The sequence below is a fragment of the Protomyctophum bolini genome (assembly GCF_963924005.1).
Source record: "Protomyctophum bolini genome assembly, chromosome: 4".
NCBI lineage: Eukaryota > Metazoa > Chordata > Actinopteri > Myctophiformes > Myctophidae > Protomyctophum > Protomyctophum bolini.
The window spans coordinates 10,582,638-10,650,603 of record NC_137865.1 but is presented as its reverse complement, the minus strand read 5'-3'; the positions used below and the strand labels follow the sequence as shown (position 1 = coordinate 10,650,603).

General features: G+C 42.7%; 2 protein-coding genes across 2 annotated transcripts in view; both read right to left on the bottom strand.

Annotated features, from left to right (window-relative positions):
* LOC308314710 (FYVE, RhoGEF and PH domain-containing protein 4-like) overlaps positions 1-5,737 on the bottom strand; it is an 88,627-nt gene extending 82,890 nt beyond the window's left edge. The window contains exon 1 of the mRNA XM_080762361.1: positions 5,444-5,737. Coding sequence (XP_080618487.1) covers positions 5,444-5,579 — 136 coding nt within the window. The 5' untranslated portion in view covers positions 5,580-5,737. The remainder of the gene's footprint in view (positions 1-5,443) is intronic.
* A 1,580-nt stretch (positions 5,738-7,317) lies between these two features.
* Positions 7,318-63,934, bottom strand: bicd1a (bicaudal D homolog 1a; the record flags this gene model as incomplete). Its single annotated transcript, XM_080761246.1, has 14 exons — positions 7,318-10,417; positions 12,057-12,142; positions 16,640-16,850; positions 17,207-17,358; positions 18,513-18,707; positions 19,320-19,489; positions 23,762-23,904; positions 25,729-25,958; positions 26,446-26,877; positions 30,097-30,278; positions 31,017-31,293; positions 33,030-33,182; positions 36,106-36,318; positions 63,716-63,934. 14 exons carry the CDS (start codon positions 63,932-63,934, stop codon positions 10,288-10,290), a joined length of 2,793 nt encoding a protein of 930 aa, XP_080617372.1. The 3' UTR covers positions 7,318-10,287.
* Positions 63,935-67,966: the final 4,032 nt, after the last annotated feature.

Sequence of the window (67,966 nt, the reverse complement as noted above, 5' to 3'; positions counted from 1 at the left end):
ATGCAGTAAGACGCCTTGAGGGCGAGAAGCGACCTCGCCCTAAAGGTCGCCCTGGCGCTTTGGCATGGGGGGGTCAGATCAACATATGGAATGAATTCTGTACTGGCCATATATGGAGCGTGTCTTGAGTGTACAGTGTTTGATGTCAGATGTTTTCTCTTGGCAATATTGGTAGAGGGCGCAGTGGAGTAACTAAACGTTTTTTTTTTCCTGTGGAAAACAAATCCCCTAGTTGGCCAAAAAGTAAATTTTATATGTGTGGTGCAGAGTGCTTCCACTAAGGAAAGTAGGCTTTCTAATGACACAACCCGCCTTTGTATTGGTGAGTAGCAAAAACGTTATTTTTATCTACGCTAAAGACGAGACGCTGGTCTGCATTTATGCGAGGCCCGGAAGTCATCGGTCATCTAAATGCAACGGCATTAGAGCTATGGACCAGAGCTATGTCCTGCACCCCTGGTTACAAATCCAGTATTTTTGTGACAGAAGTGAGGTGATGCCAGCATGGAGGGTACTGCGAGGGTTCAGTTCAGGATCAGTGGCCTGTGCAGCGAACAATAGAAACAACAGAATGCTAGCAGACCACAGAGCCACCGATTCATGCAGTTCCACTGCCGCTCGCTTCCCTTAGCGGGCCACCACTGCACACAATCGCCTCCATTGTTACATGACGCACAACCCAAGTCCCACAAACAAACCAGCCAGCACAAATCCTGCTAGGCCCCGAGCTCTTTGCCCCATACAAATTAAAACATCATCATCAGTCAGCTTAACAGAGCAGAGGGGAGGCGCAAACACAAGAGCAACAGGGCAGCTTCATGAATTAGCCATGCATTATTGTCATGTGCCACTGAGGTTTAGTGATTATCTGTTTTTGTGGCGGGAGAGGCAATCAAAGCTAGCTCAAGCTCACCCAGTGAGCCCATGTACAAAACAAAACACTGATGTTTTTACAAAACAAGACTTTTGTCTTCAAAGCCTGATCCAACCCTACAACCCCTCCCGCTCACTCAGATCAGCTAACACAGGGAAGCTGTCAGAACCTTCCCTAAAACATCCTGGGACAATACTCCACACATCCCAGACTCTTCTCCAGCTTTCTCCCAAACTGTGGAACAAACTCCCCATTGCAGATAGAACTGCTGACTCAGTCCCAATCTTCCACTGTAGTTTGAAGACTCACCTCTTCATACTCCTTAGGCTTAGCCCATAGCCTTTAACTATCCTTGACGACGTCGCAGGCTTATGCAAAGGCTAAAATGTAATTTAGATAGCATGGTACAGATGCCAGGTCATTGCAGACCTGGCATGCTATAGTGTGTATAGTTTCAATGTACAGATTATAGTTTTTTTCTATTATACTCTTTAGACTGATGATTGATTGATTGATTGATTGATTGATTGAACATTTTCAATACAAAAACTGCTATTTTGTGGACGAAACCATGAAAAGCACAAGACATGTTTACATCAGGGCCCACCATTTTCAATTCATCATAACAATTAAAGACGTACATTTCTATGAAAAAAATCATATAAAAAGTTCAAAATCACACCCGTGTGAGGGGCGCCCTTATAATCGTACATCATCATGATGTAACATGTCGAATTGCTCAGACACATATGACGTAAATTCATTGTCAATGGCAAATGTGACACGAGTTAGGACAAAAAGCTGTATATAGGAGGGGCTAGTGCCCCTCAAAAAGGGAAAAACATGTACAGTATGGGGGGGTAACTCTGATTTTTATCACGGGGGCCAGTTTCGAATTGCAGCCGTCCGTAGGTGCTCTTTGAGAGAGGTTTTTAAGGAGTCAAGGGATTCACATATCTTAATGGCTGTTGGTAGGGCGATGATACTGTTCTTGGTTTACAGTACCTATGATCCTAGATGACCATTTCTATGCATTTAATGCAATTACCTGTGTTTTCCTTGCTTACTAGTGTCAATCGCTCTGGAGTAAGAGCGTCTGCTAAATTAAAATGCCTAAATTGTAAAAAAGAAAATTGTTTAGACAAACACAGGTCTACATCTATCAAACCACTACATCTTCTGTATTCATTTCTGCCAGTGTGATCATGTTCGATGTTAGATCAGTAGATCTGTGACTTATTGAGACTGAATAAATTACTACGGTCATATCCTACATAACAATCTATAAACTGTTGGTAGTATGTGCCAATCTCATCCATTAATTAAATTAAAAACAAATGTTTACTCATGTCACCCTGAGTGTTCCTCTCACACAATATTACATAATTCTGTCATGACACTTTTGTAATAAATAGCCTAAAACAATAAATGTATAAAATAAAAGTGAACCGCGGTCGGAGTGTATTTGTGTGTGTGTGTGTGTGTGTGTGTGTGTGTGTGTGTGTGTGTGTGTGTGTGTGTGTGTGTGTGTGTGTGTGTGAGAGAGAGAGAGAGAATGAGGGGAGCAACCCATAAGTCACATACTGTACATGTAAGTAAAAGTTGACCAACTTGATTTTCCATAACACAGATGATTGCACATTCCATCCATGTGACAATTGTGATATGGTTCAATACTACATTTAATGATGCAGCATTTCGTATTGTGGCTGCATGAGTGCATAGCTGTGCTCATGTCTTTAGACCACACATCTCACTCTCTTTCTGTCTGGAATCTGTGGACTGTGAAACAACAACAGAAGCATCCTTCCCTATTAGAGTACTCACTGAAGCGTATCCTACTGGAGCCCTAGCATCCCTACTCTATGAGGAACATCAACATGCATTTGTAAGCTTGTAGATCGGCAATTTCCGGCAAAGAGATTTGGGGTAGGAAAAAAAACTCAGGACCGGTCTGGTTTTAGAGAGTGGTCAATCCAAGAACCCACCGGCAAATAAAGGAGTGTTTAACAAGGAGTTCAAGAAGACGTCGCATTACTGTCACTTCTCATCCTGTGTTCCACTAGGAATGGTTCTTCTAGACATGTATACACTGTGTTGTAGAACGGGGCAATTAACTGAAAAATATGTTGAAACCAATAACCGACTATATATCTTTATTACCAGGTTTTTAATTTTGTATATACAGTAGGCCTATTATTTTTTCTTAAATATCAATGAGTCGACATGTGTTTCTGCAAGTAAACACGACCACACAACTCTAATGGCCGATAGCCTAGCAATAGCATAGAGGAAATGATTGGACAAAACATGTATTTTGAATTTTCAGTATGTAAACACAGGGCAATACTATGCCTTTAACTCAGACAATGGTGGTGTACACACATTGTGAAAGTAACCAATCTACTAGCCAATCTACTGTATGTCACATTGCGGTGTGTTATGAGCTTGTGGAAGACAAAACTTTGAAATAATCGTGAGATTGATTTGTAGTCATATCACCCAGCCCTACTGTGCTGTCCGTTCATAAAGCAGTGTGTAGTTCATGCAGCGCAGCAGTGTGATCATTTTGGTTGCAGTAGGGACACTTGTACTTGTACTTGTGCTTGTACTTAAGGCCAGGTATAACAGAACTGAGGTTGTGCAACATGTTGAATAGCACAAGTAATCCCCAAGGAGGTGCTTCCCCGTGATTCTCAGCACTCATTTTGCCACAGACCGGGATGCAGTGGTGTAAAGTAACTAAATACAGTACATTGCAACAGAGTATTTCTACATTGTGATATCTGGTATTGATACTTTTGATACTTTTACTTAAGTAAATCACTGCCTGATGACCAGGGCTCTATACTTATTTATAATCAATCATTTGGTTCCCCGGTCCTTAGGGCCATTTCTTCGTCGATATAAATGTTCACATACAGTGAAATGTGTTCTTTGCAGCAGCAAGTGGGAGCTATGTGGGCAGCGGCAGGGAGCAGTTAGGGGTTAAGTGTCTTGCTCAAGTACGTTAAAAACACGCACCGGGAACCTTCTGTTTCCCAGGCAACCTCTTATCTCTACCTGTTCAGAAAAGGCCACCCCCTTGTTTGGTCCCCTCCGTTTCCCACGTTAACACAAAATCAAATGCGTGGCAGTGCGATATGTTATGAGCTTATTCACACAACCACAAGTGTAACGGTCATTGTTGTGACTGCAGTGACAGTCAGCACATGTATGCCATTGCTCATTGGTGACTAACGGAGGTCTTATCTACACATGGTTGATGTAGTACGACGTTTGAATCAATGAACAGAGTTAACAGAAAGTCTGCAGGAACAGAATCCTGTAGGTTTATGATTGCACAAGCACGCCTTAATCTAAGATAAGACCTGGCTATATGAGAGATACAGATCCAGGTCTTTTTTCTCCCTTCTGAGCAAGCCCAGACAGAATGCCTGTGCCGGCCTTGCCGGGTTGTTGACATGAATCTGGATGGATCCTGGTCTTGGAGGTGTATTTCTTCCAACCTGAAAACCTGGGCCAAAGATCTGTTACAGCCTGGCTGACTGTCTAGAATGACAACATATACTGTAAAATTATTTATGTCGGGTCTTTGAAGTTGAGTTAGACCACAAGGATAAGTTAGGGGCAAAAAAAAAGAACAAAAGGAGATTTCATCTGTGAAGCTACAGTATACAACATTTATACGTCACTGGTTCTAAAAGTGTGTTCTGGGGACCTCCAAGGGCCCGGCAGAATGAGGAACAGTTCAAAGATTAAGCCCCCAATTTAATTTTAAGCAATTCTCCAAATAACTGATTTACATAACGCTTTGTGATGCGACACGTTATTAGCCGCAATTACATTTTTTAATAACGCCATTCATTTTTTTTTAATGAGGGTCCTTGGCACTAAAACTTTTCAAATGAGACAGTGCCAGGTCATGACCAAAATACATAGTGCCTAGCAATTTATTGGTGATCTATGACGTGAAAATATTTTTTAATTAGTCAGACAACACAACACAAGACCTGCTATGGTATGTAGAAGTACCATAGGAATGTTTTTCTACTGTAAAAAAAAATAAATGCCCTGAGGGGAATGAGGTACGCCTATACTGTAGTAGGTGGTTACACAACAGGTTGGAGCTTGTCTGTCTTTGCAGCCTTCATACCTGCACTGCAGTGTGTAAACATGGCCATAGGTGTGTTCGTCTGGTCAGTCCATGCTTTCACAACTACACTATGACAACACATGTTTACAGTTTACAGCATGAGTGACTAAGAAAAGAGTGGCCGTAAATAGTCTCGTCATCTAAGAATACTTGATACCTAGTAGCCTAGCTCCTTCCAACTTGTCTCTTCTCGATCGCATGTTGCACTCTCCAGACAGATTATTTACTTTACTTTACAAAAGGTTAATAGAGAAATAAAGGGAGGACAAATTACGCGTGAACACCCCCCCCCCTCCCTCAACTTCCAGGCAGAGAACAGGGTACAGCCAACTGTTGGGGTCCTGGCGACTAATGCATGGCCGCAAGGCGACCCTAAATTACATGACAGTACATTGCATTCCTCTCTCACCCACCTGGGGAGTCGTGTTGTTCCGTCTCCGTGTCGCTGATCTCGTCTACATCTCGATGTTTCTTGCGGAAGGCGACCCTCCTGAAGTCGTCCGCGTCCATGGCTCTGTGAGGCACTGACCGCTCCAACATCGAAACCATTGATGGAAGACAAGTTCAAACTAAACCTGTCAAATACGCTCTCTCGTGTGTGTGGATCCAGAATTACGCGCACATCAGACAGCAACGTGTCCAATGCGGTCCTGAACATGTAGCCTATATAACTAATATTATGTTTGTGTATTCTATCTAATAAAATATGTAAACAAACAGATCCGTGTCCAGCGAACGACGCGTTCAACTTCAATCACCGCCTGCGCCGCGGTCTCCGAGGCTACCGTCACCTTGACGCGCTGCGCGTCCTCCTCCCCAAACCCCGCCCACCCCGCTCAGGCCGCTGGCTCTTCGCTTGCCAGGAAGGACCAGCCGATGATGCGTGCATCGTTTTCATGGAATCCCATCTGAAAAGGAGGACCTCCAGACTAGAGTCCAGATCCAGAATAGATTACCGGTAAGTGAGGGCCAGGGGCGCTAATGTATTAAAGTCTAACTCATGTTGATTAGGTGATGTATCATGTAATGGTTATGTAAAACAAACGGTGCCAACACAAACATTAAATGCCATTAACAATAAAGAGACATTATGACGTAATGAGGAACAATATGACGTAAATGTTCCCTTCATTGTCAATGGTGTTTTTAAAACAAACATTGAACTACAAACAAACATTAAACCTGTATAGGCCATTAGGCCCCTAAAAAACAACAAACAACAACAAAGGCCTATGTGGGCACCTCAGTATAAAATTAATTATTTGAAAAAATTGTCTAGTAAAGTAAAGTATACATGAATTATAGAATTGAATAGCTCTGGTCCAGTCCCCCTAACGCTATGGACTAGATTAGAATGCTTAAACATTCGACAATTAAGGTCTACAATTTCTACGGTTAGAAATTGATACAAAACCTGTATATCCAGTCATTTTGGAAAAACATTGTGTAGGCCTATCTGGGCACCGCCGTATAAAATCAAATATTTAAAGATCCCATGACACGCCCCTCAGGTTCACACAAACCCTCAAAGCTGAGCATAGGAGGGGCTAGTGCCCCTTAAGGGGACGGGATAGGTGGGATCACCACCTATTGCGCCTCATCCTCATCAACAAGGGTTACTGTGATCAGTTGTTTTTTGTATATACAGTATCTGTGTTGCTACTATAAATGAAGTTGTCATCATTATTGCAGTGTAGATGCAGGTGTGCAGGTCATTTTCTTGTATTCTATCGCCTGATCCCTGCCTAGGCACCCGTCTCTGAGCTGATCAGGTGTGCATACGACGTTTTACTTTTGTACAAATTGTTTGAGTATTTCTTCCAAAACTATTGGAAACAGTATCTGGAGTGGATAAAGAAAGCAAGGCATCTCAGTGGGCCAGCCTTGCTGCCATCAACACCCTATACTGCAGTGTTTCTCAAATGGGCGTGGCTATGTGTAACCCCAGGCAATTGATGTATTGCTACTGTATATCAATTAATAAAATAAAACCAGATTCATCTGAAAAGTATAAGTCAATATAATAATCAGTAGTTGCACCCATGATAAAATAAAAAAGGTGACACAAAATAAACGTGGACACATTTAGAATGTGTGTGTTGAAGGTCTTACTAATACTTATACATAGCTGGCCTTTGTATCGTTCCTTAGAGTTGGTGCATTTTGAAGGGAGGAAAGACAGACAGCTATGTCCCAGGACAGACATGAGTTTTATTCACTTTTGAAACAAGCTGAACACTGTTTTCAACTGAGTAGAAACTATAAAACCTGTACTGTATTGCAGTGTCTTTATGGTGAAATCACATGGTTTCTTTTAGTTTGATGAGTGTCTCCAACGACCATCTCCTGCACTGACTATATTATTGTGCAACATAACTAAGGCCTAATTGCATGGCAATGTTCCTCGCCGACACGAGCTGAGCTTCAGGTTTACAGCACTTGAAGATGGGTTCCTGCTGGCAAGCAACATGTCATGCTATGGAGACGACATTTGGCTTTGGGCAAACAAAAGTGTTGCTGCTAAGCCTGGGTTCAGAAGCCACCTTTGGATTATGTATCGCTGCATCTATTCAGATTCTATTCTGTCAAAACAGACAAGGAGAAACAAATCTAACAACAGAGTTCACTTAACAGAAAGGACACATTATCATGTAAATCAACTGTAAACAAAGTTGCTTTCCTCAGTGATCAAAAACAAAAGGAAGTATCATCACATCATCACGAGACAGAAGGCTTGTTCAGATGAGAGCTCTGGAGGAGCCGTTAGGTGTTTTACAGTGTGTCCCTTCGATAGCTGAGCAGAGGGCAGAACCAGTGACCTTCCGACTGCGCACTCAGCTACAGTCCTGTACTGTCCATGTACTTGTTGGTGATTGTCTACTCTACACTTCATAAGAAAACACCCCTTGAAAAGAAGTAATAATCACCTTACACTGGTGAATGAATTGCATGACAGCGTAATAAAAAACAAACTAGTCAATGCACTCAAATTATCAGAAGAGTGAACAACAGAAATACTGACAAAGTATCGTATTGGAAGAGGACACGAACACACGATCAATCAGACAAAATGTATTATATAAGTTAAACATTCCAGGCTATGCCCAATAATGTGAGACTTTGTCCCACCTTTCTCTGATCAATAGACTGTCTCAAAAGAGACTCATCATCTTGGTTGCATAAGTTACTGATTACTAAAAGCCTGACAGTTGCATGCCGGTTTGGGAGGCATACTTTGGTTAGACATAGCATTGTTAGACATAGCATTGATGATTAAGGTTGGTGAGGGGTGCGTTAAGACGACTGGAGTAAGGTTGGTGAGGGGTGCGTTAAAAAAACAGATTAAGGTTGGTGAGGGGTGCGTTAAGGGTTGGGAGAGGGTTACGGTTAGGTTTAGATGTGCTGCCCCGTGGGAGGTTAGGGTGAGGGTTTGAGATATCGGACCAATGGTATGTCTAACCAAAAGCATGCACCCGCCAGTTTCACATAGCCGATCTACAAGCTCACACCGCTTCACATCGCATGCGTTGTGAGTTTATGGATCAGCTATTTTCTGTGCGACGTACTGGCTGAAGATGTGGAGGGCCATAACAACGTCTTGACCGTTATTTGAGAACGATTTTCAGACCACTTCCTTGGATGCCAGCTGGTTAGTGCCATGTTTGAGGTGAAACGTTCAGATAACTTTTACCAAGATAATTCAAAGACCAGTGTTATTGCTTCAATGCATAGTCCTACATTTCATTGTGCTTGTACTATTTACTGTTTGGAGGAAGCTTGTGGACAAACATAAATAATGACAACTGAATGTTGAAATGTATTCACTGGAACTACTAAATGGTCACTGCATACATACACTGTTCTGGTAGGAGAAGAAGGTTCAGACACGCTTTCCCAATACATTGCAAAGTCTCAAATGAGAATGCAGAACACCTGTTTTAGCATATTTTAAAACACAATTTTGGGCCCTGTTTAGACGATCTATGGCGCAACATGGTACAAGGTATAAAGCGCATGGCACATATACTGTAGGTGCCCACATAGATACGCATCTTAAATCTGAATAGCATGGTGCTTAAATCGCACGGAAATACTGCACCTAAACTGTGCTGGACTTCAGACGAGGTCATGGTCTAAGGGGACTTACCAACACCCCATGGGCGCACAGATGGGAGCAAATACATTTGCTACTTGCACAACGTACATGGACACTGGACATGCAAAACTGTTTCAGCTGTACAATAGAAATGACACTTTTTACGGATTTGCACCAGGCATATGACAAAAATAATTCAAACGCTCTTTCTTAGACCTAAAAAGGAAGGTCAAGTACTGTAATCGTGTGCAATTCAAAAGGCCAACTGGCCTCACTGAACACAACACAAGCACCTCATCACAAACTGCTGGCAAAAGAAAAAGCAAGTATAAAATAGTCTTTATGCAGGTCTTGCAAATAAAAAGAAAGGACTTCAGTATAAAAAATTAAATGAACCAAGCTCAAAGGAAAACGTAGTGCAGTTAAGAAACCGCCATCATCATCACCACATCATGTAACATGTAAATTCAATATGCAACATGTAAAATTGGGACGTTTTTCTTTTTTCTTTTGGTTATAATATTGAGTAAAGGTAGCATTTCAGTTCCATACTGTATAATACAATGTTTCCTGTGTTAGGCTAGGTTTGAAACCTTTTCACTTCACCACACAGAACTTTATGACGTCTGATATAGGAAAGGGTATTTATTTTCTGTATGGAAGAGTAAATATTAATTATCTATATAGATAGATACATATCATTACTGCAGGCCACAGCAATAAAAACAGGTCAGGATTGACAAACATACAGTCAAATTGTGTCACACACTACAAAGTCCAATAATAAACATATCACAAATAAATAGAATAAATAACCAATCAATTGGATAAATAAGTAATAAATAAATAATCAAATAGATACAGGAACAACATTCCAGTGGTTGCCACTATATGGCATTTCACGCCACAGTTCTGTCATCCATTTCCTGTTTGACCACACTGGGCAGGATTTGATGTAATTTCAGCCCAACCAATGAGGAGCATCCTTCATCTGCTCAGCGACCCTTGCGACGCGGAGAAAGCGAGGGGAAGGGGTCGGGCCTTCGTCTTTTAGGGGCTCACAGAGGCCAGTAGGCACCAGGGCGGGGTCGCTGGGGTCACTTACAATATGTCCCTGGTTCTACGGGACTTCTTCAGAAGCAGTCAGAGGTCCAGCGAGATTTAGGGGCCGAGGGTGTGTGGTTGTTGCTGGGTCAGACGTTTGCGAGGGTCGCAGGGGGAGAGGAGGCTGCTGCTACCGGAGAGGACTGTTTGATCGTCCCGCCGCCGCCGGCCGGCCCCAATGTTAGGACTGCAAGGTGCATGATGGGAAAGAGGAGAAACCAGATGAGCACAAGAGAGGGTTTATTTTTATTTTGTCGTGCGACACTGTCGTCGCGTGCTGGAAATAGTATTTCCCACCGTGTGGCATTGTCGCACGACGTAAATCTGGCATGCCACTGCCTCCAGAAGTGTTGCTTACAACTACAATCATGTCATGGTCATCATGAACAAAAGAACGAAACGGACAAGCAGAACACACAACATGTTGACCAGGTCAATACGACCTGATGCTGTTTACACCACAGGAGAGACAGCGGAAGTGGAACAGAGCAGGAGAGAAGAGTGGACGAGGTAAAACAACATTAGAGATGAAAGGGTTCAGATTTGTCAGCAGTTTTACCTTTTTGCCATGTCTAGACGGTTGTATTATATTAAAATGTTGTGGAAAAACTATGGTTGGGGATTGTAGTGCTATATTTGTTTGTCGAATACTGTGAGGTTTTAACCTAATCTTCCTCATCTACATACAAGCCCTATACTTCATTGATCGATGTCGCCCAAGGTCTATCCCTCTACACCAAATCTCTTCAATGAGAATAGTCAATCCACAAGCTCACAATGTGTTTTTTAAACTATTTATTAAACTATTACAGCATACTTATTGTGTGGAAGGCTTTCACTGAAAATAGCAGTTCGACAAGCTCACAACACATTGCAGAAAACAGAAAATACACTAGTATAGAGCCCTGGAGGGAAAAGTGAGATTTTAATGGGTTCAATTAGCCTTAAGCTCCACCAATTAACTTGTGTTTCTAGATAGTAGAGATACACAGGTCTTTTCTGCATAAATCAATAACGTTATGTAAAATAGTATATCTTGTTGAGGGAACCCACTGTGAACTCATTTCCTACAAACTGTAACGCATTTAAATAGCTGCAGACCACAGAATAAAACTACATATTGAAACAGCTGGTGAGTTGTTTGAATGACTTCCTACGGATTGGTTCTGCGGTCTGCGGCCGCATACAGCTGAAACTCTGCCTGTAGTTCTTCCACAGTAGTAAATTAGAGTATAAGGCTTACAGGTCACTATAGCCATGCAGATAACACTGGCATGTATGGACTCAGGTGGACTAATAGCCATGTCACTCATGTAACTAATACATGGAAATACAGCGACAACAACAGTGACTGTGCTACAATACATAATGATAATGAACCAGTGTTGATTTTGTCGTCTAACACTAAGATGAAAAATGTTTGTGGAATACCTTTTCTCACTGACAAAAACTAAATGGAAACTAAATTAAAACTAAGCTATTGATGACTAAAACGAAGACTAAATATATTGACAATTTCATCAACGAATAAAAACTAGACAAAGATGTTAGGAAGGGACTAGTGGACAAGAGATCCAGTATAAATGAAAGACAAGTCATTTTACACTTAGCTGCATGCTGAAAATAGCAGAACAAGCGCACAACGCGTCGCAGCGAGTGGAGTAGAATCCATGGCAAAAGGGGTGAATGAGGGCTGTGAGGGCCAACTTACACCCAACTTATACAACGACGGTGTCGCTTGAAGAAAATAAGTAATTTCAAGTTAAAAACACTTGGTGAGAGAGTAGTATGGATGAAGCCTACCAACTGGCTCTAAAGCGTGTTACCTGCGGGCTAGGGAGGCTGTCCCATGCCATAGTGGTGTGGAGAGTGGCGATATTGAGGCAGCAGGCTGCTGACAATCTACAAGAGACTGATAAATTAGACAGATATACAGAGTGGAGACACTCAGGGTTAGTACAACAGGACAGGGACAACAAGAGGGACATGACATGACATGAAATGACAGACCTTGTCAAGAGACTATTGTGACTGCTGCATGTTATGTGTCTGAGTGGGAGGTTTTATCTTTTCCTTAAACGATACCAATGCCGTTTTAGTTTTATTTGGTCCCATCCACAAAATCAATATCATTAAAAAAAATATTGGTTAAATTAAAAGCAAAAACTAAACATTGCACTGCTTTAAAAATGTAAGCCTAGTCATCATCATCAACGATGCAGCACTTTGTTTTCTTGTACAGTAGATCTGGTATTTTAGAAACAAAAATATGATATGTGTGCTTTTGTAATGAATAGTATATATTCTTTTGAAAAAGATGGATTACGGCAATGGAACCAAATGTCAAAAAAACTAAATACACACATAGTATCCTTTAAGTGGTTTGCTGTGACCCATGAGGGGGTCACAGCAGGTGGCCAGCTGGGTTGCAGGTTGACCATAATAAACCCATCATAATACCGTACATTCTTTATGTAGAGGAAACATATAGTAGGCCTACATGCATACTTCTTCAGTGATTATTGTTTGATACAATTTTAAGGCAACTACAGTATGATTAATTTCCTTTAAATACAAACACACTTGTACATTGTACTATTTTGTTGTTCAATCAATGTTCAATTGATTCATTTCTTGTACATTGAATGTTAATTAACGTGCACTGTCTTGTAAATAAAATAATAAATTATAAAGCATGTCATTTTAAACATTTGTTTTTAAAACAAAAGGGAAAAATATATATAATTGAATAAATTGTAAAAAGAAAATCTCCAATCTAAAAAAATCACAATGTAAAATGTGTGATGTTGACAGGCCTTCAGGCCTTGTCTGTTTAATTTGATATTTTTTATATTTGACTAACTAAAAAGGTGAATACTGCATTGAATTTAAACATCGTAGTACAACCGACCAAAACAATAATAACATCTACAAGCTAAGGACTGCAACACGCTGTTAGCTTGTAGATCTTTTGGGCAGGCTACGTGATACCTTCACGCGATGGAGACTAGCTTAAGCTTTAGCATGTGGAAGGAATGTGAAGTCTCCATGCATTCCAAAAGACAGAGAAGAACATTATACCGGTAGTTGTATAATGCACACGAATGAATGTGTCCTCTGTAAGAATGTGACAAAAGGAGAACAAGTGAGCCTAAAAGAAACAGACGAAGAGAATAAGAATAATAAAGTCAAGAGGGTATGAATGGTCCTCCAATGAGCATGCACATGTGTGAGTATTATGTCTCTTCTGACAAGACCCACCCTCTGTGCGGGGAGGACAGTTGTTGCGTGTGTTGTCATACAAACAAACACGGGAAACATGAGGAGACACAGAGACATGGACACAGTTACACACAGAATACTGTATTTGTTTGTGCTGCAATAAAAAGGAGAAAGAAGCACAGAAAGGGATACATTCTGCATCTACAGTAACACCACTGTTGACTTTAAAAGGGGCTGTAAGTTAAACTGTTTGGTTAAAAGAAAAGGGTAAAAGGTTAAAGCTCGATATTAGTGTAGAGTATAATAGTAGTAATCGTTGCTATCGCGTATATAGTGTTTGTTCACTAACAGGGTTCTCCCCGTCTCCCCATCTCTTTTAATTAACAGAAAATACATTTTCAGGTATATTGCCAATTTTATCCAAACAGGAGAGAGTACCAATTTATCAGCTCTGATTTTATAGATAGTCTTCCAGTTTAAATTATGTCTGCTGCTCATTTCTTTACGTCATCACTTTCCGATTTCACTTGTATGAGCTCTCTCTCCTGATTGGATGAAATTGGTATCCCGACCTGAACATTTATTTTCTGTTTACTAAAGCTGGGAAGACGGGGAGGCCCCTCTTACTGAACAACAGGGGGCTACGCCTCCAATATGAACAAAAAACGAATTATTGGACTGTAAATACAATAGCAATACTGTGTGCATGCATGTGGGGGGGGGGGAAGGCTGAATTGTAGATGAGTGGCTTACATTTGGCTACACTACCAACAAAATACATTTTATATTCCAGTGCAGTTAAATTAAACTGTTGTAATGTGATGCACTTGTATGTGACTTTATGGTCCAAAGGTACAGTGTGACAGGAGATACAGTCGGCCTCAAGGTATTTTCATATTTTCAAAGTATGGCCCCTGTTGATAGATATTTGGAACACCTGCTGTAAAGCAATGATTACTATCAGAATAATAGAGCTACCGGTATTTAACACTTATTTTATTTTGAACAAGAAAAACATAACTTACTGCACCTTCAATAAGTACACATTTGACATTATCATGTAATTCTTTTTGTATTTGTTTGTTTATTTTCATATTTCTGTTTCAGTTATGAGCAGCTATATGATTGGCTAGAGTAAGGGGTAGTAGAAAGCATTTGACAGGAAACTGTCAGGAGTTGTTATCAGATAAGTTATGTTATACTTTTAATATTTCCTTAGGGAAATTTGTCCTCCTTTGTCCCCCCCACAACTCCAATAATGCCAGTACTTTGCACTGGCAGGAGTATAAACCTAGCATGCATATATTTTGGTAGATACTGCCATCTGGTGGTGAATAAAGGCACTGTTGTACAGATAAATCTGTGATTCATTGTGGTGACCCTAGTTTTTTGTAGGTTCCTTCTGTCCTTTTCTCCTTCCCTTTACAGCATGTTTGTTATACATTATTGTTTTTACTATGACATCTGTAGACGAAGAAAAGGAGACAAGAGAAGAAGGAAAACACAAAGATTGAGACGCACCCAGAGTGAGAGAGGCACAGAGAGAGAGAGTCTTACTGGTTTCCATGTACTTACACAGTCAAATCCTCAGCGTTCATTTAATTCTGTTTATTTAACTCAGATTCTGAGAGTGTACAAATGGAACCAAATGGACCCTTAGGCCTCACAGAATTAAATGAACCCTTAGGACTAACACTGATAGAGACACACTTTAGCTGCTCCACCTGTCAAATGCTTTTTGCTCCTAAACATTGCATCACTGAGTGATACTAAATCGTGCACTATTAAACTTTACATATCAGATAACCTACTTGTATGACGAAAATGAAAATATAACGGCATACATTCATTTGTATATGAAGAGATTAATGATGAAAACCTAAATGACCAATTGAACGACTGTGCCAGCTGACACAGCTGAAATATTTATTAACAGTTTTCAGTTGCAAATACATCAATTGTACCAGCCAGCAGTCATTCAACAAATCATAGATTTATGGTTAAAATGCAATGTGTATTTATACCACTGTGAGGCGCTGTGGGATAGTTAATCCTAAAGTGCACTCTACAGCCATGTATTTCCTTTGCTTGCTTACTGACCACATAGATATATTGCATAGTCAATCATTAACAGTTACAGTTACAGGAGGAAGTCAAATGACTCATTTAATAGCCAACATAAAATAAGTGTGAGTGTCTACCAAACTTTAACCACATGAACCCAATCACCCCTATTCTGCCAAAATAGCGGATCTACAAGCTTAGTGTGTCACAAACTCACAAAGCGACGAGATGAGCTATTTTTGGTGAAGAGATCCGGTCAATGAAGTATGTAGGGTTTAAGTGGTTAAAGAGGATTTTCATAGGGTCCAACCTTGATCCATCTTACGTTTTTAAACATGAGTTCTTCAGTTGGAACACTTTGAAACGCAGAGTTGACAGAATTGTCGTGTTGTTTTGAGGTTGGAGCAAAGCTGTAAAGGGCTCCTCCATTCTTCTAAATACTTCCTGAAGCCAACATGGCAAGATAAAAGGAAACCAGTTTTCCCCTCCACTCTGTGACCCACTCCCGCTGAAACGCTTCATGTACCGTGAGGGGAGACAGTGAGAAGTATGAAGAGCCTTGTGTCTTGTGCGTTTACTAGATAAGAGAGAGACAGAGGTCAGAGAGAGGGGAGACATACGAGGCGGGACTAGAGTCGGACTCTAACTCAGGTCCTCGCGACTCACAAGGTGCATGTGTGTGTGTATGGGGGGGGGGGGGGGGTCTGTGGTGCACTAACTCGGCTGAGCTGTCAGGCACCGCCTCGTCGCGTCTTTTACGATGAATTCATCACCTTCCCCGGCGGAAAGGCGACGCGGGGGCCGAGCTAGAGTACGGCGTCGGAGAGAACTGACCCGAGTCGTGTCTGGAGCCAATGAGCCGCCGGAACTCTGAGCTCAGCGACTGGGAGTCTAGGATGAGCGCGTTGGCGCCCACGGGCCACTGGGAGGAGTGGCCCATGGAGGGCAGGGACGAGGTGGAGCTGTGGTGTTGGGGGTTGTACGGCGACGCTAGCTCTATGGAGGGAGGGTTACTGAGCGTCAGGAGGGAGGTGTTGAACGGCCGGGCGGCGCCCATTGCCCCCGAGGGCCCGTCGTGCCCGGTCGGGCTCGTGGGCGCCGTGAGGACGGTTCTGCCACTTACTTTGGGCGGGCTGCTGCGGATGCGGGGCACCTTTGCGCTGCGGCCACGGTACGTCTGCTCGTGGTCGAACTCCAGGTCCTCCAGGCGCTGCGTCAGCGCCAGTTTCTGCTGGATGGCCATGCGGAGCAGAGAGTTCAGCGTCTTCTTCTCGTCCTCCGCCGCCGCCAGCTGACGCTGCATATCGTCCAGCTGGATGACGTACTCGTCACACCTGGGGGGAGAAAGAAAGAGGGAGAGAGAGAGAGATGGCAGGAAGGGTGAGAAATATGTCTGTTCTCAAAATCTCCTGTCTTGTTGTACAAAGGTAATGCTTTGTCTTTAATAGGGAGTATTTTCTGGGGCTCAAATGCTCAAAAGCTCAAATGCTCTGATGAGTGCACAGGCTAGGGAGCTATTAGGGGTTAAGTGCCTTGCTTGTGGAGAGGGTACACTTCAACACTTAAAGCCTATACGGAGCAAGCCCGGGGTCAAACTGGCAACCTTTCGATTTCTAGACCGGCCTCTCTACCCACCCATCCACAGCCGCCACTAAGGCAGGTTCACGGTTCCCCCAGAATGCTCTCTCACCTGGTGGCGAACATGGCACGGAGTGAGGAGAAGGTGGCGGCGTCCTCTTTGAGGGCCTTGAGCTCGTTCCTCAGCTTCATCATGGTCTCCGTCACCATGCACTTCTCGTTCTCATATTTGCTCTTCAGGTTGGCCAGAGCCACCTCCGCTGTCTGGGACAACAACAACTGGACTGAGCATTTCGTCGCCGTCGGGGCATAAACCTCATATCTGCCCTATTTTAACTTTCTTGTGTTTGATCAGCATCAAAACTCGTAACAGATCTGAAAGCTCAAACGTTTGCTTTGAATCATAAAAAGTAACAGTTTTGGACATATGAGGTTCCACCCGACAGAAACGATTTACTGTAGCATCATGTGGATTAAATAGCAATAGAGTTAATATACTGTATCTCTATCCTCCAGCTCTTTAAAAAACAATCACACTTGTGTGAAGTGAGGGGCACCTACTGTGGCTGTCTTCTAAATAGTCAATTTGCTTGTCTTCTTTTAGTGGTGTGGCATCATCATCTATATCACCTTGTAATGTAAAGTTCTTCTCTATTTACCTGGCTGGTATTTTCTTGGCTTAAAGTCAAGAGATCATTGCCATCGTACCATTGCTCAAACTTGTCATTGTCCCGATCATTTCCACTGGCATACTGTCTAAGAGACAATTTCTTTCTTGTGTTTTAGTGGTGTATCATTTTCATGTGTCATCATCCTCATCGTCCTCCATGAGACATGAGACATGTTATTGTATTAAAAAATCACACCTGTGTGAAGTGAGGGGCACTCATCATGTATCATCATACATCATCTCATTCCGGCCAATCACAATTTGCGTTCTCACTTTTGTCTGTTTGTCTGTGTTTACGCAATGTTTGTGTTTACACAAGCACTCAACACTGGCCATTCATTGTCAATGGTATTCAATGTTCGCGTGTTTGCACAAACACTCAAAACTAGCCATTCATTATCAATGGCATTCAATGTTCGTGTTAGGACAATGTTTGTGTTTACACAAACCCTCAAAGCTGGACATAGGAGGGGCTGGCGCCCCTCAAAAGGATTGGCCACATGTTGGCTTACGGCGTCATTTAGGGCCTAAACAAACGTCCATAGACTTGGCTGGCAAAAGATTTATGTCATCAGTGCACTAAACAAACTACAAAAATAAAATACACCTGGCCGCCACATGACGTAATCTTCTAAATGAAATACACATGACGAAGCTTACACACAAAAACATAATTCCACCACACTTTCTGTACACCTGTAAACTTGTGACGTGACAAACACAGAATTGATTCAAATTGTCCTTCTACCTGTTTGTTGGCCTTGAGCACCAGCCTGAGGGTGGCGATCTGCTCCCTCTTGGTGCTGAGCAGGGACTTGAGCTTGAGGATCTCCTCCATGCAGGACTCCTTGTCCTTGTCCAGCATGGGCGCCAGCTCCCTGGCCGCAGCCCTCTGCCTGGACAGCTGCAGCGAGCGATCCACTGCCCTCTGGAGGTGCTTAACCTGCAGCGGTTTTTGTTTCCAAAAAACAACATTGTTTACAATTTCTATACCATATGAAGTATAGTTTTCAGTTTCCTTTCCTCTTAACTGCCAGATTTAATTTTCAAGGCGGATGTAAACAAAGGATGTCACATTGGAAAGACGAGTCTCTCTTCTTTCCGCCGAAAGAAAAGAAAAACAAAACAAATCTGGGAAAATATATCACAGAATCAGGGATTTATAAATCATTTAGCTTTGGAATGGACAGGCTGGATCGTTTTTGATCACTTGATTTCCAGGTGTTCTCTGAAAGTCATAGCAACATTCATAGATTGGCGAAGAATGCCCTCTAGCATAATTAGAGTACTGCCACCCACTTACAAAACAAATATGGGTAAATTCACCTTCCGCAGCACTGCTATTCAGGTGTGGAATGCCTTGCCCCCTTCCCTTAAAACGAGACTACTTACTGATTTAGATTCTTGTTCATGAATATATGTGTGTGAGTGCATGGGACCCGAATGGAAACAAGACCACAAGGTCATTCTTCGGAAATCCCTTTGGACCAAAATGCCTGACTGTACATTGAGCAAATAAAAATAATCTATGACTGCTCCTTCCACCACAGCTGACCTGGTCTCTGATGATGACGTTGAGGTTGTAGATGTTCATGGGCTCCCTGCGCAGGTCTACGCCCACCTCGGAGGGCACCGTGGACGCCGAGCAGGGGGAGATGGTGATGACGGGGGAGCCCATGGAGATCCGCGTGGGGCTGCCGTGGCAGGTCGTAGAGCCCATGTCCCCTGCAGCCGATGGCACCGCCGTATCGCTGGGCTGTGGGTCTGTGGAGGCAAGGTCACTATGGTTAACTATGTTAAGTTAATACTATTTCCTGTTAACTATGACCAGTGTAAAATGTGGTGCACTGTGAGGCAATGGTGGGACTATCATTGTGAAGGGCTGACCGGAAGGTGGCTGGTCATGAGTTGATGCAGCTTTGTTAAAGTGCAGGTTGAACGGCAGAATAGACTTATGTTATGAACCTACAAAAGCTGCCTTATTCTGAGTAACATTGGTAGCAGAGGATGGTTGGTAACTATAGAGTCCCACCAGGCTTCGATGAAGGGAAGCCATGTAACAGTTGGAATGAGATAAAAATTTGGCAGAGTCACTTTTTTGGTGCTATCGCACAGTGCAAGAGAAATGTTCTTAAAGACGAAAAAGATCAACTCTATGAAGCTTACTCGAGCTTCAATCGGATATCAAGAGAAAGCAGTGTGTCCGTGGTGAACTATATCATTGATTTTGAGCAGCGTTATTCTCGTATGCGAAAGTACAAGATGCTTACCGATGCAGTGTTGGCTTTCAAACTATTCTAATTATCTGATACTGAATGCTTGGAAGTTGGACATGAAAGATCTCCTGTTAGCTCTCACGGCATGTACAGATATAACGTTTGCATCCATGAAGTCAGCATTGCAGAGGATATTTGGAGGAAAAACATCAGCTTCCAGCCTGGGAATCAACCAAGACACCGTGTTCGTAACGGCGGAGCAGAGACAACAGAAGGGCAAGTCTTGGCCTCAAAAGGATCAACAGAAGACGGCAGAGTGTGGCACAAATCCTTTGGACAGGTACAAGGAGAAACCCAACAGCTGTGCTGTTTCTGAAACAAGCTTCTAAATTATCTGAAACCCTTTACTTGTACTTGTTGTGGTAAAAGCGCTCAAATGTAAATTTTTTCCTGCCTTGATCTCCTTACCCCCTCACCCCCCATCTTCTTCCCTTTCTTGTAGTTTTTGGAAAAAATGACACGATGGGAACTATGCACAAAAACGAATTTCACCCACTTTTTCACTTGTAAAACTGTGATAACATGAGATTATAAAGTTGATTCTGAGTCGTAGATCAAAGAGTGCTGTCTGTCAATCAACTTTTAATTGGGCCAAAGACCACATAAAAGTGAACATGTCATACTGAGGAAACTGAAAGTAATATAGATGCAGTAGAGGAGTGCAGCATCACTCTGTACAGTGGAGCGCAAATATCACACAGCAGCAGAAATCTTTATGACAGAGTGTTTTGGTTCAGCAATAATAGACTGCATGCACACCGACTGTGTGTGGAAAGGGGTGGCTAGATGGCTACACTAAACAGAGTCAGAACGAGTTGAATGATTTGAGAAATAACTAGATAAAGTGCCCCTCGGGGCACATGTCTCCACCAGGGCAGGTCAGGTCATGTCACCAGGTCAGCCTCCTGGTGGCGCTATAATAGGGCAATGTGAAAAGTGTGCCATTTCTTCTTACGCCTTGGATGGCAATTGGATGATTTGAGGCATTTTGTTCCAAAAATGTGTTTTTCAAAAATCCACGTGTTGGTGGCGCTATAACAGGCCAATGTGAAAAGGGTGTGATATATTCCTCAGCCTAGTAGGGAAGTCCGTGAAAGATTTCACGTAAATTGCACACTGCGTTCATGATTTGAGGCTTTTTGTTCAAAACGGGCCAATCCTGCAAACTTTGAAAGACAATGTTAGCCAATTAGGATGGAGTATGAAATATCGGACAGATCCGTCTTGAACACATGACTATAGAGATAGTGTGTAAGGATTTGTGGGATTTTTGGACGGAAGGAGTAGTAGTAATCTGGAGGAGTGTTTTTCAAAAGTCGGCCGTCCTGGTAACAGGTCGTTCTGGAAATTTTGGGGCAGAGGTTCATCGTTGGCATCCAGGGAGTGTGTGTGCAAAATTTGGTCTATTCCGCTAAAAGTTTGAAAATTCCTGCAAAAATTGGACAGACCAGGTGTCACATTGAAACTGAGGTTGTTCCAGCTGAGGTTCCACTGCTTTTAAGCCAAGCCTCAATTAAAAGAGCAAGGACAGTACTGGACATGGAAAATGACAGGGCAACAAACCTGCAAGACCTTTACAAGCTGTGTACAATTGTGTGAACATAATAGACAACAAAAGTGAGAACATTAAAAAAGGAAGACCAGGTCTTCGCAGCTACAGATAGCATTCCTGAAGAAGAAAACGGAAAGTCAATATGAGGATGAAAGTCAGTGTGAGGATGAAATTCTCATAATGTCAGAAAAAATTAGCTCAGCTACTAAAAAGAAAATGTTATTGAAGCTCCATAAACAAGTTGGCCATGGCTCTGCACACATATTACAGAAGCTTCTAAATAGTTCAGGCAACAATGATTCTGAATGTGTTGTCTGCAAAATATTGTAAGTGAATGTGAAATGTGCCCTAAGCGAAAGGCTGCTGTTGGCCTACCACTGGCATCTCAGTACAACGAGGCCGTAGCTGTAGACTTGCATGAACTTGAACCATGTTTCTGGTATCTCCACATTATTGATCAGTTCACACGCTTTAGTGCAGGCAGCATTCTGACTATAAAGAAGACTTCTGAAATTGTGAAACACTTTGTTTATGACTGGAGAAGTGTTCATGGCTCCCCTACTTTCGGATGATGGAGGAGAATTTAATAATGATGAGCTAAATATATGTCAATAATTGTTGAGAAAATACTATGTCAAATAAGAAAAGAAAAAAGTAAATTAAAATAAATAATGATGAGCTGAGAGAGAGTCAAAACAAAATAACAGCTGCCTACAGCTCATGGAGCGTCACAACCAAAAAGAGAGAGAGAGATCATAAAGAATGTAAAGGCAAGCAGCGGTTGTGACTGTAGCATTGCAATGGACTGGGCTCTATGGCAAAGCACACCATGCAAAGTGTCCATGGATACAGTCCTCATCAGCTGGTGTTTGGACAGAGTCCTAGTCTGCCCTCTGCCCTAACTGATAAACCCCCAGCTTTAGAGGGAACAACAAAAAGTCATATGGGTGGCAAGACAGAAGACACATCACTGATTTGCATGCAGCAAGAACGGCTTTTACAGAAGCAGAGTGTTCAGAAAGAATACAGAGAGCCCTGCCGAAAGCGAATACGCCACACTGATGAAAATGTTGAAAGTCAGTTGAGATTGAGTAAATTATAAGCAAGTGGATTGTCCAGAGTGGAAAAAGGAGTTGACATTGGTCTGGACGGTGCAGTGATTTTTGTTAGACATGGAGGAGCATGCATTGGAGTGCATGAGTGAGTGAATGAGTGCATCAGCTCAGATTAAGGAAAGTGAACACAGAAAATATGGATCGATGTGTTGCAAAAGCCGATTCAGATGACATGACATAAACATAGATGTCATAGAAGACAACATACCTGAGGTGCAACAGGGACTGAGACAAATGGAGCCAACACAAATGGCTGATGGGGTGCAAAATGAAACAGGACACACAACTGACATATGGTGGTACAGAGCAGAGAACAGGTGGCAGTCAGAAAACAGGACAAATTGTGAAATACACAAAGTACACAGCTAAGATTTTGCGGCGTACACCGTGCAGGTAAAGCTAAGGGCAAGTACAAAAACTGGTACAAGAGGGCAGCGATCCAGGAATACCGAGTTGGTGTTGGCTAGACCTCACTCTCGCAGCAACTAACTAAAGTTTTACAACGAATATGAAACGGTTTCGGCAAAAGGTAACAACGTGAGCTACTGCTAATCCTTACAAAGGCGGTCTCCATGCCAGTAAAGCAGAAATGAAACTACCCAAATATAGGGAATATGCCCTAGCTGGGTTTAACTACCTTCTGCCGACACCAGGTGGCAGACAAAGAGTTTTAATAAGGGACAATGGACACTTGAAGGGACAATGACATTGAAAAAAGGTCACACGCTTTTTGTGGGGAAATATTTTTTTTAAGACTGTGTTTGTTAAGTTAATATTATTTCCTGTTAACTATGAGCAGTGTGAAATGTGGTGCACTGTGAGGCGATGGGGGAACTATTATTGTGAAGGGCTGACCGGAAGGGGCTGGTCCTTATTGTTGAGACTGCTTTGTTAATGTAATGTAATTACTTCTGACATTTTTGTCAGAAACACCTCATATGATAAAACAGAATAAAAACTAAACTATGCCTAAGCATTTGCACAAAATAAAAAAACGAAAGTAGGAAACCTGCTTTAAAGCTATTAAGTGTAATAAAACAAAAAAGGTAAAAACCTTGTTTGGAGGGCGAGTCTGAGGGGCTGCGGGTGGATTCTGAGCAGCAGGTGGAGGAGACGGCCGCTAGACGCCGCGCCAGGCGAGGGGACAGCAGGGCTCTGTGGTCATCAGAGCCCTTCAGGCTCCCACTGCGGGTCGTCCTGTGTTCATTAGCAGAATGATAATTGATAATGATAATGTTAGCCAACATCATAAGGCCCGTCCACACACGCTATTCCTGGCAACATGCAACTACTTCCAACTATTATCCCAATGGCAGTTGCAAGGAGTTGCATTGGTGCAGTCTGGCAACTGTGCAACGGTTTATGGAACCAAAACAATAAAATAAATTGATAATCAATAATGTAATACAATAATCGATACAATAATCTAAGTTTGAGCATTGATTATATTGATAAAAAATATACTGTATATATAGGGAAAATAACTGATCTAAAATCTCACAATGCATCGCAATGCGATGTGACCCATTGTGAGTTTGTAGATCTGCTATTTTCTCAATTTATTTCACAATACAGTTGTTGAGTGACGCAGTATAAAATAACAGTAAGTTGTTAAAGGAATATTTTGACACATTCCTCATTTTTGTCGCATTTCTGAGCCAATATTTCAATATGCTGACACTGCTGTGTTAGGAGTCGAGGCCAATGCAAAACTACCTGTATATACAGTACATAATACCAGCAAGACGAGAAGGCGAGCAGCGACCTGGTCTGGTCATGCTTGGGGTGACGGACTAACCAACTAACTGACGGGAAATGCACCTTTTCATAGTAAATGCGATCTGCAGTCGCAATAAACTGATGATCCAGGTTCAAAGAGAATGTTTTAAAGAAAAATACTGGTCTCCTATTAACTTCAATTAGTCAAGTATTGGATAATTGGCTCAGGAGTAATTCATAGAAAATAAGTATTCAGATTCTCAGATTTTTGTTTGTTTGTTTGTTTGTTTTTTTTTTACAAAAAACACGCTCCTTGATTATCTGATTAATGGATTAGGTAATGGATAGAACAATGGCTAACGAGAGAGAATGTCACCACTCCTCCTGCTCTGGCGGTAGTTAGTCCATCATGACCCACCTGCTCTGGCGGTAGTTAGTCCAGCATGACCCACCTGCTCTGGCGGTAGTTAGGCCATCATGACCCACCTGCTCTAGAGGTAGTTAGTCCAGTATGACCCACCTGCTCTGGCGGTAGTTAGTCCAACATGACCCACCTGCTCTGGCGGTAGTTAGTCCATCATGACCCACCTGCTCTAGAGGTAGTTAGTCCAGTATGACCCACCTGCTCTGGCGGTAGTTAGTCCATCATGACCCACCTGCTCTGGCGGTAGTTAGTCCATCATGACCCACCTGCTCTAGAGGTAGTTAGTCCATCATGACCCACCTGCTCTAGAGGTAGTTAGTCCAGTATGACCCACCTGCTCTGGCGATAGTTAGTCCATCATGACCCACCTGCTCTGGCGGTAGTTAGTCCATCATGACCCACCTGCTCTGGCGGTAGTTAGTCCATCATGACCCACCTGCTCTGGCGGTAGTTAGTCCATCATGACCCACCTGCTCTAGAGGTAGTTAGTCCAGCATGACCCACCTGCTCTGGCGGTAGTTAGTCCATCATGACCCACCTGCTCTGGCGGTAGTTAGTCCAGTATGACCCACCTGCTCTGGCGGTAGTTAGTCCATCATGACCCACCTGCTCTGGCGGTAGTTAGTCCATCATGACCCACCTGCTCTGGCGGTAGTTAGTCCATCATGACCCACCTGCTCTAGAGGTAGTTAGTCCAGCATGACCCACCTGCTCTGGCGGTAGTTAGTCCATCATGACCCACCTGCTCTGGCGGTAGTTAGTCCAACATGACCCACCTGCTCTGGCGGTAGTTAGTCCAACATGACCCACCTGCTCTGGCGGTAGTTAGTCCAACATGACCCACCTGCTCTGGCGGTAGTTAGTCCAGTATGACCCACCTGCTCTGGCGGTAGTAGTCCAGCATGACGCGGTTGGGCGTCTCGTTGTTGCACAGACACACGTGGTGGTAGAGCTGCGCCAGCTCCTCGCTGAAGGTCACCAGCTCGTCCTGCGCCACGTTCAGCATGCCCTGGCTCTCCGTCGCCAGGCCGGTGGCGCCGCGCAGCTCCGCCTCCAGACACGCCACCCTCTCCCGGGCCTCGTGGCAGCTGCGCTCCAAGCGGATCACCTGAAGGCGGACATGATGGACATGAGAGTCTTAACCACTTAAACCTGTGTGAGCTGATTCTAAAAAACAATTTTTTTCTGTTTCTGTTTTCTGAAAAAACGTCAAATATTTATTAAAAAATTACAAAAACATTATGTTGCTATATACTGTACGTAAAACTATTCAACAACAACCCAAAAATGGGTTCCCATCTTGAAAAGTAAAAACCCCAAAAGGGGTCCAGGGGTTGACACTAACGGTTGCCTGACTGCCCGTGGCAAGTAAATAAAACGTTCGGGCAAGTGAAGTTTGTTTTTTGTTTGTTTTTGTCTTTTCCGGGACTTGTCAGACCTGAGCGTCTGCTCTGTGACGCTCGCAAAGCCAGACTTTTGCAGTTGTCTGACTATGCGAGACTAGTGAAGCACGAATGTGGAAGCTTGCCCTCACTAGAGTACATACGCCCGAGCCGAAGCAGGCCTTTCTATGTTATATGGGTGTGCTCACTGACCTGCTCGTCCAGGATGTGGACTCTGTCCTCGGTGGCGTGGTTGTTGCTGTGCTCGTCTCCCTGGCCCTCCACCGCCTGGTTGAACATCTCCTTCAGGGCCTTGAGCTCCGCCTTCAGGTCGATCACCTCCGTCACCGCCACCCGGTACTTGCACTCCAGGATCTCGAAGCCGTGGATCTCGGGGTCGTAGTCGTCGTGGCGCCCCCCGTTGGCCGGCGGCGGGGACGGCGAGCCGCCGTCGGGCTTCTCGCACTCACGCGGGTCGCCCAGCAGCTCCTTGTCGCTGGCGCCGTGCGCGCGCCTCATGGCGTGCACGCGCTGCGTCAGGCGGTGGAAGCGGTCGTGCTGATCGCTCAGCGCGCCCTGCGTGTGCTGCAGCTGCGTCTGGGACTCCTGCAGCGTCATCAGGAGCGCCGCCTTCTCTCGCTCCACCTGCAGGACGGACAGGGGTGGTGCAACTTTGAGTTGAGTATTTCTGTCTGTGCATGTTTTCTACATCTGAGAGGCAAACGTTGTACGTACTTGTTATTCCATTACGTTATTATTAGTTTAAGATTTTGAGTTTGTGTTTGTGTTTGTGTTTGTGTGTGTGTGTGTGTGTGTGTGTGTGTGTGTGTGTGTGTGTCACCACCAGTCCTGCATATTTGAAGAACCGCCCGACCGATCACATCTGTCATATAAGGGTGTGTGTTTTTCCGGGTGTGGTATGAAGTGAATACTGTCCACAGCTTGTTGTTACTGTGTGCTGTATAGTTGTGAAGTGAAGTGCTGTTGAATAGTTTTGTGATCAGTCATGCTGCCTGTCTGCAATGTCCCCATGCAGAGCTGCTGAGATGACACTGGATCCATTCACTTCTGGAACCGGGCCAAGTGGATGGACACAATTATGCATGCATCGTAGAAACCCTGAATCTATATTAATCTATATGTACGGTATGCACTAGTAGGTACTGTACGTCAAGCACGCAGAGGGCAATTCATAACTGGAGCAGTCCGAGAGAGAGAGAGAGAGAGAGAGAGAGAGAGAGAGAGAGAGAGAGAGAGAGAGAGAGAGATATGATGCAGATGATAGACAGATAAAGAACAGGAACAATGAGAAGGAGAGAGGAGTCAGAGGACAGGTTTCATATTGATATTACGGAGGGGAGGAGGACGAGGATGGAGATGACAGATAATCACCAGGGTTAGAGAGATACTGTAGAGTAGATCCAAACTCACACAGAGCTAGACAGTATTCAATGATTGTCTGTTTATGTTGTATTTACTCTGACTGCGAAGATAGACTGTAAACTTTCCAAACTGCCCCTCGACACACGACAACAAAGGAAGACCACTTCAGTGCGTTCACATTCAATGCATGGATTTAAAACATTTAGGCAGTATTCTGCCAAGGTGTCTATGTAAAGGCTGAGGGTGAGTGTCCCATACAACAAACAACAACCACAGGAAGGAGACGTACATTCTGTAGTCGGCTGACTTAATGTAGCTCAGCCCTTAAATATAAGCTTTAAGGTTTAACTTGTACTGGCTGTAATGGGTCAGTTAGATTTAAGATGGGTTAAAGAACGTTCCAATTAGTGCATGGTGGAAAGTAACTAAGTACATTTACTTATAAGTACTGTACTTACGTACAATTTCGAGGTATTTGTATTTACTTTTACTTCTACTCCACTCAGAGGCAAATATTATAACTAAAGTTTTCAATTTATGGTAGTGGATTAGTAAATCTTTAGCTACTAGTTACTTTGTAGATTTAGATTTTGATTACAGAAAATACAAACCACGTTAACCCTATAGATTTCGACCATTTGAAAATAGCCGATCTACAAGTTCACAATGCGTCGCATTTTCAAAAGATATTTACACATTTTGAACTTGAAATATGAGTACTTTTACTTTTAGTAATTTTAGTACAGATACTTTTACATTTTGCATACAACACTTCTTCTTGTAACAGAATACATCTACATTGCAGTATTGATACTTTTACTTAAGTAAAACATTTGAGTTATTTTTCCACCACTGCAAATCAGACTGCATGCAACTTTAACCCTAATAGTCTATCATTTGTTTAAAACAATTCTAGATTGTGGTTTAAACCTTCTTGCCTGTGCTGGAGCAGTCACACCGTTTAAGCAGCGATTAGAAGCGTGGTGTTGCTGATGTGGAGATCTTTGCCACAGCAATGGGACTGTTAATGTGATTAGTGTGTGATTGTGTTTACAGAGAAAACCGCAGCAACTAATAGGTTCCGGAGACACAAACCACATTATAGTTACTTCCTTGCGGACTGTGTATTGTACTACTGTAACAACATGAGTGGTTTGATTTGCACTGCTGCATGCCTCACTGTTAAGACATAGAAAAAGGAAAATACATGTACATTTACAGTAGTAGGCTCACCAACTATGAGTCTCTCCCTCAAGCATTATTGGATGCGTATCACATTGACAGGGCTCCCCTATGGTACGCGCGCACGCACGCACGCAAACATTTTCCATTCATTAAAGACCCAACCACAGATGGCACACCTGTGCATTGCGCATAAAAATGCGGTAACATTTCATCCCAATTTCTTGTCACCCACTAAATCATACTGTATGTCATCACCTTGTTATTTCCTGCCTGCACAGCACTGCAGACAGACAGGCCTGTTTTCACCAGCCAGGACTCATTTAATAATTGCATGCACTACGTGCACGTGCAGCACATGTGCATGTAGTGCAGAGCACAGAACACTAGTGCACTCTCTAATGATACTCAGTGTGTATATCACTGGTTTTAACCAGTATGGATTGTCTCTTAAAACTCACTCAGTGCTACAGGACGCCTAATGACGCCTCCCCCTTAATTAATGACTGGTCAATCACAGAATTCATTGGTGTGTTCTTTTTGAATAATGACCGCTGAACTCAATAACAGACTAATATCAAAGACTCTAGAGCAGTAGTTGTCAACCCTTTTAATCTCAAGGACCATTATTCATTGTGCATTTGAGCCACGGAACCACATTTGATGAGATTTAGCCTCTCAGACCAAAGAATATTTTGTTGTCGTTGGATAAGATTTTGTCCACAATTTCATGGCAAACGATCAAAATAACAATTAGGTTACCATTACCAACTCTTCCATCATTTAGCTGGGGACCACCTGGAACCCCCTCAAGGACCACTGGTGGTCCCCGGACCACAGGTGGTCATATCAATCTGCGTTGCTTGATTTGTACAGGGTCCAACATCACAGCCATGTAAACAAACAATGTAATGTACGGCTAAACAGTACACTCAAATAATGTTTTTAAAAACATTGAAAGCGAGAAATAGACAATACAGGAACGGAAAATTGATTCTATTTGATCACCGCTTCCTGTTGTTTTCCGAGCAAACTGCAATACTGCATTGCACTGGACTGTGGACACACCAGGCATAAATTCACAAAAATAACGTAATGAATGAATTAAATCAATCATCTCGTCTTGTTACATTTGGGTCAATGTATTAATTTCTTTACCCCTGACGTCGGGGTTTATTTCTCAATACTGAACCCCTTAACGCTCCCCATTGATTGTCCTTTGCTTATGCATCGTGTCAACAACAGAGTACATCTTCCACCACTGCATGTGTTCGGAACGTTGCAGTGTCACCTACCCACCTGTAGGAGCTGCTGTTTGACCTTCTTCACCTCGGACAGGTTGAGCTCGCTGAACAGGTCTGACACGGGGTGAAGCCCCTCCCCCTTGCTGCCGGTCCTGGCCAATCCGGCGCCTCCGTGGAGGTGGCCCTTGCAGCGGTTGCAGTCCTCGTTGTTGCCGTTGGCGACGGCGCCATTGGTTCCTATGTTGGAGGCGGGGTTATTATAGTTAGTTAACTCTCACCACTGATAAAAACTGAAGGTGCATTCCCACAGCAAGATAAAATATATTTGTAGTCGCTAGAATTGCTTCACTTTGAGGCAAACGTCGCTTCTCAGTTGGGACTTTCCGTCTGGAGTGAAGGAGGCGACAAATACTTAGTTCACGTTGCCCCGTTGTCTTCATTCACGCTGCTCCATGAAACACGGAAAGTCGTGTCTTTGCATTGACTCATATGTAAACGGGCCACTCGAACAAATATTTTACCTTGCGGTGGGAACACACCTTAACAGTACACTACACTACACTAATAGTAACTCAAATAAAACCTAAACTAAACTAGCAAACCCACTTTGAAACTGAAAACAACATCAAAAATATATATATAAAATTAAAAAAGCAAAATGATACAAGCCGAAAACAAATAAACTGACACTGACGTGGGCAACTAACCAAACTAAACCAAACATGCATTTACATGCCACAGTTTGTTTGTTTTGTATTAAATAAAAAGAGAAATGTTTGTGTTAAAATAAAATAAAATTACGTAATTACGTAATGTAATGTAATGTAAAGAAAAGGTGAGGTCCTCATATAAGCCCTTCCAGGGTTTCTCATCTGCACAACCGCCTCATTACTTGAGACTTTCTCACGAAAGATGTTTACCGTACAGTGAGTGCGTTTTAATCAGTGTGTCAATGATTACAAAATAAATTTAAACCTTGGTCGTCTGGGAACTTGAGGCTCTCCACGCCGGTGACGGTGAGCGCCAGGTGCGCTCCAGCGCCGAAGACGCTGTCGCTCAGGCTGAGGTGGTGCGCCAGCTCCTTGCGCAGGTTGTTCTTCTGCTCACGCTCGTTCTTCAGCGCGTCCAGAGCCTCCTCCAGCTGGCCCTCGGAGATGTCCTTCAGACGCAGGGCGTCCTCCAGCTGACTGTTGAGGAGAACCGTCTCCTCCTCCAGGACCTTGATCTCGTGTTTCAACCCTTCATACTCCACCTGATGGAGAGGAGAGGAGAGGAGAGGAGAGGAGAGGAGAGGAGAGGAGAGGAGAGGAGAGGAGAGGAGAGGAGAGGAGAGGAGAGGAGAGGAGAGGAGAGGAGAGGAGAGGAGAGGAGAGGAGATAAAGACAACTTTATTATCCCTTCAATTTATATGTATTAACGTAAAATGGAAATTTGCCTTTGGCACACTGGCCTCCGGTATACAAACAATAAAAACTAATTGCTAAATAAAATACAATATTATTATAGTGAGATTGTCCAATTTGTCCTTCGACCCAAATATAAAAATTAAAACACAGATATAATCTCGTGATTACAGTACATGTTGAGCAGCCATCTGCTGCTGTATGAAGCAGTAAAAGTAATGCCCCCTCCCCCAGGGACCAGTAAATAATGTATGTCCTTTCCTAGCACCGTTTCCTTCAATTTCCAGTGAATGTGTCCACTATGGGAGCGGTGACAAAATGTGATGTCAGCCGTTATACAATAGGTGTGACTCACAGCCACTGTGAATGTGTCCAGGAATAACTGTGCGAGGGCTGTGTAGCTGTACAGCAATACTAAGAGTATTAGGACGTTGGTGTTTTCTGAGCGCTGCTAACAGCTCCGACGTGTGGCTTTGTGTGTATGTTTATTTATTCTCCCCTGCAAGCCCAATTGTATGTCTATTTAGTATTTACCCTGCCTGATACGATGAGAATGTGTCATCATAGCCCTGCCTGACGCAAGGAGAATGTGTGTGTCATGGTAGCCCTGCCTGACGCAATGAGAATGTGTGTGTCATGGTAGCCCTGCCTGATACAATGAGAATGTGTGTCATCATAGCCCTGCAAGAAGCAATGAGAATGTGTGTCATGGTAGCCCTGCCAGAAGCAATGTGTGTGTGTGTGTGTGTGTGTGTGTGTGTGTGTCATGTTTAGGCCTGTCGGCATAATTACATAATGGCGACAGGCGTAGGAGTGTATGCACTGTGACAAATATCACCTTCCCTCTTCCGAACACCAATTGTGTTCGCATAGAGCAGAAATTCTCAATCTTTTTATTTATTTCAAGGTTGCCCAGTTTGATATGTATTACGCCACGGAGCCCCATTTTAATCTCTGGCACCCCAATCTACTGTACACTGTACCATCCTGTGTGTTAATTTAACTCTCAGAGTTATAGACCTGTAATGGTCCACTCCTTTTAGTTCAACCCAGATTCGGCACAAACATTGGATTAAATTGGTTCTACTGCTATGCCACCAACAATAGACATCAAAAAGTGTGACTCCTTATCCTCCATCAAAACCACCATAAATGAGCACCTTTAAATGTAGCATTTGTAACCGGTCCTACTGTAGAATCTTATCTTAACACGAGAAATTCCCCCCCACCCCGCAAACTGCTACTAGTGTTGATGATATATTATTGTATTACATTATTTAAATGTCTCGATGACTAAAATACAAAGGACCACAATGGAAACTAGGGCTTTTTGCGTTATCCTTTTAGCTTCCCTTCAAATTTTTAGCAATGTACTATTTACACACTGTTAATAAAGTATATAAAAAATTAAAGTTCCATTTGTACAGTCTAAGTCTCCTTCCTTTTCCCCCTGTACAGCAAATATTTTTTGTACGAAAACAGCCAATCTAAAACGCACGTTGTGACACGTTGTGAGGTTATAGATCGGCTATTTTCACTAAACGTTTGGTCTGAAAAAGAGACGCTATGGGAGTTGAAGACAGACCTGGTTCTGTTTGAGCGTGGACACCAGCTTCTGCAGGGTGATGTTCTCCTCCTCCAGCTCAGTGTAGTCCTGCAGCAGGCGGGCCTCCCGGAACTTCAGCTCCCTGATCTCCTCTCTCATCCTGGTCCTCTGGAGCTCCAACATCTCGTTGCTCTGAAAGCAACATGAACACACAGCAGCAACAACAACAACAACAACAACACGTCACAAAACCTCTGAAAGCACACAAACACACAACAACCAATGACACAAAACGTCACTAGGGCGTCACGATTATGACATTGATGTGACGATGTCCCGACTCCCTCCATGATGTGGAAGTTTACAGTTCAGACACAAGTCACCTAGCCACTTAAGCCCTATTTTATACCACGACAGTGTTTAGTGAAAATAGCAGTGATACAAGCTCAAGCTTGTAAGCTTTTAGATCCGCTATTTTCGCAATGATTTAAAAATATTTTGATTATTATTCTTTACGACAATTCACTTATTCTCCTATAATGTCCAAACCATTGCTGGGGAGGTACAAGGAGGTTGCAACCAAAGTGCTTATCTTGCATGGAACAAAATGTCTCATCTCAGTAAAAAAAAATATCCAGGAGTCAGCACTATACTGTCTAACATCCAGCTACATCTTTTATTTATTTATTGCCTCTACCAGGCCGAAGGCATGGGGAGAGTATGTTTTGCACTGTCCGTCCGTCGGTCCGTGTGTGTGCACTGTGCACGCATGTGCGCGTGCGTGCGTGCGTCCATGCGTCCGTCTGTGGACAACTAATCTCTGGGACAGTTGGCTTGATCGCAGCCAAACTCTGCACACACACTCCCTGGATGTGTCCTACTGTATATATTTCTCTCTGTGTGTAATAAACTCTAGAATGTATTTATTACTGCGCTGTGTTGGCATAATGTTCTCCGCAACTGTGGCTCGACGGATCCTCACCCACCACCCCAAGGTTAGATGGAGACTTCTAGAGGTCTTATAGATGGTCGCCCTTTAAGATCACAACAGTGATTGACAGGGCATGGTCCAACGGGTACACTGTCTGACTGTCTCATTATATATTCATGAGGGGGCAGGGAATTAGGGCTGAGCTGTGTATGATGAACTGAACAGGATCAATGAGGCTGAACACACAAGAGACGACAAGTAATCTATGGTTGGACTGTTCACTGTACTTCACTGTTGCTGCTGTTGCAGACTAGTACCACAGTATAGTAGTGGTATATGGTAGTATAGAAGCCATAGGAGAGAACCATCAGCTTTATCCTGCCTCATCCTTCTATTAAACGGTTTAAACTTTGCGGAGATCAGATGTCAGAGATATCAAATGCTTACATATTTATAACAATCGTCAGATTCGTCACAGTGAGCGACAAAAATATGGCGACCAGAACGATGTCATTTTAGGCGAGTCTCTGCCCTAAGTCTGTTCTCTATAGGCAAAACAGCAAATATAGTAAAACTGAGATTGTATATCTGATGTTTCTGTGTAACACAATATATAGAGTTCAAGAGATTACTGCAGCAACTGAATACATATATTTTCTGAATATATTGTGCCAAGAAGCTATCCATTTGAAATACTGACATCAGAAGAGAGAACAAAATGGAGTAATACATACATACATATAAATACATACATAATTTGACTTAACATAAGGGTGACTTTGCAATTCACTCAAACAAAGTACACTTTATCCCAAGAAAAAGTTTCCTAATCCTGTGTTCCTGGCTTGAAGTTTGTCTGAAAAATCGCACACTGGTGAGGCTGCAGCATCTGTCCTCCACAGTTAAAGGAGACATATCCTCCTTAATATGCAACAGATATGCAAATGACATCATGCAAATGAGATGCGACAAGCAGCTACTGTAATGAGGATGTGATTAATGTGTGACAATGAAGGATCCTCATAAACAGGTGGTGAACATCACTACACTTCACAGTCTTTCACCGATACAAGCAGAAATAGTAAATCTACAAACAAAAAAAAGTTTAACAAATAGCCGATCAGCTATTGTTGAAATATTTTTGCCAGGCTTAAATTGGTCACTCAAAAAAGACAGAATGGGTCCAAAGACAGAATGGCTCCAAGGTCACTATTATCTGTAGCCTCAGTTTATAATATAATATAATATAATCATTTATACTCCATCATACGATGACCGTGCAGTGAAAATAGCAGATCTAACAGGTTTGATCAGAATGTGGCGTGATGTAAGATTGTAGATTGTTTTTTTCCCCGCTATAATGAGCATTTCTGAAATAATCTAGCATTTAGATAAAGTAGAGCGGTTTGCCCATTGTAGCCTCTACAGCGGTGCCCGTTGGAACGATGCAAGTTGTAAATGCATGCCCCACCCAGATATTATGTTTGAAAATACTCAGCTATAATGGTAGTTATCACCTCACAAAAGTCAGGTAGGTCAACGTTACTAGTGTAATCTTTTGTTGTGATTTAAAAACTCCCTCCAAATGTGACGCTATGCTGGTGATGAGAGAGCAGCAGCCAAGCTCTCTCTCTCTCTTTCTGCACACATGTGCCGAGCTCAGGGCATTTCTCTTATTCTCCAGCTTAACACTGGATTTGTCCACAATGGGGCCGTGGCCACCAACGTGTCTGACCCCGGATCGAACCCTCATACTGCACCACAGTTCACCCAGGAGTCAGGACAACTCACGTATGCATAGGACAGCTTTAGAGACACTTGTGACATGGCAGTTTTGTTTCTTTTTGGCTGACTAGATACCGATGTGTGTACACCAGTGGTCTTTTTATATATACATTTTCATAATAACAGCAAAGAAAGTTGATCTAAAAGCTCACCGTTATCGTCACTTCTGACCATTTTTGAGAGCATAACATATTACAATATTACCATATCCCAAAATCCCAGATCTAGTCTCGTATCAAGATAGTGCTGAGCGATATCTATAATCGAAATATTGCCCAGCCCTAATTACCTGTCTTTCTTCCTGGTCCGTTGAACACAACACAACCGACACAACGAAAGAAAATCTAAAAACAAAATGGCCGAAGAAGTCGAGTAAAAGACATAAAGTGCTGAGTTCACCTCTCGTAGCTCCTGCAGGACAGCGTTGAGCCTGTCGTTCTCCGCCTGCGTGTTGGAGGCCACGGATCGACTGAGCTTCACCTCGGACTGCAGCTCCAGCAGGCGGCCCATGTAGAAGGCCTCCTTGGAGGCAGACTCCCGCAGAAGATTCTCCTCGTTGCACTCCCCATCCTCGGCCACCTTACGCTGGTTGGAGTAGGCCTGGCCGAACGCCTGCAGAGAGAGGAGGGGACAAGGGACTAGTCACCACTAGGCCTGGCCCAACGCCTGCACAGAGAGGAGGGGACAAGGGACAAGTCAGTGGTCACCACTAGGCCTGGCCCAACGCCTGCAGAGAGAGGAGAGGACAAGGGACAAGTCACTACTAGGCCTGGCCCAACGCCTGCAGAGAGAGGAGGGGACAAGGGACTAGTCACTACTAGGCCTGGCCCAACGCCTGCATAGAGAGGAGGGGACAAGGGACAAGTCACCACTAGGCCTGGCCCAACGCCTGCATAGAGAAGATAGGACAAGGGACAAGTCACTACTAGGCCTGGCCCAACGCCTGCATAGAGAGGAGGGGACAAGGGACAAGTCACCACTAGGCCTGGCCCAACGCCAGCAGAGAGAGGAGGGGACAAAGGACAAGTCACCACTAGGCCTGGCCCAACGCCTGCAGAGAGAGGAGGGGACAAGGGACTATAGTCACCACTAGGCCTGGCCCAACGCCAGCAGAGAGAGGGGGGACAAGGGACAAGTCACCACTAGGCCTGGCCCAACGCCAGCAGAGAGAGGGGGGACAAGGGACAAGTCACCACTAGGCCTGGCCCAACGCCAGCAGAGAGAGGAGGGGACAAGGGACAAGTCACTACTAGGCCTGGCCCAACGCCTGCACAGAGAGGAGGGGACAAGCACAAGTCACTACTAGGCCTGGCCCAACGCCTGCATAGAGAGGAGGGGACAAGCACAAGTCACTACTAGGCCTGGCCCAACGCCTGCACAGAGAGGAGGGGACAAGGGACAAGCACAAGTCACTACTAGGCCTGTCAGTACAACACTTTTTGCACAAGTGTGTAAAACACGCTTATGTTACTTTTGCAACTTAATGTCTAATATCATGTACACAGTATATACTTGCTGCTTGATGCACTTTAAGTCAAACAGAAATGTGATTTGAATTTATCATGTGACAATGTCAAAAACACAAATTTATCATGTTACAATGCCAAAAACACAATTAAATTATATAAAATGTATGACAATGAATTAATCATAGTCTGAAAAAAAATACCGGTAATTATAAATCACTAGACCTGTACGTGCCCGTTGGCCACCGGCCTACTTGGGAACGATGTAACTTGGGAACCTAATAATTCCTGTCATAGCACCGGTTTTAACTATCTGTCTGTGTCCCTTTTGTTCCCATACTGTATATGGAGATCTCTGTAGTATGCAATACCCATGCATACCACCCATTTTAACTGTCTGTCTGTGTCCCACATGGAGATCTCTGTATCTGTCTGTCTGCCTGTGTCTGAAGATTGCAAACTGACTGAAAAGTGGACTGGTTAAGTAATCAATTGTCAGGTGTGCAATCAATTGGCTGAGGCAGAGACTGGTAATTGCACAGGTGAGGGGATTTAGGCTGATTATGCCCACTGGCCAGAGCCTGACCAGAGCCTTTTGTGGTGGTTCTGGAGAACTGTGGGTCCGACCGACTCAATACCGGGCACTGCACTCCCTGTGGCGGTGTGGAACGATTCTCGAGTTACTTGCATTACAACCGTACACACACATACACACACACACACACACACACACACACACACGCATGCACGCACGCAGAGACGTGGCACATTTATAGTCGGATTTCCAACCACACTGTTCATAAACATGCCAGCAGGCCTTCCTCATCCATCACCACTAGGGGCACTGCTGCTACGGTTACAACAACCACCCACACATACAGTACACATACTGCCTGAGGTGTCTACTCTGCACTGCAAGTCAACATCCACAGAGTTAATGTAACCCTGTCAGAGTTAAATGAACACTGTGTGTCAATGTAAGATGATATTCCAGCCCTGGTGTGTGTGTGTGTGTGTGTGTGTGTGTGTGTGTGTGTGTGTGTGTGTGTGTGTGTGTGTGTGTGTGTGTGTGTGTGTGTGATCGATATAGAAACACTGTTCCCATTCTCCTGACACAGGTTTTCGCGCGGCTACAGAGCTGACTGATCATGACAAAGGAACCCGGTCTTGATTGAGGAAATCAAACACAGCAGCCATCGACATGCACGACAGCATCACACACACGGCAGAGCCAACGATGATATGACCCCTGGCCCTGTGACAAGTGTGACATCCTGTTTATCGTCGCTGTTGGGGCTGAAACCTCTATCTCCATATTTCAACTTTTTGTGTTTTTTCGTAAATTAACACCGTACTTGTTGATCTGCTGCTTTTGCTCATTTTGAATTTGAATCAATATGAGGAAATCAAATCTGCACCATGCCTTCGCCACGTGGTTCAACAAAATCAATGTTGGCATTAATCTGCTAATCTAATCTATTAAAACACACACTACGTTTATCTACACACACGCACACGCGCACACGCACACGCACACGCACACACACACACACACACACACACACACACACACACACACACACACACACACAGTGTGCATGCATGCGCACAGGTACACTCCCCTCTCTTGGGAGGTACAGGGTGGATTATTTGGAAGAATACGGTGATTAATTCTGGACACATCGTGACCGAGTGAACGACCGTTGTCGTTTCAAAAGCAGCTTGCCTGTGCGTTGGGGCCCCGGGGGCCCCCAGCAGGAGCCGGTGTGGGGCCCTGTGCACCCACTGGAGGACCATACAGGCAGCAGAGATTCTTTCTTTCTTTTTTTAAAAGAAAAGGGACAATGGCTTCATGGAAGACAGATGTTCCACGCTTCCATTAAATTGCATTGTTGTGAGCTTGTAGATTTAATAAGGGGTAGAAGTTCAGTACAAAAAAATATATACAATTTGAAATATGGATATACAAGGTTTCTGCCTGACAGCAATGGTGTGCGTAATCACTCATATATAAGTAAACAAATGGGGTAAATGTATGCAGAGCTGGTCACTGCAATGCAGCACAAGTCAAGATGACTTGACTAGTCTGCATGTTGCTGTGGATGACTTGTCGGTTGCTATTAGGGGTGTTCATGTATCAACATCCTAATACTGTCCAATAATTAGACAGGGAGGGGGATGACAGGCAGTCATACCCTAGTGATTTCTAGGGTATGATTTGGGGGCCTAAAGATTATTACAAAATGAATATCAACATCTTAATACTGTCCAATACTTCGATACGGAGGGGGGTGAAATTATGGCAGTTGCTGCTGTCAAAATATGACCCAAGTAACAAGTGTGTTTGAAATAGACACTCATTCTTTTTGGGGCCCTAAGGATGAACAATATGAATATCAAAATCCTAATACTGTCCAATAATTAGATAGGGAGGAAATTATGACAGGCAGTTTCTGTCAAAATATGACCCCCCCCAGTCAAACTTTGTGTTTGAAATATACACTCATGCTTTCTAGGGTATGCTTTGATGAAAGGATGAATACAAAATGAATATCAACAGCTTAATACTGTCCAATACTTCGATACGGAGGTCATAAAGTATTATGATTATTTATGAGCGCTTATAAATATAATTATACATGGTTATGAGAAGATTATAATGTCTTATACTAAGTGTGTTCATATTGCGTTATAAACATGGGACGCATAGCAAGGGTATGACTTATGTACACATAAATGACAACTCTACAAGTGGATAATCAATGTCACGTCATAATTATGTCAGCCGTTCTGAGCCATGGATTAAACTTTAATGCCATGTTCCTCAGGATGACAGTAATAGTAAGGAATCAGTGACTGGCAACCCTTACAAGTTGTGTCCACGATGAAAAGAGGCATATATTGCACATTCAGGCCCGAGGCGTGTGGAGGCCGTCTGTTCCATATACAGCTGAGACAATACACACCCCTCTGCCATTGATATTCAACCCCCAGGGCATGGAAGACCACCAGACCAACTAACATATAATGAGTAACACACACACACACACACACACACACACACACACACACACACACACACACACACACAGGCTATTTCAGTCACAGGCAAGAGACAAGCTAAGCTATTTTTTCCGCAGTGATTTATGTCCACTAATACACACATAGTTCTCAACTATGGTTCTCAAAGTGGGGTCTGGGTCCTCAGCTAAATTGGTTAATATAGCGTTACAAACGTTTTAAGCACTTTAACCATTATGTTATACTATGTTATAAAAAATCACATTTTCAACATGCTGAGATATACATGTTTGCACAGTTTGCATAACAAGCTGTATCCTGCAGAGAAGCAAGTCAACGCTGTCCAGATGGTTACCATGGTAACCATGGAGGGGTTTCAGCACCACGGAGAGAGACATAAGGGAGTACCAGCAAGAAACCATGGAGACGCTGTGTGTTCCAGGACGAGAGACATACAGAAACCATGGAGACGCTGTGTGTTCCAGGACGAGAGACACACAGAAACCATGGAGACGCTGTGTGTTCCAGGACGAGAGACACACAGAAACCATGGAGACGCTGTGTGTTCCAGGACGAGAGACACACAGAAACCATGGAGACGCTGTGTGTTCCAGGACGAGAGACTTTGAGAATTGAGTGGGCAAAACCACACCTACCGGTATATTAAATTGTTTATAGGATCAATTAATATAATATGATAACCCTTCCACAGGAATAGCTTTTTCATATTTATCACAAATGTTGTAATTTTCACCTATAGGCCTATACATGATATAGTGAAACTTCCCCAGTTGATTACTTACACGAACACAATGATTTATTGTATTTCAAATTCACAGAAAGATATGCAAAAAACAGAATATATGAAAAAGCTACTACTGTGGAAGGGTTATCATATATTCATTTAGGCTACTTTATATTGATCCTGTGAATAATTCAATATACGGTAGGTATGGTTTTGCACACTCGAGTCAATTCATAATTAACGTTCAAATATTGGAGGTCTGGCTCATGGACTAAAAACTGGTTCTGAACTGAACCGGTGGGAAAGGGGTCTGAGAGAGAGAGAGAGAGAGAGAGAGAGAGAGAGAGAGAGAGAGAGACTGTTGTGTGTGGCAGATTCTCTATGTCCTGGGACGACCGACAGCAACAATAAACAATAGCTCCACAATCCATAAATTAAATAAACAGCCTAAACATCGTCTGAAAATGGAACCGGTTAAGAAGCCTCTCAAAATGTATTGGGACTGTGACTCACAATAAGTAACAGCAGCACAACACACTCATTTAGCTGGGGACCCCCTCGGCCTCCGTCAAGCACCAGTCTGGGGGTCCCTGAAACAGTGCAATAAAGGACATATCTTTGTTGGGTGGAAACATGTTATATCCAAAACTGATATTTTCAGGATTTAAAAAAAATATATAGCAGATCTACAAGCTGGTATACTTTTGTGTGATGCTGTAGTATGACGGAGATACAAGGTTTCTGCCCGACAGCAACGTCATTAGTTATTGCAGAGACTGCATACTGAATACACTTGTGTATTTTGAGGCCGTCTGAGGACACTGCTGTCCCGTCCCTGCACCTGGTGCTGAAGTGGACAAACATGATAACAGAATGAGCAGAAAGCAGTTGGAATAAGTTGTACATTTAATCCATTATCTCTGAGCCACCAGAGTGGGGCAGGAATATTTCCTTTAGGTGGTTTGTCCTTGGGACAAGGACGAATGATTCCCCTGGGAGACAGCCAGGGGGACATGCGGACAGCCAAGGGATTTGCTATCTCCCAATAATGCACACACACGAACGCACACACGAATGCACACACTCATGCACACGCACGCACGCACCTATTCAAAAAAGCTGATCTACAAGCTCACAATGCGTCACAAAGGTTAATGTGATAGTAAACATTGCTAGTATAGAGGGTTTGTTCAGTAACAGAGGTCTCTCCAGCTCTTTAATAATCAGAAAATATATTGTCAGGTGGGTGGCAAATCTTCAACCAATCAGGAGAAAGTACCCATTTATCTCCTTCAATTAATTGATTTTGTGTCATCACTTCCAAATTCACTTGATTATTCTGTGTCCTGTGCTGTGAGGTCTCTCTCCTGATTGGATAAAATTGCTATCCCGTTCTGATGTATTTTCTGTTCAAGCAGGAGCTGGAGGGACAGGGAGACAGACCCCTGACTGAACAAACACACTATATGAATATTACCAGAATATATTATATATATTAAAAAAAAAAGAAGCAATTTCCCCAAAAAGAAAAGCAATTATTTTGTTAAAAAGTTATTTTAACAAAATAAATGTCACAAATTCATTAGAAGATGTTGTACCTTTTGACAAATATGGGTCAAAACATCAGTGGTCAGGTCACTGCAGGTCTGGAACTCTCCACAATCGGGATGGGCATCTGACCCTCCTTTAAATCATGTTTAATAGAGTCATCATTAAGGATGCTTTCCCATTGTCCTCGTACTTGATTCATGAAGTCTGTTCAATAGACTATAGACTCTACTGGCTGTATTATAGATGTAGTGGTGTCATATATGAATGAATGAGGTTCTACTATAGACATGCAAATGCATGATTAGTTACCCTCTCGGCCCTGCCCTCCAGCTGCTTGCAAACACTTCTGTAAAAGTGACACTCACTCAATGTCCATATTTTAATTCAGATATTAAAATGAAATATATATGTATCCCTGAATGATACTTACTTTTTTAAAGCACGTACTCCAGTACTTTAACTCATTTGACTGAGCAACTTTCACTTTTAAGTAAATTATCAATAGGCTATACTGCAATGTAGAAATACTCTGTTACAAGTGAATGTTACTGGCATCAAAATATACTTAAAGGGACCAAATTTAAAAGTATGCAATATGCAGAATGTGCCATTTCACAAGTTTTCAAATGTCTAAAATGTATTAAAAAAATCTTTTGAAAATAGCAGATTTTCAAGCTCACAGCGCGTCGCACTGCAACGTGTTGTACGCTTGTAGATCAGTCATTTTCAAATAGCCAAAGTTTAAATAGGGCTGAAGTGGTGAATGCATGTTTTGTAATAAAAATCAACAAAGTAAGTTTAAAAGAAATTGTAGTAAAAAGTACAATATTCTCCTCAGAGATGCAGTGGAATAGACTAGGCTAGTAAAGTAAACAATACCACAGTACAGTAAAAAGAAAAAAATACTCAAGTTAGTTACTTTCCACCACTGGTATCTACTAGGCTAGGCTACTTTTGAATTGGTATCATGAAAAGTATAATTTTTTTGACACGAAAAGACGAAAAGTTATAAGAAGTGGTTTTATTACGAGTGTATCATTTTACCGAGTCTGGTATTAAATTGCCAATGTCAGTGCCCCACCCCAACTTATGAATTTCCTCCCTATTGAGAATATCTTCTAAGTGTAATGCCTATCTATGAGATGAGAGTGAATGATCTAGCCTATAGTTTTCTAATTAAATAAATTAAATGGTACTAATGCACACACTGACAGACAGAGACATAAGAGAGACCAGATTACAAACTGCAGCCAGCAGCACCACGCCACCAGCACGCACGTAACGCGGGTCAGCTCAATACACAACAACAACCGTACCGACTGTCACTGCACGTCTGCAAGTTTCCCTGATTGCTAACCTCGCCTCACCAGGCTTTCCACCTGGGAGGAAAGCCTGGTCTCTGTTCCTAAGTGCCGTGTGAACCGGGCTGGAATAAATATATGTATATATTTATCTATATTCTTCTAGACAACCGTGATTTGCTACTATATGGTAGTTTACTAGGTTTCCAAATCAATAAACAGGGGCCGGGCACTCTGCTCGAGCCGGAGCCTGGGCAGCCTGGGCCATGGCTCAGTGGTCCAGGCACCTTGGCTGGTAATCCAGTCTGGCAGTGTGCCGCGGGTTCGACTCCCGATCCTTACGGCCTTTACTGCATGTCATCCCCCCATCTCTCTCCCCATTTCCTGTCAGCCTACTGTCTGTCCCTCCATAAAAAATATAAAATAAAGGCGAAAGCCACACAAAAAAAAGAAAACCCAGCAACCCAGAGAAACAAACAAAAGCAACCTGACCCTGAGCTAAACACAAGAAAACCCTACCTAAACCTAACGAACAAAAGGAAAAGGGTTACAAATAGTTGAACTATATAAACTCCCTACTCTAACTCAAGCCTAACCAAAGATTGACTGTTACAAAAAGCAAGCTCCCATACTCCGTTAAATTATACCTTACAACTCAATCCATAACGTAAGTATAATTCAATCAATGTAACATCAATGCTGAGACAGAGGAACAATAAACCACTCAGGGTGCTCCCAGTAGTGTTTATAGCTATAGGGGTGTAAAGATAATTTTTTAACAGCGATACGATACATATCACGATACATGGTTGACGATACGATACGTGGAAGATATTGGATATATGACGATACGATTCAATGATTTGAAATCGATACAGTAATTAAACCCCTCTTTTTCCTTTTTCTTCAAAATTTTGATAAATACCACGCACAAATATGTAGTATTAATACAATCGATTATCTGCATAGCAAAACGATTCGATACAGACTATTTGCATTTCAAAACGATACGATACATATAGTTTTCATTTCGATATACTTGAAAAATATAAATGAAAAATCGATTCTTGAAATTAAAATCGATTTTTCGATGCAGTTACTATATCGTTACACCCCCAGTATCTAGTCTTACTGTATACTTAGGGTACGTTCGGTGGACAGGGTGCATGGACCATGCATGAGGTGAATGAGAAATCAATATCTACTGGAATTCTGGAAACAAACTGGATGCTTGTTAGCGTTTATGATTGTGTACAGTATAGTGCTGAGTGACCAGCATGCCTCACTGCACCACTTAAACCTCTTACTTTAATCCACCTAGTTGGCTCAAAGTGCTCTTCTCCATACCCATAAATTATTACCTACATAAACGTACAGGCGCTGCGATATGAATGTTTTATGAACAGTGTGTGTATTTATATACTGTATGTACGTATGTACTGTATACAGTGCATGTACTATATATACTTGCTTGCAGACTGAGGGATAATTAAAGTGAATGACCAGCCAGGACCTTAATAGATGATAGCAGTTTACTTAAACTGCTATCATTGCTTTGCAAATAAAACTGACTTGATTATATAAAAGCCTTTCACACATCTGACAAACAAACTCTACATGCGCTCATACTGAGACTGAGACTGTCTTATGGATGTACAGCACAAAGTAGCAGCGGAGAGATGCACTCAGTGTGCGTCACAGGATGACAAACAAACACATATTGGTCTCTTCCTTGTGGTCAAGGGCAGGCTCCAGCTTCGTTTAACTAACAGGATTGGTTTTGTTCACATCATTCCATTTGGCTGATACTTAGCAGGAGGAATGCCTGGAATCCTTCCCAAAGTGCCCGTCTCTTATCTGGATTCATCTGGTCTGGTGTCTACAGGTGGCAGTTGCTCAGGAGGAGGTAGAGCTGGGCTGCCTCAGAAATGGAAGGTTTCCCGGTCTGATTACCAGATTATGTTCGTAGTTCGTCTTAGGTTCCATGCATGCATGGTTTTAGAAATATGTGTGTAATGTAACACACTTTGAAGAAAGGCGTTATATGAATGCAGACATGGGTGGATTGGGAAGTGGTTGGACATAATATTCAATCAACTACAGACCTGGAGAGATCAGGGAAGAGGTTGGACATAATATTATTCAATCAACTAATCTCCTGTGAATATAATTGATCATTTAGGAACATAAATTATGCTCAACAGTGCATACAGCACACTTGCTTACAGTGTTCTGTTGCACAAAATTAGTGGTGCAACGTGATGTACACCACACCTATGAATAGTATTAACAAGAGCTTGTGACACAAATTACAACTACATTCTTTGGAACACAGAGTAATATATATTTTTAACATTGATAAATAAAAGTGTTTTGGACAAACAAGAGCTATCGCCTCTTCGCCTTTTATGCCCCACTGTGAGAACCACTATATGGCGCGGCATGGTGCCCTTCGTTACTCGAAAAGGACCCAGAATTATGACCCAAGAAGGACTTTAAACCTACAGTAAATGGTTTTGTGATTTGCCAATATGTAGGAAAAAGGGCCCGGATCCAAAACAACAGTCAGCATGCAGTGAAGATCAGTGTGCCAGCAGTAAGTGTGTCATGTACCCCTGCCCTCTGCCTGTTAATGTGCCCTGCAGCACAAGACCAGCCACACAACCACTCACACACACACACACACACACACACACACACACACACACACACACACACACACACACACACACACACACACTTAGCAGGCAACAACGCACAAAGATAAGTAACTACACATTCATTCTTGTCTTATCTTTTGCCATTCACCATAAAAGCCAAAGGGCTTGATGTGAAAGAGCAGATTATTGAACAGTTCTTAATTCAGAAATCTGCCAGTGTCCTGACGCGCGCGCGCACACACACACACACACACACACACACACACACACACACACACACACACACACACACACACACACAATACATACTGTATATAGCAGTGGAAAACATTTTCTGGTTCCATCGATCCAGACCCCATTCATTTATCCCATAGAGATTTTCACAAATAATTAATATTTATATATCAATTATTTTAAGCCTAGAATCAAAAGCCACAGGATCCTGGTGAATCATGACCATAAAACATGTGATTCTGTTAAAAATAAAGGGTATTTAAAATCTGGATGGATGCCTCCCCAAATTAATGAGCTCCTTAGAAATGTATGGTCGGTTCTCAGGCTCAATGTGGATAAAACACAGATACTCTCTTATAATTACAAGCCCTCAGAAGAAACAAAAGAGCTTTACCCTTTCAATTGGAACTCGAAATCAATTAAATTATCAACCCATAATCACACAAATAAAAGATATAGAGAGATGGTCTCTGTCACCCTTGGACTTAAGTCCTAGAATAGAAGCAGTCAAGATGAATGTTGTACCTAGGATATTAAATTTATTTCAGTCTCTACCGGTGGAGGTGCCTGTCAAACAGTTTTGTGAATGGGACAAAATTATATCTAGATTTATCTGGAACGGGAAAAAACCAAGAATCAGATTCCAAACTTTACAACTCCCTAAAGAAAGAGGGGGACTATCCCTTCCTAATCTGAGGGATTACTAATATTATGCGTCTCAATTAAGACCTTTAATATGTTGGTGTGATGATGTGAGGCAAAATGGAAAGCTTTGGAAATTAAATCAATCAACATCCCTATCCCTCAGACTTGAATTGGGAATAAAGAACAGGCTAAGTCCTACTCTGATATTTTAGACCCTTCACGGACGGGAACTCGGCCCTTTTGGTGTTTTAACTAAGCATTATGTCATGCTTTAGCTGTTGAAAAATAGCAGATCTACAAGCTCATAGCGCGCCACCGAGTGGCGCGCTACGAGCTTGTAGATCTGCTATTTTTGTATAGTAAAATGCGGCACAAATCTTTTAATATATATTCTTTCAGAGCAAACTTTTTTTTATTTCGGCCTAAATGGGTTAAATATCTGGTTCAAAGTCGTGAATCAGTTCGGAATGGAGAGGACAATCAGGGTGTTGAGGTTGAGTTTAAGCCTGGTGTGTATGATCAAACTTTCAGGCGATGGGCTCAGTATGGCTTTTCCTCTTTCAGTACTGCCTTGGATGGCAAATGTGTTTTTGAGTTTTGAACAACTGAAAAATATGTGCATGTGTATAGATAACGACGACTTTTCTTTAGATACCTTCAAGTACGAGAGTACTTCATGGGGGAGGTGAAAGCTTCCGAGCCGGTGGCCTCAAACGATCTCATACAGGTTTTTATACAGGCATATAATTAAGCATGAGTCCAAAAGTGTCTAGTGTATACAATGCCTTGGTTTCAGCTAGGACTAACTCCACATTGTACAATAAAACTAATTGGGAAAAAGAGTTGGAGATTACCATCACTACGGATGAATGGGTAAATATGTGCAAAACACAAATTACGTCTACCAACTCAAGAATGTGGAGAGAATTCTGTTGGAAGAACCTAATGAGAACACCTAAAATTAAGTCAAGACAATTGAAAACAGAACAGCCATGCTGGAGACAGTGTGGCCACAAGGAGGCGGGCCACGCTCATATATTCTGGACCCTGAAGAGTTTCTAATACATGATAAATATTTAATCAAGATCCTCTTAGCGTTAGTAAGAAAGCGATCACACGACACTGGTACCAACAGGACCCACCAACGAAAGAACATTGGATGGACATTACTGAGGAACTGTATGTTATGGAACATTCATACTTAGACTACAAGAGGATAAGTTCTATAAAAAGTGGGGAAAAGTGGGATCTCTTCTTTCAGCCTAGAGGATTTCAATGAATGTATCTTGTAATATGAATAATGCGGCCTTGTTTTTGTTTGTTTTTCTCCCTTTTCTTTTTTCGTATTGTCTTTTTTTGTTGTTGTCTGTCTTTTCATCAATAAAACTTAAGTGGAAAAAAAAGAAAAGAAAAGGTATTCATTAGCATAATAAAATGATAATGATGTTGCTGCATTTATAGCAATAACTAAAGAGACACAGAGGTAGCATCCGGCTTCAGAGGTAAAACAACGTTGCACCAGGTATTAATTATACTGTAAGAGCCCCAGAAAGAGAGTCTTCTCTTGTCCATGTTTGTTCTTTTCTCTATTATTTTGTTTTACACGTTAAGTCGTTAACTAATCTACCGTAATCTATGTAACTAATCTTTTATCTGGGCTGTAAAACCCAGCAGCAACAAAGTAGTAGTGTAGGTCCTGCTACTGCTACATCATTATTACAACACATACAGTACAACACACTCATACTGACAGTGCCTGGGTGCTCTGACAAAGCAACTATTATAAAAACAACAACATAGGCTTACTGTATTACAGTAAACTTACAGCTTTCAGCAATACTTGTATTTATTATATAATGGATGCATGACGTCTGTCTGTCTGTCTGTCTGTCTGTCTGTCTGTCTGTCTGTCTGTCTGTCTGTCTGTCTGTCAGTCAGTCAGCCAGCTCCCTGTTAATGAATCACAGGTGTGCTGTGGTCTAATAAGCCTCCCTGAGAGACACTGCGTCCTAGATACTTAATCAAAGTAGACCTAGTTGCACGCATGCACACACGCATGCATGCACGCACACGCACACGCACGCACGCTCACACACACACACACACACACACACACCCTTGCGCGCGTAAAACTGCAACGTTCTCCCACAAAGGTAGAATGTTTTACATTCGAGTGAAAATTCCCTACAAGACAAGAGTCCCTGCATGAAAACTCTGTCTGTCGGCATAATGTAGTAGTACGTCTGTCTGTCTCTCCGTCCTTCCGTCCGTCTGCATCATTTAGCACATACACATTGAGTATAGGTATTCTGTAGGCAGGGATTGATCAAGCTCATTTGGGCCTTTTCCCAGGGCAGTTAGTTTAACTTTATGAGCAGTTTCTTGGCGAGTCTGTGTGTGGGGTTGTGGTATACGTACATCTCCCTTATACCCTCCCAAAAGGTCCGCAGGATGTAGCTGCAGCACACACACACACACACACACACACACACACACACACACACACACACACACACACACACACACACACACACACACACACACACACACACACACACACATTACCTGGGTGTGAATCTCAGAGAAGATAAATATTCATTCAGTGGTGGAAGATTTTTACCAAATTCGAGCCTACTTAATTATTTAGTTAAGTAAGGGTAGCACTACCACAATGTACAGATACTCTGCTGTTGTTTGCGCCATGTACATGAAGCTGCCTCACGCTACAGAAACAGGACTGCAGGCTCCTTCCTGCCCCATGGGCCTCATGGCTCGGCAAGACGTACTTTACACCACACTGGCATTTCTATTTTGTACATGTAATTATAGGTGGACAACCCAAATAGCAGATATGTATACGACTTAAGTGGTTAGCTAGCTGGCCTATAATAATCTCTGTCGGTGCAGGTTTGTGCGATAGAAGGACAGAGGGGTAAAAAAGAATGGAGAAACATGAACTAAAAATAGAACGAGAGGATGGAGGGAGGGGAGAGAGAGAGAGAGAGAGAGAGAGAGAGAGAGAGAGAGAGAGAGAGAGAGAGAGAAAGAGGCTGACGGAGTGAGAAAGTGTTTGCAGGCAGAGTTTGGGGCTGATTGGTATTCTGTGTCAACTCTAGCTCAGTGATGTGACACACACACACACACACACAGAGAGAGAGAGAGAGAGAGAGAGAGAGAGAGAGAGAGAGAGAGAGAGAGAGAGAGAGAGAGAGAGAGAGAGAGAGAGAGAGAGAGAGAGAGAGAGAGAGAGAGAGAGAGAGAGAGAGAGAGAGAGAGAGAGAGAGAGAGAGAGAGAGAGAGATTAAATGTCTCTCTTCTCTTGCAGTGCAGTGGGTCAGTGCAGATAAAGAGGGCTGTGGTCCAGACAAACACAGGAGGTTCTGAATCGAAAGACTCGCCTGAGGCTGCAATGCCAAAAAAGCCCACACCCCAAAACCCTTCGTTACCATACCCTACCTCAGACCTCGCCCCCAGACCCTCCGTTACCATACTGTACCCCACCTCAGACCACGCCCCCACACCCCTTGATACTTTCAGATTTGAAGGGATAGCCCCTTGAGATGCAGCATCTCATTTTCCGTACAGGCACAGCTGTTAAAACAAACAACAGAAGAGAAAGAAATGTACAGCAGTACAAATACATCGGTGTAAATATCCTTACTTATTATCCTTAAGTAAAGCACAGTCCATTTAGAAGCATGTTGTATCAAGATGTATATAGGGAAGTCCTGACGCGACAGAAGGATGTAATATGGATCTTGACGTGAGGGCTGGAGCGCTCGCCCCCAGCCCTTTCAGTGACTAGTGAAAATACTACCCCAGCCCTCCACCCCAACCCACGCCCCTTCAGTATAAACTACTACTGAACTACTATAAACCTTTGTTTTCCACTAACTAACTACAGAACTCCTGACAGGATTGTATCCATGCCAGGTTTCCAGGCTGCACGATGAACCCCCATCCCTTACTGCCAGACACCATTCCGTTGCTCCGTTGGGCAGACACAAGATGTAAGCTGCCGTTCCACTTGGTTAAATAGGAAAGACTTTAGACAAAAAACATTTGTCGACACAGTGGAAAGACTGGCGATAGCTTTGCTGAAAGGAGTCCAGGGGTATAGTGTGCAGTCTCCTCTAACCACTTAAACTCCAGTTGACAGGTCCCCCAAGAATCTGATCTACAAGCTCAGAATGTTGCTAATTGTTGTGAGCATGCACAGTAGATCAGCTATTTTCCCCAGAAAAGGGACTGTAGTGCCGTGTGTGTGTGTGTGTGTGTGTGTGCGTGCGCGCGTGCACATACTTCAAAACAGTAAATTAATAATGTATTAATCTATGGTCTTTCCTGCCACTTGGGGAACGGAAGGTTCCTGATTGGATCCTTGAGCAAGACACTGCACCCCTATTAACCAGACCCTGAAGTGTGAACGTGAACGTGAACTCTCTATTGTATGTCATACTATATCATTACAGTCCAATACCATTATTATGATCTTTGTGTATCTCATATTGATGTTGTTGCACAGGCTTTCACTGCTTGTACCTGTACGAGTGAGTGACAAATAAACCCTCTTGATTCCTTATTCCTTGATCGTTCGTGGCATTTTTTACACTGGAGGCTAGACTTCATTAAATAGGTTCATTTAATACCCGTCTCATCATGTACATCCTCTAAGGAGAAGGACTTGAGAAAGAGACACATTGACCCGATTCTGTGTCAGTCAGTAAGCCCTTGTAGTAACATGAAAGTGCGCGTGTGTGTGCGCGCGTGTGTGTATGTGTGTGTGTGTGTTCATTCATGTGTGCATGAGATCAAAGGCACGCTCCTCCTCATCACAAGGTCATTACTGAATGCGAAGGCCTCTGGCAGTCCAGACAGCATCCCTGCCTGCCTCCCTGCTCCCTGCCTGCCCGCCTGCCTCCGCTCTGCCATGTAAACAACAGAGACTGCTGGAGTCTAAATTGACACAATCTGTCTGAGAGATGAGCAGCGATTCCCAACCTGTGGCCCGCGGCCCACTGGTGAGCCACAGGGTTATTGCAAAGTGGGCCTGGCCCAAATCATTGGCAAAACAACTAAGATTGTAAATAATAATAATCAAAATATTATATATATACGTGTGTGTGTGTGTGTGTGTGTGTGTGTGTGTGTGTGTGTGTGTGTGTGTGTGTGTGTGTGTGTGTGTGTGTGTGTGTGGACAAACCAGGCCATATACTTTCAATATTATTTATTATCATAAATAGGCCGATTTATAAGCACACAACACGTCTCCCAAACTTGTAGAATGTAGAATGGCCAAAATAGTGAGGCCAGGTTGAAAGTAAATAATTCTATCGATTATGCAAAAGTAATAGTGGTTATCTCAAATCATTTAATTGCAATTATGAGGCAACCGAAACATTCACATTCCTGAACATAAAAAGCGACAGGATTGATAATAAATGAAGCTTCAAAGAATGACAAATACAGTAGAGTGACGTTTGCCGACGTACAGTATAGTTTCCCAAATCAGCGTTCATGCAGGGCGGGTTGCGGTGCCGAGAAGACAAAGCATTTTTTTGCTGTCTCTTCAGAGTTTGTAGCAAACACAGCTGAAGCAGACCACTAATCAATACAGGAGCCTGCAGGAGCGAACAGGAGGCCCTGTTCTGTATACAGACACAACTATTTCACTGCAGCAAAAAAGGACGGGGGGGAAAAAAAAGCTTTCTGGAAAAATATGATCCACCTTGCACTGGCAGGGCGGGGAGTCTCTCTGCATCTGTCTCTCTCTGTCTCTACAGAACCGCTTCATTGTGTGAGTCGCCCAGAGGTGGAGTGGAAAATGAAAACAAAGGCCAGGAAATGGAAAGGGAGGAGTCACAAACCAATCAGGTCCACGTTAAGGCCTTGTCGTGTTCCCTCCCATCATCTCCCAGCTCCACTTTTATTCTACATACGTTACAGTGACAACCATACCGCTGAAACAACATGGACGACACGCACGCACGCACGCACGCACGCACGCACGCACGCACGCACACGTTCAAAATCATAACAGCCACACCCAAACCACCCATGTTACAACCCCCCCCCACACACTCACAGACACACTCACACTCTCTCTCACACACACACACACACACACACACACACACACACACACACACAAACACACGCACACACACATGGTATGTGCCTCTCTCTGTCATTTCCACAGTCACATCAACCGTAAAACACCAGAGGTCAGACAGGTCCTTATCTGTATGCTAATGTACGCACGCACGCACGCACGCACGTGTTCAAAATCATAACACTTTCAAAATCATAACAGCCACACCCAAACCACCCATGTTACTGATTTTTAGATTAGATTAGATTTATTGCCACTGCACAGAGTATACAAATACTTTGACAATGAAGTCTATAGCCATAAGTGCAATACAGTAATGCAGTAATGAGAGAATAAATACAGAAACATGTACAAGCATAATATAAATAAGTATAATATGAGAAGAACAATGGAATCTGTACAATAGCTTTCTTATAATCAATAGATTTTACAATAGATTTCTTATCAACAATATCGATAATAAATGGATTAGTCCGAGTAACCACAGAACCCTGTACACTTCATTGTACAATGGGGCCTGGGGGCATACAAAAATTGCGAAAATAGCCAATATACAAGCTTGCAATGCAGCACATGGATCTGCAATTTTCACTATTTAAAAAAAGATATATTGTTCATAATCATAATCGAGGCAAAGGTTTAAAAATAATAGTGATATTGCTTTGTTCAGTACATAGATGTGTGCTCAGTGGTAGTACTTTCACAATGCAGAATAGAGCATATTATTTCCCCTCACGTCTCTCCGTCTCCGGGGAGAGACTGTGCAGGGGGGGTCTCCGGGGGATGGAAAGAGAATATAATAATGTCTCTTTCCACCCTCTCCCCTCAAGGTAATGGATTCAAGAGGACAGGAGGGAGTTACTGTATGTGGGGGGGGTGGCTTTTGGTAGTCAAGAAGATTGATATATTTATGAGCATGTCTGGACTCTGGACATTCAACACAGTGCTGTTGTTGTCCCCGACAGCAAGTGGCGTGTTCAAGCTCACCAGGGGATTGAGTTCCACACAAAAGTTACGTTAAAATAATAATAAAATAAACGTAAAAGTTCACGTAAGCCTTATAGACTTGTTGGTCATATGACAAATATAGCGACAAATTGGTGTGCCATGTTGCCAGCTTATAGATCGGCTTATAGATGTCTTGCCTAATGTGAGTCGAAACATGTTGGCGTTTTAACTTTACTAGACCTGTACGTGCCCGTCGCAGTCGGCCACCGGCCTACTTGGGAACGATGCAACTTGGGAACCTAATGACATACGTTGTCATAGCACCCGTTTTAACTGTCAGCCAGTGGTTGAGCCTCAATTGGCTGAGGCAGAGGATGGAAATTGCACAGGTGAAAGGAGTTGGCCTCATTAGGCCCACTGGCAGAGCCTGACCAGAGCCTTTTGTGGTGGTTCTGGAGAACCGTGGGTCCGACCGACTCGATACCGGGCACTGCACTCCCTGTGGGGGTGTGTGTCGAATGTGAAGTCGGTGGGTGAAACGGTTCTCGAGTTACGTGCATCACACACACACACACACACACACACACACACACACACACACACACACACGCGCACGCAGAGACGTGGCGCATTTATAGTAGGATAACAATACCTTGATTTTATATCCGCCTGTTTTTTTTTACTTTTTCGAGTGCTCCGCCCTTTTCATGTACTCTGTATAGTTGTGTCTTTCATGTTGTGTCTTCTTCTCTCCTGGCACATCTTACTGCTCTGGTCCCCATGGATGAGAACCAGTGGAAAAGGAGAACAGAGCCACGTGCTACTTGTCAGAATGGGGTTCATGTGGCCTACTTCACTCGTTATCTCACAATTTTTATCGATGTATAATCGAAAGTGTCTTAACTGGCTGCATCACAGTGTGGTACGGTAACACGACCGCTCAGGATTGCAATAGGTTGCAGAGGACCATTAAAACAGCAGCTAAAATCATCGGCACTACAGAACTACCCAGTCTCCACAACATCTACACCACTCGCTGTATGAAAAAAGCCCATAACATCATGGAAGACACCAGCCACCCCGCAAATACCCTGTTCAAACTACTCCCTTCCAAAAAACGCTACCAGAGCATCAAATCTCGTACCACCCGTCTCAGTAACAGTTTCTACCCCCAGGCAGTCAGGCTGCTGAACAGCTGACCTCGAACTGTATTGCACTTCATTTCACTTGCACTTTCTTTTCCTGTTTTTCGTCTTTTTGTTGTCCTGTGTATGTAAGATTGAGAGTGCTCTGAGCAAAACAATTTTCATTGTATGTATACTCTGTATTTATACAAATGACAAATAAACCTGAACCTGAACCTGAACCTGAGCTCCCACAAGGCTGCAGTGGTTCAAGAGCAAGGCTCTGAACCCCAGGTTGGTGCTTTACACTGTTTCCTCTGGCATTGATGTGTGAATGGGTGAATGTACTGCACATACTGTATATAAAGCGCTTTGGATGAAAGCGATATATAAAAGCGCCATTTACCATTTACATGTAAATATATTTTTTGTTTTATGAATAATATTTTTAATTTTCTGAATTTTATAGAAGAAAAAGTAGACACGGTACATAAAATTAAAGCAAATCTACTTAGATGATAGACAAAAAAATGCATATATGCTCAGTGACGTAGACTTCGTGGGGGCGGCGGGGCTCTAGCCCCCATGAGGAATTAGACCTGAAAAGTAATTCGCCTAGTCGGTTTGTCCCGTTTGTACCGCGCCAGGCTGCGCTGCGCCCGTTCGCGCAATTATCATCTTTGCATTGACTTTGTATTTAATCGCGCCACTCTAACCATCCAAGTCTGGCACCTTAACCTTAACAACTCTTGTCCTCACTGTCCGGGGCGGGGGGGGTGGTGGGGGGTGGGCCGCGTTGCCTGTCCCCTTGTACACATGCAGATCAGGCATTCAAATGCTAATCTTCTTTTCACCTGCCAGGTGGGTATGCATTGCATACATTACTGTACTCCTTTTCATTGTGAACAAGTAGCCTACCAGATGACTCATGAAAAGGAGTAGCCTACCAACTCAGTTGCAACCATTGCATTTAAACATGCTCTTCTGTTTATAATGTAAACACTGTGACACGTTTAAAAAGTGTTACAAATAAGTGTTTAGAACCCAAATGCTTGGGTTTAGTGTTAAAAAGAAGGAAAAAAAAATGGAGGGGGGGGGAGGGGGGGTGGGCATGACGATTATAAAAAACATTTCGTTTCTGTATATGCTGTTCTGTACTCTATGAGAAATAATCACTTTGTTTGAAGTGGGCACCATATGAAGGAGAGGATGTGAATACTGTAGTCACCATCCCACCCTAGAACCCTGATGACCAAGCACTTGTATGATATCTATATGATTTATGTTATTACTGGACTGATATAGTACAGTACAGTACTGTATCACTGTGAAACACTGCAGAATCTCAGAGAGAAAAGCCCTAACATCATCATCAATCAATGAATCACCTCTCTCCGCCTCAGTATTGTGTGCTATCCCTCAGGTTCACAACGGACCAGTCCCTGTGGAATAATGTGCTATTATTATTATAGACATCATTTGTGGCATAAACAGAAGAATACCCTAACTGTCATTTAAATAGTATGCAACTGTTTGGTGGTTTTCAAAAATACTAGTGTTTATGTAAACTTTATTCATTGCTCATTGTTGCACAATAGCGTTTTAGTATAGCCTTTTAGTATAGCTCTTTCTCCATCAATTTACAAGCTCAAGTTAACGACGCGCTGCATCATGGTGCTAGCTAGCTTCAAGATGACTTCTTGTTGGCAAGATACACTGATTGTGCGATCAAATAAATAATAAATTTGGAATTAGACAAGTCTTCCTCCCAGTAGGAAGACCGGAGCTATGCAGTGATGCGATACCCGTTATCTTTATCTCGTTTGTGTCAGAGAACAGATATCTCTAAATGACCATCACATTCAATTTAACAACAACTGTTCTGTCAGTGACCTGCCTGTTCCTCCTACAACTGTTCTGTCAGTGACCTGCCTGTTCCTCCTACAGCTGTTCTGTCAGTGACCTGCCTGTTCCTCCTACAACTGTTCTGTCAGTGACCTGCCTGTTCTTCCTACAGCTGTTCTGTCAGTGACCTGCACCTGCCTGTTCCTCCTACAGCTGTTCTGTCAGTGATCTGCCTGTTCCTACAACTGTGTTCTGTCAGTGACCTGCCTGTTCCTACAACTGTTCTGTCAGTGATCTTCCTGTTCCTCCTACAGCTGTTCTGTCAGTGACCTGCCTGTTCCTCCTACAACTGTTCTGTCAGTGACCTGCCTGTTCCTCCTACAGCTGTTCTGTCAGTGACCTGCCTGTTCCTCCTACAACTGTTCTGTCAGTGACCTGCCTGTTCCTCCTACAACTGTTCTGTCAGTGACCTGCCTGTTCCTCCTACAGCTGTTCTGTCAGTGACCTGCCTGTTCCTACAACTGTTCTGTCAGTGATCTTCCTGTTCCTCCTACAACTGTGCTGAGACCTGGCCACTATGGGCTTTCCCATGTATGGGGATTTGAGTGATACACTGACGGACAGGAAAAGCACGATTCCATAGTTAACTGCGACCTTTGGTCGCAAAAAAATAGCTCATAGCTCTGATGCTGGTTGTCTGGGTTAGGAGCCGCTGCAGTGGTGTCCAACTACAACTTATACCAGGATTCTTCGCCTTCTCCCTTCTCCCTGGAGCAGACCCTTGTTATATATTCTCCAACTATGCTTGTCCCGATGACTAAGCCAGTTAGATCTATCCATATATGGGTTCTACCACATCTATCTGATATCAGCACTAGCACTAGGATATCAATCCAAGCTCGGGCCAAATATAGGGATTGTCATACTAGACATATCGTATGTCATATAGCCCAACGTGTCGGCTATCCCCATAATATATGGGGACTAAATATCCAATGAGGAACTACTCAGATCCAACAACATGACTGGAAGTGAGAGTCTTCGTTACAGTCGCAATAAAAGCCAATAATGTATTTTACACCATGTTGCAGTGATGTCCAAAAGCATTAAACATGTATGTGTGTGCATAGACATATATCAGTGGGAGCCTATCTGTTCAGGACAACTTCTATACCATTTATGTGTACAAAATATACTGTCTGTCATAAGCCTTGTTGACTATACAAGCCATTATCAGCCAACTTGTATAACTTTATGTAAGCCTCCCAACTCTGTGTACCTCTTTCCCTCCATGTGAGAACACTCTGTCTGGAGGACACAGCAAGCCTGACCCACCAAGTAATGGCCACTAACCGTGCACGCGCGCGCGCGCGCACACACACACACACACACACACACACACACACACACACACACACACACACACACACACACACACACACCTTTGACTAACAAATCTCCATTGTCATACAAGTCACAAGGATGAACATGGTTTGGTTTGTGATTCCTACACACAGCAAAATACTAATCCTGTTCATTTTGACTCAATTCCATTGGATGCATTTTTACACTCTCCAGGACAAGCTAAATATAAGGATTTCACAACATTTGGGCGTTAGGAAAAATATGATCCACCATAATCAAAATATCACCGAAAAGGTTCACGTCACATTTCTGTCATTTATAATTTACTGTGTGGAGGCTCATCAACAGGGCATGGGGGAGGTGGCAGTGCTGATGTTGTATAGTGACACGTGCCACGTTCGATTTAATCTGCTTCTCAAGACTGTGAGTTATTGAGAGCTGTGGAAAAACAGCAGACAACCCCCCAGACTGCTCATTTAACCTCCAGCACCATCCTCCAGAGAGCTCATTTATTTCACCTCTAGATAGTAGTATAGCTATACAGCCAGACTGATGCCACATTTTGGTGTTTGATGACGATCCAGATTTTGGAAAGCCCTACAGACCACCAATTACCAATGTTTTGACTGATGTTTTGAAAATGACAAAATTGTCATTTTCAAATCAATTCAAAAAGTTTTGATTTGATTAAACACGATCTACACATTGTGTCACAAGCTTGTAGATCAGCTATTTGTTGAGACATTTCCCCTGTAATAACTTGTCCAAAATACTGACACCAGGTTGCAAGTGGTAAAACAAACACATCGCATCGGGATAACTGCAGATACTGAAAAAACTCTCTCATCCATGTCCCAGGCAGACAGAGAGCCAGGTGGGCAAACATCACAACACAAAGCGAATGGAAATGAGCACATGACACACAGAGTACAATATCCCATGTTTTTCATCAAGATAAGTGTACTTGATATTATAGGCCTGGAATTTCATGATTTTAGGGGTAAGGCCACTTGGCTTTTGGTGTTCTGTTGCACATTGTTTGAGGGCACAATACCAGGGCAGGATCAAGGCAATCAAATTAAAACATGTTTATTTCACAAAATAATGTATTGGTATTATATTTTTAAGTCAAAATGTCATACACGCTCAGCCTGAACATTTGAAGATGGGGAGCGATGTACAAATTCAGAATCTCAGCAAAAAGACAAAAACCACAAAGAAAAGAGCCAGTGTGGAAAGGATGGTGCATCAAGGCCACTGTGCTTCAGGTCTTGATGTACATATACATTTTGGAGGGGCAGAAGGTCATTCTTGCCACCCGGGATTCAACCCCTGGTCTCCGAGTCCTCACTGCGCAGGACGGGACACTAAAGCTGAACATCTTATCCACTTGACTAGCCTAAAGGGGAGTTCCCCTTTGGCCGAGGGAGATCTTCAGACAGAAGCTCTGAGCAAACCTTCTCTAGTCTAAATATCATTCAACATGTAGAGAAATCTACAGATACATCTGTAGAACGGAGAGTTCATATAACATTAATGTTCCAGGCTTGATTTAATGCAGGTTGGTCCATGGATTCAAGTAGAGTGAGAGGCAAGAGACAGATATAGAGAAAGATTAGCCTGCAGAGCCTTCACTCTAGCAATGACTCACACATCCTAACCCTTATTAAAACTGGCATGCTTATTTTGGACATGCAGTGGTGTAAAGTAACTATTAAAAGTACACTCATTTTTTTTAAACTTTCTTCAGTATTCACATACTTTTACTTCTACCCCTCTAAATCTCAGAGGAAGATATTGTACTTTTACACTACACTATTATTACAAAACACACTAACCACTTCAGACCTATATATCGGCCATTTGAAAATGGCAGATGTACAATCTCACAATGCGACGCTTGAGCTTGTACATAGATCAGCTATTTTCGAATGATTTCTTTAGACATTTTGAGCTTGTGAAATGGGACATTCTGCATATTGAGTACTTTATACTTTTGGTACTGTAAGTACATTTTGAACTTTTACTCAAGTCAATTTTGATTACTTATAGAAGAAATGTGACTACTTTTTTCCACAACTGATCATATGCCCTGTGTTGCAACACATTGTGAGCTATAGATTACATTATATTATCGGTGAAGAGATTTGATGTAAAGAGGGGAGTGGACCAGGTATGACCCCTGGTTTTGAGTGGTTAAAAACACCCCACAGGCTGGCCATCTAGTGACACCCATGTGACATTCAGGAGATGTGGATCGGAATCTAGATTAGCTTTAAATTTAACCAGCTCATCATTTCAAGGGGAAAACCTACAGCTGACGTCTTTGAATATCAAATATGCACAGCCCTGTCCAGGAGCTATCATGCATCCATTAGCGTTCTTCCTACACCTCTATCTCTCTGTGTCCTTGTCTCTTTTTTGTTTTTATATTCTCTCTCTCAGACACACTTTCTCTGTGTCTCAGCAAATAATCCATACCGTAAGTACCAGATATCAGATAGCTCTGATGCCAAATACTAGGTCATTACTTATACATTAGGTCATTACTTTGTCTTTTTTTCCCCCCCACACATAATAGAACGCTTTGCTGCACAGCGCAGAACATATCTGAATCAGCGAAATGCTGGAGCATTTAAGCAGAGGAATGGAAGGATGCTGGGAGTCACAGGGGGGCAGAGGTGCAGCCAGTCATGCATGCATAATGCAAAGTGGCTTCAGATTACGACAGCAACAGGCCGCCAAACGTCATGCTGTCGTGATTTTTTAAATATGTCCAATCTATACATTCTCAAGGGTACCCATCTAGACTCAACAACTGTGTACAGTACAGTACAGTACAGTACAGACTAATTTATGATTAAGTTCTAGTGACCACTGGTAGTCAGCTGGTATGGACACCCAGTGGATCTGATTAGAAACGACGACAATCATCTCGTTCTTCAAGTATCTACTGGCATGCACCTATTGGATTTTAATTGACAGCATTGCTTTAATATGCAAGAGATGACACTGTTTAAATCTGAACGATTTGATAATGCCTCCATAACCTTCCACACACACGCGCACACACACACACACACACACACACACACACACACACACACACACACACACACACACACACACACACACACACACACACACACACACACACACACACACACACACACACACACACACACACAAACGATCATTCAATTGCTTAATCTCTTTTTAAATCAAAAGCCAGTGGTCAAACGTGCAAGTACTGTGTGTGTGTGTGTGTGTGTGTGTGTGTGTGTGTGTGTGTGTGTGTGTGTGTGTGTGTGTGTGTGTGTGTGTGCGTGCGTGTGTGTACGTGTTACATCTGGCCACAGTAGTTGTTTTCCGTGTGTCTGAACTCTGAACGAACAACTGACTACTAGGGGGCTGCCATACTGTGTGTCGTAAGCGCATTCAATAGATTCCGTGATCTTTTGTGGGCAGATGAAATCGCTGTAAAATTGTATTAGTAATAAATTACATATTTAGCCACTTGTTCGAATGCCCCCGCCCCCTGTCAAAAATAACTAAAATCGTAAAAATGAAAGAAAAAAAACTTAAGTTGTCCTTAAAGGGACACTTCACCCCTTTTGCAACCAGATCTTATTTTAAAGATGTTTGGGAGACAATAAACACTTTCCTGGGGGTAATACTGTATGTGTTTTTACGTTTTAGATATTTTAGGATTTCAAAGAGTCCATGATGTCATGGACACTGGGCTCACTTTCTTCCTGGACTACAATTCCCCAGGAAAGTGTTTCTTGTCTCCCAAACATCATTAAAATAAGATCTGGTTGCAAAAGGGGTGAAGTGTCCGATTAAGCTGTCCATTCACTTCACAGGTTACTGGAGAACATTATGGTCTACATAACATGAATCAATATGCAACTCAGCCACAACAACACACCACAATACAACACACAGCTCTGGAAACGTCTAGAGTTGGGCTGGGGGAATATGACTTCAAATCAATGAAAGAAAGAATACAGTAATAAGCTAAACTTGACATTGTGGAGTGGACACTGTGCCGTTGGTTGCTGTTGTGCTGCATTATTTGACCCGCACGAACATTCAACAGAGTGCATATCGTCGCTGTTGGGCAGAAACCTCTTATCTCCATTCTCCATATTTTAACTTTTGTGTTTTTTTTCATAACTTAATGCCATACTTGATCATACTACAGTGCCAGTGTCACACTATGTAAAAAGTAGCAGATCTGCAAGCTTGACGCGTGGTGGGAAGCGACACATTTCGAGCTTGTCAATCTATTTTTTATTTCAGAAATATTGGAATCCTGAAAAGTCACAGTGTTGGACATAATGAGGTTTCAGAGGCAGAGGCATTAATTAATTATCCATAAGCTATCATAATGATACCGTGATATGAGACTAGATCATATCGATTGGGATTTTGGATATCATATCATGTCATGCATATTAGGCCTACTTTTTAAAAACTGTCAATTGGCATGGTGTGAGTTTGCAGATGAGCTAATTTCGCTATTTTGGAAAACATTAAAAGAAAAAATATATAATCATAATTATTCAATATTAATATTGAATTGTGACAATAATATCATCAATTTGAAATATGATGATAATTATTATCATAACAATATCAATATTGTAATGTGTCCATATCAGCCCTTCCAGAGACACAAAACAACAGCTTTATCTGTCTCTGACACCTATATGGACATCAATCATGACAAACTGAACACAGCCTTGCCAGTGCGTCTTTGAAGCGCTCACAGCACAGTTACCCTAGCCATGGTTCAATGACGCTCGTACTTCATGATTATGAATGACAGTCATGTTTCAGGGCTAAGTTACCCCCACAACATCACGCAAACAATCGCACAGCTGTGCAGATTTAGAACATTATATGACATTGCCAGGTAAAGGTGTAATGGTTAAAGGTTTTCGAAAACAACTGCCGTCTGTCTGTAATTCTGTGTGAACCACCGACCTCTTGTAACTGTTCCAACTCCCTCCTCAGAGTGTCCTGCTCGCACTCCAGGTCTGCGTACTGCTGCTTCAGGGACTGGTTCTCCTCCAGGACGACCAGACCGCATTCCGCCGCGCGGATCTTCTCCCGGTTCGCCTCCGCTAGTTCCTGGGTGAGCCGCTCCACTTCGGCCCGGTACTGCTCCACCGTCTCCCCGCATCCTCCTCCATCCGCAGCCATCGCCCCTCTGACTGCCTTTATCTGCGGTCCTCCAGTCTCCTCAGAGAGAGAGAGAGGCGGAGGATGCCTGCCTGCAGAGATGCTGCTGAATGATGAATGAATCCGCCCCTCGTTCAGTCAGTGCGGGGAGGAGATAGATTGACGCAGAAAAACAACAATAAAGAGATATAAAAATTTGCTGCAACAACTAATTAAAACATGTGTTGGTACTTGCTATGATAATGTTTATAAAACAACATCATGGACATGGAAGAGGGCCGTGCAGTCAGATAGATAACTAACTTTGGGTCAGTGTGTGTGTGATGTGCTCTCTTCCTCATGTGTGTGTCAGCAAAACACATCATTTTCTGCTTATTCATAGGGGGCGACAGCGCCCTCTGCCGCTCGGCATTAGGCAGTTCAACTTCAGCAGCTCATGTATGCGCATTCATAATATGCGCATTAGCTCAGACCTGCATGTTAAGTTAACAGGTGGAAACTTTAACAAAGTAACTGTACATTTACAACTTTGAGATACTTTGACTTCAACTGAATACATGCTCACATCACCACGCTAAATATCATAACTGAAGTTGTGGACATTGAAGTGAATAGTGATGCACATCAGCGTCGGAGAGGAACAGGCACTGTCAGATCAGTTACGCAACCTTTGGGAAATCGAATCCCTTGGAATCCACATGAAATAAATGCATTCTGAGAAGGAAGACATGGCAGTGTATCCCAAGCCGTGCATATCCACGGATATCCCAAGCCGGTTTCCAAGCATCAGGTAAGTGATGACACTTATTGCAGAAATCTGCACTGCGTAGCACGTTAATTTGCTTACTTCTTCATCGCAGCTCATCCAATATATTCTTCTGGGCTAGTGTGCAGCCTTTCACTGAGATAATTGGATTGCTTGAATTCTAGTTGACTTCGATCATGTATTCTTTTGTATTGCCATGTTTTGTTCTTGCTTAAATGTAAATCGCTCTGGATTAAGAGCGATTTACATTGCTAAATGCCTAAATTATAAATCGGGCCAACTGAGGGCCTTAGTCCTACTCCTCGTCCCAGCCAACACTCCCCACTGACAGGTAGTTACCCCCCTCCCCCCCCCTTTTGATTTACATCATGTGAGCTCAAACCCACAATTCAACATGTTGGTTTTAAGATGTTGATATTCATTTTGTATTCATCCTTAGGACCCCAAATCACACCTTGGAAAGCAAGAGTGTCTATTTCAAACAAAGGGGGTCATATTTTGACTGTCATAATTTGACCCCGCAGTATTAGGATGTATTAGGATGTTGATATTCATTCATCAGCCAACACTCCCCACTGACAGGTAGTACGTACATTAGTTAGTCCGGTAGCCATGCAAGCCCAGCCCTCATAATGTTTTCTGTTACCTTTTCTCACTATTATTTCCTGTTATCAAATACTTTGGGGCCCATCTCAAAATGCTAGGGAACACCCCCAACTCAGGGCTGTTTGGTTCAGGGGCCCCAACATTTTGTTTTGGTACATGTCTCTGGCGAAATTATGTAAATCCAAATATGAAGGTACTGCAAGTATAGAAATAGACATAGGCTATGCTACAAGTTTAACATTTGGCATGGAGGTTCCTGACACGTAGGGGTAGCAAAATAGATTTCTGGGGCTTGCTACCATATTATATTTTTTTTAAATATCACCCACAACATCACCATTCATACAAATATTGATGATCATGATGAAGAGGATGAGGAGGAAGTCAGGAAGATGAATATGGTGATGATTAAACCTAATGATATAAAGTTGTTAAGGTGGAAAATTTGGCATGGCATAGCAATTATTTTGTATTGTATTAAGTATTTTTCACTGAACTAGGACTATTGACTGTCTGATTCCATTTTGTCTTTGAACTAGGACTATTGACCGGTACCAATTTGTCTTTGAACTGAGACTATTGACTGGTTCCATTTTGTCTTTAGAATATTTGCTGTGGTGTTGATGAGTGCGTCTGGTCTCAGTCAGTAACAACACTCGGGAGCGATCGTTCTTACAGAGGACACAGGTAGTAAAACAAGATAAGACTGCAGGGGTGAAAAGTTTAACCACATGCAAGACATGATGAATATAGGCTACAGTAATCAGAGGCCAGACATTTATGAGGTTGATAGTAAGGCCATGGTGTATTATACAATCTCACTGATAATTGCCAATAACTCGAAGTATGTCCTATACGTGACCTTTCAAGGTAAGAGAATGGGTTCATGCCTTTAGTTCCTGTAACATTGTTAAATAGAGCACAGGTGTATAACACTGAGATACACACTATTCCTTTTATCCTCCTACGTTTTTTGTACTGTACAGTGTACACTTGTTTACTTCATAGACCTTTTATTTTCTTATCTGCTGTATGTGTATGCATGTGTGTATATGTCACTTTTACATTGGGACAGCATGGAGCACTGGAGTTTGTAAGCGCTTGTTGGAAATCACTCCACGGTCCTATGTGTACCACCTGTTTCTGAATGTCACATAATGCAGAAGGCTGACAATCAACAGAATTTCTTGACAGAAAGTATATCATAACATGTCTACGGTGGATATTAATTAATAAAAACTTTGCAGATAGAAAGAGGATAATTCAAGCTTTCAGTACAGCTGTAATGTTGATGAGTTTAACGTCATTTAATACACGAAGATAGGACCTTTCTGTTTGGATGTATGGGCCTTTAAGGTCAGAAAGTAGTTTTTTTGCCACTCAGGCGTTCCCACATAACGTCCGGGTATGATGATGTCACGAGCATAATTCTTTTATAGACATACTGTAGGTATATACGTACGTATACATCCTATGTACAGTACATACATACATGTACATAAGTACATGAGGGTGGATCAGCAGAACTGTCTGGGTCTAAAAGTTCATTAAAGCAGCGCCAGTAAAGCATCCTTTTCGATGTGGCCATGCAATATACAGTATATATATCTCTCAAATATCAGACTCTCTGAAGATGCTGTATACCCAGTCTGAACAGATGTGAGAGTAGGGTTTGAATTAGTAGTAGGATACATACAACAGATTTGTTATGAATTTTCAAAGTTCTAAACTTACTTGGATGGTTGTTGTAGTGCCACCATTAGGACTATTGAGCCACAATGACAGTTGAGAAAGCTTGGCACAGGACTCCATGGGCCTGTGTGCCAAGTTTCATTTATCTTTATGTATTTGGGAAAGCGCATTTCCTTGTTAGAAGAATCAGAGATACAAGAACTAACTGCAGCATAGCTGCCCAGCCCCCTTTCAAGTTGAAACACGATTAAACATTTACAGCATGTTATTATATTCCTTTTGTGTACGTTTACAGTTCTTGTTAATTGCCCATCTGACCTGCCAGTTACCTCAGATTATGAGCACAAATTTAGATAAGGAGAGACTGTCTTATCACTGACAAAAAACTGTAACATTGTGAGAAAATAAAATGAATAGCATATTGCATATTAACAGTGCTGCAATACTGAGCCAATTGAGTCACACAGCACTATAGCTGCCCCATAGAAGGAGCTTCCCATAACAATGGTTCGCGTATGGGTTGTCAGTAAAAAATTCCCTGTCCTAGAAGATCATTTGGAATCCTACGAAAGAAAGAAAGAAAGAAACGTATTCCCCTCTTGCCTAATACGCCCTCAGGATGCTGGAAAACTCACAGTCACAACACATAATAAAATAACGGTTGGGGGCAGAGCTTTCACACATCGTGCCCCCTGTCTCTGGAACGCTCTCCCTCAAGATGTCAGAAATGCAAACTCCATGGACATTTTTAAGTCGAGGCTAAAAACACACCTTTTTTTCTATGCACTAATAATAATAATCTTTATTGTCCCGAAATACGGTTCCGCCTAGTTTGCACTACGGTTCCGCCTAGTTTTAATCTGTATGATCCATAGCTATGCACATTTTACCATATTTTTTATTGCTATGTTTCATGTCTTTGATTAGTTTTTTGATGTATTAAGTGCACAGAGAAGTGATTTTGTACGATAAATAAACTGAACTGAACT